This window comes from Protopterus annectens, chromosome 3.part1, assembly GCF_019279795.1.
Source record: "Protopterus annectens isolate FY-2018-M chromosome 3.part1, PAN1.0, whole genome shotgun sequence".
NCBI classification, from domain to species: domain Eukaryota; kingdom Metazoa; phylum Chordata; order Ceratodontiformes; family Protopteridae; genus Protopterus; species Protopterus annectens.
The window spans coordinates 744,339,440-744,411,528 of NC_056732.1; positions in this window are offsets into that span (position 1 = coordinate 744,339,440).

Consider the following 72,089-nt stretch of genomic DNA (forward strand, 5'->3'; position numbering starts at 1 on the left):
CTGTGGAACATTTCTGAGTGAAAGGGATACTGTAACTGACCTAGTAATACTGTGTCATCTGCAAGTAAAACTGAGAGTGATCAGAGCTATGCCTGTTCTTGTGTTAAGTACAAGGACCTTCCAGCAATTTATGAAGGATGCATAACAGACATTAGAGGCACTGAGTGAGGCCAATTGCCATAATGGTTAAGGTCTTTGCCTCCCATGCACAAGGCACAAGGCTTGATCCTGACCTCTGGCCAATGCCTTTTTTGGAGCTTGCATGTTTTCTCTGTATCTCTGTGAGGTTACCCCCCACCTCTGTAAAACATGTTAAGTGTTTCCATCTCAAACTCACCAATGAATGGAACTGTGGGCAGCAGCAGAGACTCTACATGTTGCACTATAGGGGAAGAGTTGTACAGACCAACCACTTTGGGCATCTACTGTTGTGCGCAGTATCTTCAGAACAGGAGAACATGGATCACAGAACAGACTACACACCATGGCAGGGCTAGCCACTTTATGGTGTAATATATGACTCTAGGTGATTTGGACATGTTGACTATGGTGGGAGGGTTGTATGTGCCCCTACTGGCCAGTGTGTGCCCAGCACTAGTGCAATAAGGTACTGGCTGCCCAGTGTCTAATTGTCCAGTCTGGGTTACCTGAGATAGCTCTGTTGAGGGAAAACTGAAAATTGGATATAAAACCAATCAACCTGCCAAACATCAGCTAAGAATTACTACACTTAGGTTCACAGACATTATGCAGCTTTAAAGTGGATGACATGATGACATGAAGGAGGCTGTACATCTTATGTATCGGGTTTATATGACGCTATCGAATGGACTAAATAGCGAATGCTATTTAGTCAATCCGATACTGTCGAAATGGCAAAATAGCAAAGTCAGGGAGCATCAAATATTTTCCCAGGGAAAAAATTTGGTGGGCCATCTTTGGGACTTTGCCATTTCCTCCACTATGGTGTGATCTCGGACTTGGTATATTTAAGTAGGGGGGTAAGTGGGGGGTGAAGCCTCCCACTTAAATTTGTGTTTAAGTTTTTTTTTTTTTTTTACAGAGCTGCGAATTTTTTCCCTGGGAAAAAAATTTGCTGTTCCGTTTGTTCAATATTTTGTTGTTTCGATATTATCAGTACGATGAAATAGCGTTCGCTATTTACATTGTATAATAATATGATATAGATGCTAAGTATCCAAGATGGAAGGGCAGTGCAGTGCAGCGAAGTCACTTGGCTTGGGATTCAGACTCCACTACTCAGGTGGAAGACAGGCTAGAAGTGGTGTAGGAATTGTATTGAGAGAAAGGTGTCAGAAGGCAGTGAGGGATATCATCAGAATTAGTGACAGACTCAGACCCCAGTGTAATGATAGGGGCAATATTCATAATCTTAGCCTATGTCCCACAGAAGGGTTGTAATAGTGAGGAAAAGAGTACATTCAGACAGAATCTGCAGGACCTACTTGATAAATCAGGACAACATGAATTGGATGTTGAGAATGGGTGACTTGGACAGACAGAAGAGGATACGAATACTGCCTGAGTCCACATGGGTGGAGCAAAAGAAATAAAGATGAAGAGGCCATGGTTCAGAAAAAGAGACAGTCACAAGATCTCATACAAGAGTGGCCAACATGCAACTCAGGTAGACTTCCTCCTATTAAGGAAAGGCACTGGGGTAGAGTCAATGATTGCAAAGTCATCCCCAGCAAAACAGTTGACCTACAGCATAAACCACTGGTTTCTACTATCAGCTGCAAGCAGTGGTCAGCAATGGCTCTAAGGTCAACAGAGACCAGGCTGAAGACATGGAAGATGACTTGTGAGAAAGTACAATAGTTCATGGAATTACTCATGGATCTAACACCCCAAGAAGAGGAGGGAATTGGTGTAGTTGAAAAAAAATGGCAGTGCCTCAAAGCAGCATGTGTGAGGACTACAGAACAGATATGTGGCTGAGCCATGTATGGAATAAGGTACATAAGGAAAGCTGGTGGTGGATTGCAGAACTCCAGAAAGTCTTAAAAAAAAAGAAGGATGGCAGGAAAAAGTGGGAGATAAGAAAGACCGACCAGGCTTGGAAAGAATACTGATTGGCTAACAAAGAAGCTAAGAAAGGATTTGAATAGCAAAGAACAGGGCTTCAGAGGTACTCTACCAGCTTCTGGAACATGCTTCTGTAGGTGGTACAAAGCAATTATACCAGGTTGTAAGACAAAGCCAGAAAGGTAAAGAAGATAGTTAGACACTCTTCATAAGGGATGCTTGCAACAAGCTGCTCACCAGTCCAAAGGACATCAAACACAGATGGAAAGAGTATTTCCAACAGCTTATGAATGCAGAAAACCCTATAGAAACTGTACTGTCCCTGAAACAGCCTATGATGAGAGAAGAAGAGAAGCTCACCCTAGTAGAAGTAAGAATAGCACAAAGGAAAATGAAGTCAGGGAAAGCAGCAGGCTCAGATGTGATCACAGCAGATATGATAAAGATGTTGGGTGTGATAGAGAAATAGCTGCTGAGGGTACTCATAGCAGTGTGGAGAAAGGTGTATCCCAGATGACTGGAGAATAAGCATACTTGTGCCAGTGTACAAGAACAAAGGGGACAAATACAACTATGGGCAGTACAGAGGCATCAAATTTTCTGTTACATTGCATGAATGTTCTGGAGAGGGTGATTGATAAATGGATACACAGAGTAGTAGAATGTAAGATGGGAGATAAGCAGTTCAGATTCAGATCAGGATGCAACACAACTGACCCAATGTTTGCAGTAAGACAGATAGTTGAGAGGAAGCTAGCGATAAGAAAGAGTCCAAGTGGGCAGTTCTAGACTTGCAGAAAACATATGACAAGGTCCCAAGAAAGCTGATTAGTGCAGTAGTGCAGTTGTTCAAAGTCCCCAAAACACTGGTAGAATTAGTGCAGGCTGTGCACAAGAACCCAATGACTCAAGTATGAATAGTGTTTGGCCTCAAACAGGGGTTGCCAGTTGGAGTGGGTGAGCACCAGGGTTCAGCTATGAGTCCACTGCTGTTCATACTAGTGATGGACTACTTTAGCAAACAGGCCGGAGCAGACAGATCATCAAAGTTGCTGTATGCAGACAATGCGGCATTGTAGGAACTCTGAGCAATAACTTCAGCAAAGGATAGGGGAATGGAATGCAAAAATGAAGGCACATGGGATGAAACTAAGCACAGATATGATTATGTGGGAAATAAGATAGCCTGATGTATGAGGTCATTAATAAAAGGGAGACTAGCCATTTTGTTCCCATTTTACATTCCCACTGTGGTGATAATATTCTCTTGACATGGAAAAACAACCCTGTTAATAATATTGGAAGTTTAAATAGAAACAACAAAGGTTATAGGAATGCCTTATTTATCATGTGTTGCACAGTAAATTTATAAGCTGGAATCTTGAAAATAACTGATCCATATTGAAGGAAGATAAACAGATTATACCTAAGATTAGTGAGAAACTGACAGCAGTTTACAAAAGAGGTAAAAACTTAAAAAATACTCTGGCTGATTTTTCAAGGCAATTAATAACACTAAAAGGGTATATATGGGGAAATGTGCAAGATGCTCATATTGCAAACATATATTTGAGGGTGAACATTTATCTGTTAATTCATATATATTCAAGGTAGCAGGAATCTTTAATTGTGATACCACAAGTGTGGTTTATGTTGCTCTCTGCCAAAGGTGTCTGGGATTCTACATAGACAAAACTGAAAGGAAATTGAAGTAAAGGGTGTATGAACACCTATATGACATCAAGAAAAAAATAAACTAGTGCACTTTCAAAACGTACAAGAATTCCCCGGACACTAGTTTAAGATCAGTATACTTGAAATAGTGACCCAAGGAGTGGGGGAAGGGGCTGGTCCCTACTACATGAAAAGAGGGAGCTGTATTATGTTTTTGGATGGAATTACTATGTATGTGTGTATATAGATTTACATTGCTGTTACAATATACTTTTTGAAAATGCATTTGTTATAAGGCTGTGTTTTAAAGAACTTGTCCCTTTAAATTTAAGCTTTAAGAAGGGCTCAGCTATCATGTGATCATTAATATATGCTTAAACTTTGTATATAAAGCTTTGGCTAAGAAAAGCTATTATATCTGATGAAGTTTTAGAATGAAAATGCTACTCCAGTTTCTTTTTGGAATAAAGCTGTGTTTGATTTATCCTGCTGACTTTGGGTTGGTTTACAAAAGTGCTGTGTTTAGATCTATTATGCTTCTTTTGCTTTGGTTTTGTGGCCAGTTTTTCTTCATTTTGGATTTCTGTTTCATATTTGTTTTTTACCTGGTTGCAGGTCGACCAGCATGATCTCAGCCTCCATTCAATGAGGGAGATTTAAATAATATAAAACAAGCTGTGGGTAATCTAATCCTTCTGATACAGCGTTTTGATGATTTTTCAAGCAATGCTGTCCCCTCCATGCAGAGAAGGGAAGCTGAGCCACTGGTGGATTTAGAGGCAAGAAGGGACTTGAGCATATTCATTTCTGGAATGCACAACCAATGAAGTGTGCCTGTTCTACCAACTAATGTAAGCAACTATGCCCAGCATACCAATGACACGCCAGACTTACATGAATGATTACATTCTGACTTCAGTTTCACTGAAACCATGCAGAGAAATTCTTCTACATTAACGGACTTTTCAAGTGAGTACAATTATACACTATTAAAAGTAAAAAAAAATTGCAATTAGAAAATGCCTATTTTTCTCAGTCTATAAAAGTTAACAGGGTGCCCAACTGGCCCCAAATGTGACATCTTCCTGCTGGTTTGGTCATTAATTCTGCACTGCATAAAGAGTTATTTGTGATGTTTGAGAAAATTAAGTGATTAGAATAAGGCCTATAAGGCCTATAAATCATGCCAAGACTTTTAGTTGTTGGGATAGCCTTGAAATGTTGCTATCAAAATACCAAGATTCTTAATTTGTTAATTGTATTATATTACACTGATAATTCAATGCATTTCTAGTAATGTATACCAGTATTGCTATTGGATTTCTTTCTTTCTGTGTATATATTAACAAGTCAATAAAAACATTTTGTCCTAACAGAAAAAAGCCTGAGAAGAAAATGCCTTGCAGTCCACTTTGTGGACTTTTAAGTTCCCTAATACATTTATAAAACAGGCATTTGAATCTTTTTTTTTTCAGTTTATATTTTATGTTTGTTAGTTTACATATATGATAATTATATGCTTAGTTGTGCATTTTAATATTGAATCATTCCACTGCCCATTTTAATTAATTGATCATTTTTAACGTTATAACTTTTTAACTATGTGGAATTTTGGTCAGAAACTTTCAGAGTACTTGTTTAAATAGCTACTAACAATACTCTAAACCTCAGCTGATTTCTGGCAGATGAAGGAGTCCATAATACAGCCTCAAAAATATTCACAAAAGTAGCAATTTTGGTGGTAATGCTGAAGAAATGAAAGAACTATATACGCAGGCAATAATTCTCTCCCCACCCCTTCACTTTTCATAAAATAGTTGTACGTTAGTGTTCTTGTTGAATTTTAATTGACTCCTTATGATCATTTTTATGTGTGTTTTATTTCTATTTTAACGTGCATTTGTATTCAAGAAGCATTTTACTTTTGGGATCTGTGTGTTCAGATTTCTTGTTAGAGTCTTTATACTTCATTTGTGTGTATTGAATGTTATTCCTAGGTTAGAGTGGCTACTTTTGGTTGCTATGGTAACTTGTTTTTGTTTCATGTTATTGACTTCTTGTCTCTTCTGATATTTCTTCATTTTCCATTTGTGGAGTTGATGCTTTCATATTTTTCAGGAAGTAATCATAATAAAAAACTAATAATAATAATATTACAATTATGACGAATAATAGCAACAACAATAATAATAGCAATATTATTATTATTATTATTATTATTATTATTATTATTATTATTATTATTCCATTTTTAAGATGTGTTATAGTGTTCCTGATTAGGTAATACAGGTCTGAGTTTTTCTTCTCTGTTGTATTACTTTGAAGTGTCTTTGATTTGCACCACAGTCCAGATTCCTTTTTTGTTTGATTCCTTTTTGTTCTGTTTCTTTTTTATTATCTTTACGCAGACTTAGTAATGCATTTAAGTTGGGGTTGTCTTCTTGTGATGACTAATGCTATTTTGTTGATTTATTTTTTGTGGGTATATATGTGCTTGAGTGTGTTTTTTCCCTTCTTCATCATTTTTCAAGATGGTGTCAGTTTGCTGGATTTTCAAGTCTGTGAAGAAATAAGGATCTGTGACTTAATGTGGGTCTAGAAGTCATGCACTAGTGTTTACCTTTTTCTTGCTCATGGAACAGATTTGTATGCAAAAATACATGCACACATGACCAAATACACACACACCATTTGCAGTGAGTAGAACTATAAAAATATTGGCTTGACTGAACATGTGGTCAGAGAGGATCCTGTTAAATTTATGCATGAATGCATAAATGATTTACCAAAGGAGTTATTAATCTGGACTGCAAAACTGATACAGCGCACAGAGTTGAAAAATTATACCTTTGAATGGAAATCCTTTTTATTTAATTATCAAGAGTCTCATTTTAGATCTGAAAAGTGGCCTGGCACAGTGGAAGTTAAAAAATGTTCCCCCGAATTCATGAAGCCCGGCGCAAGTCCGGCGTAAGGCTTGTGCCGGCTGTGCAGCGTAGATGTGGAGTAGATGCACCACATGCATATTAATGAAGGCGCGCAGCCTCCACGTGCATAGGAAACGTGCGTGCGTACAAGGGGCGTATCGAAGTTGCGCAGGGAGGCGTGTCAATGTTGGCTTTCGAGGAGTAACCTAAACTGCTGAAAATTATATTCCGCCAGCAATAGTAATCGTACCTATCAGTGTCCATGGAGACTGAAACGTATGCAAAGCAGAGTCCCTGCGAACAGAAAATGAAGAGTCAAACACAAATGCACGGTAGGGAATAACGGGTCCCTACCCATGAACAAATGACAGGAAAACCGTGTGCCTGTAGTCCAACGTAGTGTTGATAGCTATACCATGTGGAAGTGAAACGTATCAGATGTTAGCGCGCTGCCAGTAGGTACATCCAGTCCAACAGAGAGGGTCACCAACCGTCCCATAATTTGAGGGAGGGAACATAGCTGTGCAGATGTGTCCATAACAAAATATACGAGGAGAAAGGTAGATAGAAGTAGTGACCGTATGTCTGAATCATATCCCACAAGCCATGTAATAGTCACATACAAAAGGTATGCCCATATTTCACATACCAAATGTGATAGGAAATAGCATACGCATGTAAACGAAACAGAAGGAGCATATAAACAAGCCATAACAACACGGACACATGTAGGCCGAAAGGAACAGTAAGGGTGTGTACCTATGTGCGTGAGGTATAGCATGTGGAAAGAAAACATGGCAGGGTAGTCCACACAACCATAAAGGTACTCGACACATGTAGGGTAGTCAATGTGTAACTCTGGCCGTGTCATGGGCCAACAACCAAAGTAGTGCTGTATGGGGTGTGAGTAATTCGCGTGTGAGGGGTGTGTGTTTAATGGTAAATTCCTCAAAGGCGATACTTGTGTTGTATGCAGAAAAGGTGAACCAGAGGTGTATGAGGGGGCAGCGGGTGAAGTGGAAAGAAACACAACCTCATGTAGAAACAGCTGCAAGACAAGCAGACAGGCCATAGTGTAGAACACAATCCCACAAACATATGAATATGGAAATATGTGAGACAAATGTATAGATGCGGCACCGTCACATACCCACAGATGGGTCCTGATGGAACTGGCCATAACAAACGCAACACACCTGGATGCATAATAGCCTACACAGCATACCCTCCACAACACACAACCTGCCACCATACCAGAACGTCCACCAAATCCAGCTGTACTTGGTCCACTGGTTTGTTGCAGAAACAGCTACACACAGTGACCCCTACGCATATGTAGTAGGTATTGTCACCCTAGGCAGTGTCAGGATTGCAAACCATGTATCCCCTGCAGGTAAAACCCCCTGCACGTTTTCGTGCAGCCACAAAAATCTTCATTATCTAACTTGTTTTGGTTTTGACCAATTTTTGGGATATCCCTCACGGGATGACCAACTTGTGTAAATAGTAGAATGGGTATGATGACATGATGTCCAATCCAGTAGATATCTGGACACAAGTCGGAACGTGCAGTGGAGGTCCATGACACTGTCCAGCCCTAAGTGGGCATGCATAACCTACCACCCAGGATAAAATACCTTCCCGTGATGCACGTGTCCAGACATGAATAAGAGGGAGAATATAATGCACACATTTGCAAAGTGGAAAACGGCATGAGGGCGAGGAAGACACTATGGAAACAGGCCAACCCTGATCAAGTGTGAGGGACACTGACTGTGTGCAGTCGTGACTGACCATACCTGTCAACCTGTGTGAGCAAGATATCTGGACAGAGCCATGAATATAAGTGAGACAAAGGTCCAAAATCAGGGACAATCTGTAAACATATCTCTTAGAAACATAGAATTTGATAGAATAACCAACTGCAGTCTTTAATGGAACACAACAGCATATTACATAGGTCCATGCCATACCACTCAACTATCCGGATATTAAATGTCCTGAGAGTTTATTTCCTAATTTACTTTAATAGTCACATAAAACGGTTATTTTATATATGAATCCTCAATATGTTATGTGAAGTAGCATAAGCAATTCAAATGTTACTAGAATAAGCTATTATATATACAAAAAAGGTTAAAGTTCAGTACTATGCACGGCTGTAGGTATGTTTTGTCCTGGAAAATCTGACATCTCTACAGAACATGTCCCACTTTGGGCAGTCAAAAAGGTGGCAACTCTAAGAAATACCACAGGTTCGCCCCATAGTGTTGGTGTGTGCCTCCGACAATCTGCACCAGTGTGGTAAATAGCTGAGGATTGACGTCACTAAATAATGAGAAATATCCTGAGTATAAGACTCCACAACCTGCAGAAAAGTCATGCTAATGCAAAACCTAGCATTCTATCAACGTTCTAAGCTTGTAAGAGCAATCGTTAAAATGTGTCCCTAATTGTCCCCCCATCGTGTAGGTTTTGCGCAGGTTCGGTGCTCTAAGAGGTTGAGAGGTATGGTCTGTACATATTTACAGGAACAGCCCTTCACACTTGTGTAATGTACAACTGCATACCTGTAGTCACTTCATGTCCAAAAATAATAATCCCCATATGACTGTATACAGGTAATAGTCAAATGTGAATGGGAACACCCCTCACCGTGGAGTATGGACTATAACAACCCCACCCATAATATGTAATGCCAACAGAATAAGCTGCTGACAGGTGCCCAAACACCTGTGTCTATAAACACAGGTAAAACTTCAAAATAGGGAGATAATCCCTGTCCATATGCTTTGTCTGACATTTGACCTCGGCCAGGGAAGTTCCATTCACCAGGTGGACAAGCCTAAACCCAGATCACTACATGAACACCCTGACAATCAAAGACCTGTATGTGGCTGGACTATATGCCTTGGTGTTCTGCATATCCTCGGAGTGATTAACAATGCAGCTGGAGTCCACAGCAGTAGGCAATAGGGAATGTGTAATATGTAGTACCGCCTTCTTCCCAGCAGGAGAATGGATGCCTGTGTCGTAGGTGAAGCGGTGAGGCGTATGTTGATGTAGCTAAGTACTATGGGTATGCATATAAATGAGGGAGAACACCAATAGAATAGTGGTTCCGGTATCCGGCCAATGTGAATGCAGTCCCGGTTGACCTACGACCACTGCACATATAACTTGAAAGTGTAATGAAAGCATTCGTGCAGTACACACATTTAAATATGTAAAGGTGAACGTGTGTTTCACAGTAGTCTGTAAACTGGAATACAGATATGTAACTGTTACGGTCAGAATTATGAAAGTTCATGGAAGCACAGTTATCTATGAAAGACATGTAACCCACAATAAGGCTATGCAAGTGCGCCTGCGCGTGTGTAATCTGCTCACAGAATAGAAAATGAATGGTGTTTTCCCCACATTCTATGTACATGGCTCATACCTGTTAAACCCGTAAAGTACGAAACCGGACAAAGCCATGACAACAACTGGTACAAATAGGGACAATCCCCAGATATTGCCCTAACAAACATAGAAAGTGGATAGAATAACAGGTGTGTCACTAGCATGGATTCTCTGAAGGGTATGAAGTCGTAACTTGAAATGTCTGTCATTATTTACCAATGTCTGTCTTTAATGATATGCCACTAACTTTCCAGATAGACACAAGGTTATGAAAAATGGACCAAAGATAAGAGGCAAACAGCTGGACATGCAGCGGAAATCTGTACAGTTGAAAGGTATGATATGGAGATATATATACACATATATCCACAGACATAATCCAAAGCAAATTACGAGATGAGGAATGTACAGACATATGTATATATGTACATATATAAATCTATACACACACGATACATGAATAGATATATACACAACAAACATATGTCCCTGTACATATAACACATGTACATAAATAGGTCATGGTATAGCTAATATGGATAGACAGACAGACATGCATGAAAGGAGAATACACCGATGGTTTCCAAACCATTGTCCGGAAAGTACCAGTGTGACAGGGCCTGCAAGTTCTACACGTTAAACATGAATATAGGTGTCCTTTGCAGGACCCCAAAAATTGATCCTGTACGAAGTGCCAACCATCATTGATGCAAAAGAAGTCACACCTGCAACTACCATATAGGTGTACATGCAACAGTAGCAGGTGCAAGGGTAATAACACATGGGTCGATTGAATGTATGACATACAAGCTGATATCCACAGTGGATAGTGCTCGGAAGTGTCCTCACACTTTATTATTGCTCACATTAAACATGTCTAATGGGTACTGTGGAGGTGTGTCAGGTATGGGAATTATGGGTATGTAGAATTGGGCCAAGGTGTTGGTTGGCACAGATCTATTAGGTACGCCCCATGGGAGTGATCATATACCTATGTGGGTATAGCACATGCCTACATTCTCCAAAAAGGTGCAACCCATCTACTGGATATTGTGTAAACCATTGGGGGAAGACGTAGGGACCTATATCAGTGTCATGTAGGTGATTATCATGGATGGACATGCGTACGACCAAGATGGTAACCATATCTGCCAGAATGTCAGAATAAGACAGCTGGACTAAGGCATAGTACACGACAGACAAATAGGGACTATATTAAATATACCTCAGACAAAGTCAGACCGTTGATAGAATAATTGCATAGTCAGGAATACGAATGTTATGAGAGTTAGTAATCATGAAATAGAAATGTCAGTCATGATTACCTAACCGCACAGTCCGTCATGGCTTGCCAGCAATCTACCAGAAAGGCACATTATCATGACAAATGTAACAGAATCATAGGTCAAACCCCAGGGCATATACCCATAATGTGTACAGGTGAGAGGTATGAAGGTAACCCGTCCTAATGAAATGTACAGAACTAGTGATACTAGGTGGGCAGGTGAGAAGAAAGACGTCAGGACAAATGACAAAACATGTACAAGTCATAAGCATGTTTGTCCACAAATGTGAATTACAATGTATGGCCTGTGAAAGTCAATGTGGAAGGTTAATAGACTCAAAAGACATGTGTCCCTCAGGGTGTCATGCAGTGTCACTGATACAGTGTCCAGTCCCCATACTGCATGAGCTCTGCCACTGACGGAAAGCGCAAATACCGGCGTACACATAAGGTACATGATGGAATAATTAGTGTGGATAGGCACCTGTTGGCCTGTGTGAGGAATATAACCCAGTGGGTGGGTGTGTCCTGCAATAGGAATGTAATGGTAACTGGCCTGTGATGGCACCATGTATTGTGTGTATTGGCGTAAGGAAATTGATGTCCAGTATCAGAAACATACCTCGCAACTGTACGAATGTGCAGATGTATGCCTCATATGTGTGGTGTGTTCCTCTCACAATCTGTACCTGTCTGCCAAATACCTGAGAACTGACATCATTAAATAATGATAAACATTTGTGTTGAAGACCACAAATCCCTCAGAAAGGTCATACTAATACAAAACCTATAATACTGTCAACTATCTACGTTTGTAAGAGCAATATGTAGAATCTGCCCCTATCTATCCCCCCATCATGTTAGGCTTTGTACAGATGTTTTGCACTAGGAGGTTGATAGGTATGATCTGAAACAGATACATGTCTGAGGAAACAGCATTATCGACTGCAAGATAACTCAGAAGGTATGAAAAGCGCTGAAGTAGGAAGTTCATCCGCAGGTATGTGCTGACATGTCAAATGACACAGCAGTCTACAGGAAGTACCTATAGGGTGTCACCTTTACCAGTGATGTCAGTGGGACATACCCACAGCCATGCATACACAACAAATAGACATAGCACACAGCAAAGCCTAGGCCATGATACATGAAGCCTCTGGCGTGTATGGATTGAGTGAGAGTACAGCAAGGAAAGATGACTGCCAGGATATTCAGCAAACACCTGCAGGGGTGTGCAAGACCACCCGTAACATGAACATTGCACAGACAATGTTGGGATTTGCAACATACCCCATTTGTATGTGTAAGCTATGCAAATGATGTAATGATAGGGTTGCCACCTTTCCAAATGCCCAAAGTGGGACATTTGTGCTACAAACATCAGATTTTGCAGGGCAAAACATACCCACAGCCAGTACAAAGGACAGAACTTCAGTTTTTTGCCTGAATAAAAGTCTATTCTTGTAGCATTTTAGTTCCTTATTCTGTTTCTTATAACATTTAGGTGTTTCAGATACAGAATAACTGTTTTATGCAACTATGACATAAAATATAGAAAATAATTTTGTCCTAAACTCTTGGGACATTTGCCACTTTTCTCACATTTTTTGCAGGACACAACTGCCCAAAGAGGGACTGTCCCTCGCAAAGTGGGACAGGTGGTAACCCTACGTAATTACGCGATACATGAAACAGTAAGCTGTCCATGCAAGAGCAGAGTTATGTGCAGAAATGTACCCTGATGTTATGCGACTAATGTTATGCACATTGCTAAATGGAGCAATGACAGCTGCAAATACAGTATGAATACAGTCGAAGAAGCATGCCAGTGTCCAAGTCCAAGGCAGGGGCGGCTTTGTCCATTGGATATCAATGAACCAGTAGTTGTCCTCCCCCGATCCCTGGTGTGGAAGTGTAGCGCAGTGCCACAAGAACGCGCTGCACTTCAAAACAAGACATATGGATAATATACATACAAAATGTAGGTTTAGTTACATGGTAGTACACCATGCAGATGAATGGTAAGCTGGAGACAACATGGCTACTGCGTACTGGTACTTATGTGTGGAAGTGCTCTGTCAGAGATGTAACGAAGCATTTGTAAGCAATGTGAGGCAAGTGAGGCTTAGGATAGTGAATCACAACATGTCATGCCATATGGGCCAAGCCTCTACAGTGTAGTGTAGGTTAAGGGGACTATTAGAGTAGAAGATAGGTGACAACATGAGTGTGTATGTACAAAACACTGTAACCTCACTGGAGCAGTGTCACATATGTGCTGTCAGTAGTCAGTGGAAGAGACGTGTCATGAGCTATCCTAAGGAAGGTCAGGAGACTGACAGCGTATGCCATGGATACCACCGATGTGACCTGCAAACCTGCCCACAGTGTGACCGCACCTGTGCGCGCCAGTAAGCCCGAGTAAGTATGTGTGCATGCGTGTTAGCCAGTGTGCGCGTGTAGAAGAACGAGTAAGCTAGTGTATGAATGGTGAAGTCCGTGTAATTTCGTGTATGCGTTTGTAAGCATGTATACATGTGTACTACACATATCACACACGTACTGCACACACAGACACACATGCTGCCAATACTACACACATCAGTGAAATGGCACATGGATGGAGACTACATCATCAGAAGTAACAGTGCTGTAAACTATGCTACAGTGATGGTCATAGCTGCAATGCATCATGCCTGCTGAAGTACACCTGGAAGTAACACACTGTGTGTTAACGGCATGCTAACATTAATACAGTGGAATAAAGCCACCGTGTGCAGCAGCACCTGGTTAGTCAGATCCTGCATCAATGTCACACATCACAGGTGGTGGCACAGGTGACATCATATGCACAGGGTGTGGTGTTAACATGTCCAGAACTGTCATAGAGCCATCCAATGTACACGTAGGTGTGTGTGTGTGTGTGTGAGGGACAATGGTTACTGCATGGCCCAATGGTGGTGCAATGGGTGTGTGTGTATGTGATAGCCGTAGCTGTTTGTGGTAAGTGTGTGTGTCTGCATATACACAGGTACAGCATGTGTCAGCCATATACAGGAGATTGTGGGACAGTCACAGACCATACCTGCCAGGCTGTAGAGATCCCCATTACAGGCCATGGACACTCCTCCATGCATCCAACACAACTCAGTCCTGCACCTGTCAATGTCTACACATACAGTCCTGGGATCTGTACCACAACCTGTGGATAAACGTGTGTCTGTAATGTTAACCTGAGGTGCATAGAATTGACAGTTACTACAGATGGATATGAACCATACTCACACTCCAATGTAATAACCACTGCTGACTGTTGCCGAGATCTGCATACGACCAGTCAAAGGTGCTGCACTAACATTGTTTCCAGTGCCCGTGTAATACCCAGCAACACAATAACTGGTCACTACACATGTATAACCCACGATCACTACAGCACACAGTATGTGCACTATCACAGAGCCATAGCAGATGTACATACATCCATGGTGCTCACGTACAGGCAATGCAGCAGAGTCAAGAGTGATAATCCCAACATACATATCTATATACAATATACTTTATATATATATATATATATATATATATATATATATATATATATATATATATATATATATATATATATATATATATACATATACATATACATATATATATATATATATATATATATATATATATATATAGATATATATAGATATAGATATATATATATATATGTAGATAGATACACACACACACACACACACACGTGGCAGGGTTGGGAGCAGAACATAAACGTAAGCACTGTACCACACGACAGCATCACTCAGTTACAAAACGCGCTACCGTGATCAGTGGATCACATGATTCACACAGGCACACGTCTAGCCTGCAGACAGCAGCATCAAAGGCAAAGACACCGCACGGATGTTATGGAGAGTGAATACTGTAAAAGCAATTTACTGTCGTCATGCAGCTGGAAACACACACACACACACACACACACACTTGGCAGGGCTGGGAGTTGAACATACACCTAACCACCCTAACACACTACAGCATGACGCATTTACAGAATGCGCTACCGAGATTACTAAGCACAGCAGTCCCAGTGGCAGTCATCTAGGTGCGTGTCATCATCCGCAAAGGCAAAGACGTCGGTAGCAAACTGCTGTGGTGTGCGGCATCTAAAAGCAAGACTGCATCCCCAGGCAGACAGGAGCATGCGTGTGAACACACACACACACACACACACACACACACACACACACACTTAGCATGACGCATTTACAGAATGCGCTACCGAGATTACTAAGCACAGCAGTCCCAGTGGCAGTCATCTAGGTGCATGTCATCATCCGCAAAGGCAAAGACGTCGGTAGCAAACTGCTGTGGTGTGCAGCGTCTAAAAGCAAGACTGCGTCCCCAGGCAGACGGGAGCATGCGCGCGAACACACACACACACACACACTTGGCAGGGCTGGGAGTCGAACATACACCTAACTACTCTAACACACTACAGCATGATGCATTTACAGAATGCACTACCAAGATTAGTAAGCACAGCAGTCCCAGAGGCAGTCATCTAGGTGAGTGTCATCATCTGCAAAGGCAAAGACATCGGTAGCAAACTACTGTGGTGTGCGGCATCTAAAAGCATTACTCTGTCCCCAGGCAGCTGGAAACACACACACACACACACACACACACACACACACACACACACACACACACACACACACACACACACACACACACACACTTGACAGGGCTGGGAGTCGAACATACACCTAACTACCTTATCACACTACAGAATTACGCATTTACAGAACACACTACCGAGATTACTGAGCACAGCACTCCCAGAGGCATACTTCTAGGTGGGTGACATCATCTGCAAAGGCAAGGACGCTGATAGGGAATGTATAGAGAGTGAGCAGTCTGAAAGCATATTACTGTCCCAAGGTAGACGTAGACAAACACACGGTAGTGGTGTGATTGGGGCAACCAAATATCTACGGAACACTACAACAACACTACATAGATATGGGACGTGCCACAGACAGTACACCCTTCAAGACAGCAACCAGTGTGTTCAATGTAGGCATCCATTGTGACATTGAAAATGGACATCTGTTGCCTGGATGACCACCATCGCTATACAGGATGTCAATGGCCATGCCCACACGCTTAGTATCACACATCTGTTTGGAATGTACTGTGTGTCCATCTACACAATGGCATACTGGGCATGCTCACACACTTAGCAGTTGCAAAGGGCCATCTTGCATGCACACGGATTCTAAACACGGAAGGGCGCAGTTTGGAATGTACTGTGTGTCCATCTACACAATGGCGTACTGGGCATGCTCACACACTTAGCAGTTGCAAAAGGCCATCTTGCATGCACACGGATTCTAAACACGGAAGGGCACAGTATGGTATTACTGTCCCCATGTACATGAAGGCCATTCACATGTATTGACCAGTACACACTGAGGAGCTATCACAGATGTCTCAGGTGCATATCACAGAGGTATACACCACAATCTACAATGTAGCCCTCCGACATCACCATGTCATTGGACCAGCAATACACAGCCATACATTAACACAACACTGTGTGACTCATGACCAGTGCACTGTACATAGGTCTACAGCAACTGTGCAGATTACACATGCATTGACAGGGTTCCATCATGAGTTATGCATTGCATTGACACCACTGTACATAACCAGGTCAGCTCTACACATACCAGGGGCCCTGGGTCTTACACAGCTGTGACAGATGACTGTCGCTGTACACCAATGAACACACATGTTTGGCTATGTCATACATGTAATTGCAGTGGATATGTGCATGGACCACACACAACACATATGTACATAGCATAGCTTTTGCTGTCCTCCGTGCAGACAAGTGGCTACAGCAATCATACGCACGCAAATTGAAGGTGGGTCCATGGCTGTTGAATGCTAACAGTACATGAAGCAGCAATGTTGACCAAGGACACATTCCCTCTGTACTAGTTACCCATGACACCCATCATATCATACAACAGTCCATGTGTTATGTATGTCAACACACATGTCCACCAATTGCAATGCATACAAACATGGCTACATGACAGGCATGTAGGACCAACACACATGTACAAACTGTAGTGTGCATACAGCTACCATGCATGTGCAGTAGCTGATGTAAGTAACTAATCTGTGCCTAACTACAACATGCAGTTGCAATGCAGCCCCATCATTGACACCTGTATATGGTGACATACTGACAGTACGGTAGGGTGTACAGCAGGTATTGATAGATGTGTGTACATAAAGTGGTGATCCGCCTGTGTAGATGGATGTTTGCCAGGGATGGCTCACATGTGTGTCACACGCCATCCTACCATTACATGTGCAAACAGTACGCTATGTTACCGTTACTTGACGGTGGAGACATAAAACCTACACAGCGGTCAGGTGTCACCGACAGTACGTCACTTGACACCTGTAACACTTACATCCTCCCGTGTGCATATAGCAGCACAATTGCCAAAGGTAGCATTGGTACACATAATGCGGCCAATACTGCTGCATGTCTGTCAGACGTATCATCATATAGCAGGTGTATCATTCACAGTACTGCCATGTGTGTTTGCTTGTGTGACCATATATGCTACATATGGTGGGGAATACATCCCAGTTGTTACACACCCCTCTACACTGTTGTAGAAATCTGTACATACTGCAGTGTGGAAAGCATGATGTAGGCAGGTGTGGTGTGTGTATCACACACATCAGCTATCCATATGTGTATGACATTTGTGGTCTCCACAGTGTGTGTGTGTGTGTGTATGTAATTATGTATGGCTGTCTGGTGCATGGAGTGAGGGTGTATGCTACCATACAGAACACACAGCATCCCTAACCCCTCATGGTGATGCAGTCCACTACCCTGTTGATGCCATCGGTCTCAGCCACACTGGCTACCTGTACATGTTCTTTCTCTGTGTCGCATTGTGTGGGTTCACAGTACTGTGACGGTAATGACCACATAGGCAAGGATCCTCACCTCAACACTATGGGGTGTGCGTTATAGTGTTGTTGACCCCGTGAGTGTGAACATGTTCCTGTAATGTGACAGGGTATTACTGCTACACAGTGAGGCCTCATGCTATCAAGTGACCTCTAACATTATCATTGGCCAGACCACTGTGTACAACCCCTGCACCATGTCAACATACCTGTGATGTGACCTGGTATGGATGTCACATCTCTAGCCACTGTAGCCTATTAAACTGCCCACATGCTTCTGGATCAGTATATGTGTGGACATCTGTGTTATGTTAGACTTTCTAACAGTCAGGCTGAGGCTACGTCTAGCATGCTGATATTGCCATATGTGCCTGTGAGTACTCCACAGTTAAACATGGGAGACTGCAAACAGTGCTACCTGTAGGCACAAGCAAGTAGACCATAAGGAGGGAACCAGGGCATCATTACCAACATGCTGTTACTGTTGTTACTGAGACACATACTGTGAACATATATCAATGCATGCTAAACCTGTACTACATGGTATGTCTGGTGTGTGTCACCAGTACACAACTAATGTAATATACACGTCTCTCACTATTCACACACAACTAATGTAATATACACTTCTCTCACTATTCTTACACAACTAATATAATATACACTTCTCACTATTCTGTACACCCTGCGCATCAGACCATTTCAGCATGTCCCTGCACCAATGGTGTGGATGACAGGGATGCGGTGCAGGCTTCATCATATGCACAGGGTGATAATGTTTGCCAGGGGCATAGGCTGCACCGATGGATGACATCTTGTGTGTGGGTAAGGGCCAGTGATATGATTGGACATGTCTGTTCAGTATGCATGTGGGTGTTGTGGTGCCCTACAGATGTCTTTGCTGTGTGCGTGTATGTGTGCACACAGTTCTGCCTTTTCTGAGGCCTACACGGGGTATTATTGACAGCTCCAGATTGTACAGACCAGGTTGTACAGCTCACTGTGTCCGGCCACGTGACCTGTGCCTGCCAGGGGTTACACGGGCACTACCAGGCGGAGGTACAGCTTGGCTACTGTCTGACGACACATGTCCACTGGAACCGTGTCCCCACTGGGAACGTCCAGGGCCATGTCCACGTGGCCTGCTGTGTCCTGGTGTGGACAGCGCAACACCAGCTGCACTGCTACTGCTACCAGCACTATGGGAGCAGGCATGTGAGGTGGCACGCTCACGTTGACCTGCACTAGGTGGTGTAACTGGCCTACGTCCATGTGGCCTATGCCTCACTCCTACCAGATGTTCCAGCACAGACAGCTCACGCTCGCGGATTGCCATGCCACGGTCAAGGATTCCGACCATGTCACCCAGCACCTGTCCAGAACATCAGCAATCTGCTGTTGAGCATTTGCCAATGCCTGGATGTTGTCATTTAGGGTACAGATAGCAGCCCTCTGCAGCCTCTGCCCTTCTCTGTTCTGCCATTCAGCACATGCCTGTGCCACCATTACAGTCTGGAACATGTGTCTGGTGATACCAGCTGCTGCGGTCTGTCCTGCAGGTGCATGCCTGCCAGAGGTCCTCCAACGAGCAGCACCGGCCACATGCCTATGTGGCACATCTGCAGTTATTACACTGACACCATGGTGTGTAGACACACCTTTTGTAGCCACCACACGTTCCTGTTCCACGCTAACAGACGCTGACTGTCCTTCCTCTATGGCCACTGGTGATGTGGTATGTGTTGGCAGCAGAACTGTGTGCAGGGATAAGGGGGACATAGCTGGGATGGCAACCATTGGCACTGATTCAGCCCCTGACAACCCTGCCTGTACCTCATGCATATGTTCATCACTGCTAGTATCTGTGGGGACATTAACATCAGATGGACCGCAGGAGGTTAACGCACCTACATCACCTGTGAATGCAAAGAAAGACTCTAAATTACAATAGACACACACACACACACACACACACACACACACACACACACACACACACACACACACACACACACACACACACAGACACACAGACACACAGACACACCATGCATGTGATTTGACAGATGGCATGCATCATGCCTGTGATACAGCAGAGGGCATGCAGCTCAGACATTAATGGTGTTAGTAAGCATACCTCCCTGGGGTGCACACTACAGCAAGCAGGTGTCATATCAGTAGCCATGCAGTTCACACAATCATGGTAGTATGCATGCTTCCCTGTGATACACCATGTGGACCAGAACATGATAACAGTACACATGGCTGACGTGACCTTGACATGTAATCTGCTGACGTGTGCATTAACATGCATACATGTCTGACACAATGGTGTCCTGACACATGTACAGCATTGTAATGGGCATCACATTGCGGTGTTGTCTGTATGCCCTACAGATAGAATGCATGTTTAGCAAATGTGCATGAGCATGGAAGGGTAGTGTGAGCCGTCTGCATTGCTATACAGTGTGAAGTACAGACACTGTGCCATTGCATGGCATCATGAGGCATCTATATTGCTGTTCAATGCATAATATGTACACATTGCATAGCCATAACTGCATGCATACCCATGACATAACTGTGGAGTGTGACCCACAATGCTGAGGTGTATACACACCACACCATGCTGTGTCAAGTGACAGGTCAGTGGAGGACCTACAGATGACACCCCTGCACAACAACTATGGGGTCTTAGCTGCTTGGCAACCATGTTCACACATAGTGGACATGTCAATTCACCATTTCCCACATGACATTGATGTACCACACACACGAGGTGCACAGCTAACGGTGATGTCCTACAGCAGCAAGGGAAATGTACAGTATCTGTGGCCTGATGTGGTGTCAATGTCTGTGGAAGCTGTACAGGTGACTACTGTCATGATATGACACAGTCGTGATGTTCAGCAGATCTTATATGGTAGACTTCAGTAACACCTCCACTAGCTGTACACAGGCTTTTAGGATGTCCAGTGTACCACATCAACTGTATAATCAGTCAACTAAGGCTATAATTGGACCATGTGTGGACAGTGTGCAACAGGGTGTGTACACACCACATCTACTGTGTGGCTATGTGTCTCTGGCCATCCCCCATGGCCATGTGTGCACATGTGTTGACCAAATGTGTGTGATGGCCATCTATCTCACATGTCTGTGTTGTCCCATATGACATACACCCATAGATATCAGATATGTCACCATCCACAGGGCTATGCAGACAACGGGTTGTATGTTTGGTATGTGGGGTATGGGTCATGGGATAGTGAGACAATATTGCAGCCAGAACACTACGTGTCTAGGACATGTCAGATGGCACATCACAATGTGTGCACCCAATGCAGGGGCATATAACACAATGGTGACACCTGTGGGCTGCCCATATCACTGCTCATTGTGTGGTACTGTTTGCGTACCACACATGTTTTTCCAGTGCATACTACATATGCCTCCATTGTAGAACACCTCCACCATTGTATGAACAGCTGACCACACATGTAGCAATGACAACTACTGTGGTTTCAAGTCAGTGTATCATTTCATTTGTATATATTGCACATGGGTGGCCTGTGTGAATGATGGGTGATGCGAACTGTATATCGTGACTGGAACAAACATCAAGTGTGCAACTGTTAACTGGCCACATGGCAAATAGATCTATGCTTTAACATGCCTGATACTGATGACAGTCTCACCTGCAATGGACTCATGTCTGTGTGGCACGCCAGAGGTACCTGTATAGGGGTGACACAGCAGTATGAACATTATCCCTGACTGTCTGACAGCCACAGGGTGCACTGTGCATGTTAACACATTCACCTGTATAATAGCCTATAGTATGCACATGTGTGCATACACAGGGTAGCATAGTGTAGTATGCAGCATGTGTGTCCACATACCTTGCATATGTTGTTACTTTACATAATGTACAGTGACACATGCAACTAAATGGGATATAATAGCCATATGTGCAGTACTGACTTACCAGGCAACTACAGGCTCATTGGTTGGGAGGCACCCACCTCCACGTTGGGAGCTAGTGTGTGTGAATGCTGTTCTGAGGGTGTCCCAAGACTGGCCAGTAGCTCCTCGGTGTGTGTGATTAGGGGCTGGGTTGGTGGCCCACCACCTGTTCCACCTTGCTCCCTGGCAATTGCAGTGGCACGCTGTTTTGCATGTTGTATCAAGTCCGTGCAGTGTCTGCACACCTGCTGGTAGGTGCGGTTATGGCTACCCACATCGTTCACCCTCCTGCATAGATCCTGCCACAGGTTGTTCCGCTGCTGGACATTCTGTGGCACGTGGCTGAACAACACCTCGTAGTTCTCATGGAGGTATGAGATGAGGACATCATCCTTCTGGCGGCTGTACGCTGGAAGGTGTGTACGAGGCATTATCTGTAAGACATAATGATGGTGACAGGTCACAGTTTCAGAGATGTACAGAGATACTGCTGCACATACATTTCTATGACATCTAGTACATCTGCACAGTAATCTTTGCAAATCATCATGACACTGACATGACTGACGTGTTTGTGTCACACACATGTAACACCCGTTATGCATTGGATATCATACCATGTGAATGCTGTCTTGATGTGGGCATGTCTATTTGCCTGCACTGGTTTTCTTACCTATCTGCACAAGCCTGGATGTGTCCACTGTACTGCTGTTGACCTTGATGCTGTGTATATGTCACATATCAACACAGACACAGCCTTAATGAACTTGAGCAGTGACAATGCACACATACGCATGGACACCTGTACATGTATGTGTTTTGCCATATACATCTACACAGCACTGTACAGCTGTTCAACATCCTGCCATGGATCGCCTGTGTTGCACATGTGATAGTCATGGGACAATGGCTAGTCGGACGTCATTCGCAGGGATGGTTATCAATCATAGTATGTATGGGCAAGGTTTCCTAGCTGTAACAGACAGCCAGTATGCCACTGCGAGGTGCATCAGTGCCACATTACTGATCCGGACAGTTGATACTACATCTACCATGCGGCCATCACACCATGTATGACTGGGATGACATGTGCAGCTTTGATGGACAGGGTTGCATGGTTTGGCGGGAGTATGTCACATGTATGGCACAGGGATTTGTCCAGCATGTGGCAATCCTAGTATTAGGACAGTGGCTGTCCATGACGTATGTCTTATAGATCAGGATATGGACATGTAGCATGTCCATCATCATGGTGTAGCAAATGTCTTCATGCAAGGTAGACAGCATGCTGCATAGTGGAGGTGAGGATTGTGAAGGCTGGTATCGCCCATCCACGCATGGCCATTACCCCTTAAAGGTGATATGTGATCCAATATTGGTCAATCCAGTGCTGTATATGCCTGTCCAATGATCTCCGTGCTCATGGATGGCATCCTGTCATGACATGGGTACCTCGTATGACTACCCAAGGGGCTTGGAGATGTCACCAAGGCAGGGAGGTGTACTGCACAGCACCATCCCTTACACAGTGTCCATAATGTTGACCACAGCCTAGGTGGTAGTTAATGGGTACAGGGATGTTCACCTAGCGGTGACAATGCTGATATCATCCATCAGAATGTGCACATATGTCACACACCTCACCCACACAGCCCATTCTGTATGTTGTTCACAACACTGACACAGCTATTCCTCATAAGTCATGGGCATTCACATCCTTACATACACAGATGCCTAACATTTGTCTGCATGGTATGGGCTACAATGAGGGTGGAGTACAACACATTAACCCTGTTCTACTGCAGCTGGCACTGGTGTGATATGCACATGTCACTCTGGCACCTTTTGTAGTTGTGAGCCTGTCAACAAGCCACTGGTAGAACACTCCTGTGACATACAAAGTTATTTGTAATCAAACATCCGTACTGTCTTGTACATCTGTACTGCTAACATCTACAGTGACAATGGTTCATGGACATGCACACCATACTCAGCAGGGTTATAGCACGGTGCCACCCATTATGACTGTCGTCACCACTTGTGGGTTGATATTATCCAACACCCTATCTGCATTGTATGGTCATGCTAGGCACTTGTTCAGAACTTGTGAGCATGTCATGAGCTACTGATTAATATAGCATCCATTCCACACCATTTCCCACAGGTACACTGGCTGTCCTAAAATTTCCAGCTTGCTTATGGTACAACAGTTGTTGTACACACGTAACGCACATATCCTGTGAGACATGGTTGTATATACAGGCATGTCCAACTGTCAAGTACCAGTGCTATTGCCCATCTATATGATGGATATGTCATACATGTGGCAATAGAGCAATTGTCTCATGTTCACATTCAATGCTCACCTCCCAACATACGACACTACAGCCTGTGGGGGACGCACTTATGCAGCCCTGCTGGGGGTAATGCTGTCACCAACCCTGACTGCACCTGACAGTCATGTGGGGATGTGTAACATTCACAACACACCCCACTCATCACATAGACTCACATGATCTCCACCACAGGCCACACATACGAGGACAACTTGTGCAGTACCTGTCCATACTCTGTGTAGGCACCAGAGGCAGCCCCCATCATAGTTTCATAGTTTCATAGTTTAGTACTAGGTTATCTTCCCTGGGGCATTTGCAAGCCTAGTCCTAGAGATGTGGCTTTTGCCACCCCATGTAGTGGTACTAAGGTGTATAGAATAAATTTAGAATACTGTGCCTTTGTCTAATAGTGACACATTGAAGACCCCCTTACTTATTAAAATTAGTTTACTGTGCCTCTGTTAAGTAGCGACACAGGGGTGACCCCCGGGGTAAACCTACGATCTCCCATCCACTCATCAAGATTTCTCTTGAAGAGAGTCAGTGAGGGGCTCTGCCTAACATGGACTGGGATTTTGTTCCAGAGTATGGGAAGCCTCTGAGTTATGAATCTGTCCCTCCAGCATGTTCTATTCATGTTTGTACTGAGGTTTAAATCTTTGGCTCTCGTGGTTCTTATGGATTTTGATTTTTTGAGGTGGAGCATGTCCATCAATTCCTGGTTGGACATGGCCTTGTACATCAGACACAGATCACCTCTGAGCAGGCGGTATGCTACTGAATAGAGCTGGAGTTTCTTTAGCCTGGCAGCATATGACATATGTTGGAGACCCTTGATCCTCTTGGTGAGGTACTTCTGGGGTCTCTCCAGCTGTTGTAAGTGCCGGATGAGGTACATAGCAAATGGGGCATTGTACTCAATCATGGGCCTGATAAGAGAGGAGTACAGGGGCACGATGACCTCCTTTGATCTGGATGTGAACCCCTTCTTGATAAGGTGGGCAAGGTAGAAAGTCTTTCTAACCACTTTGGCAACGTGGGTGTCAAATGAGAGGTCACTATCAACTTGGGTCCCCAGGTCTCTGATTACTTTTTCCGTACTCAGTGGGTTACTGTCTATGTGATAATTTGTGGGTACTTTGTTTTTCCCAAAGGGGATGACTATACATTTCTTGGCATTCAGTTTAAGGCCATGATTCTGGCACCAGTTGTCTGTTTCGGTGAGGCCTTTCTGTAGGATGTATGTGTCAGCTGGTGTATCGACTATGGCGCCTAGTTTGCAGTCATCAGCGAACTTTGTCATCCACAACCCTCCCATGTTTGCTTTCACATCTGAGAAGTAAATGCCGAACAAGAGGGGTCCCAGGACAGAGCCCTGTGGGACACCACTTGTGACTGGCTTTGAGTCTGACATGGCTGCCACAATCTTGACTTTATGGGTTCTGTTCTTTAGCCAGTTTGCAACCCATCTTGTGACATATGGATTTACATTTAAGCTGTTTAGCTTATCTATGATTCCCGAGTGGGGTATTGTGTCGAAGGCTTTAGCCAAGTCCAGGTAGGCTGTATGGACTGCCTTGCCCTCATCAATGGCTCTAGTGACTGGTTTGAAAAAGTCAACCAGGTTCAAAAGGCAGGATCTGCCCTTTACAAAGCTGAACTGGGTGGGATCAAGTGTCTGTAGGTCCCCAATGTCGTTGTTTATGATTTCCATAATAATTCTTTCCATAGCTTTGCAAACCAGGCTGGTCAAGCTTATGGGGTGGTAGTTCCCAGGGTCTGTAGTGGAGCCTCCCTTGTGGAGTGGGACCACTGATGCTGTATGCCAGTGTTCAGGTACATATCCTGTAGTAAGGCTAAGGTTAAATAACATTTTTATATGCGGGTTTAGCTCCTCTTGAAGTTCACGTATCATGCAGCCAGGGATACCATAAGGTCCCATAGATGCTGTGTTTTTTGCTTTGCTGAGGGCGGTTCTCACTTGGACATCAGAGATGACAGGGAGGTTACATTCAGCTGGGATGAGTATTTCTTCTTTTGGAGGTGAGGGAGGGGAGAAATTTGCACTGAACCTGGCTGCCAGAATGTTGGCAATATCTGTGGGTTCGGTAAATTTTTTGTCGTTGTGTACTAACTCTGAGCATATCTGAGGGTTTCCGCCCAGGTTTCTAACATAACTGAAGAATGCCTTGTGGTTATCTTTAGTGTTCTTGGAGATTTTTCTCTCAAAGTTGGCCTTGGATATTTTTATGAGAGAACGTAGCTTTCTACTAGTGCTGATCAGAGATGCCTTCCCTTTATGGGATTTTGCTCTGTCTTGCAGTAGCTTCCTTCTTTTGTTATACAATTTGTTTATGGCTGGGGTCCACCAGACAGGACGCTTTCCTTTGGTGGAGAGGGTCTTGGTTTTATTTGGGATTGCACGATCCATGCATTCTTGGAGATGTCCATAGAAAGCATTTGTGTAGGATTCAGCATTGTGGGATGTGGTTTCCATTGGCCCTGTGGGCTTAAATGATACCATCTCAGTCTTGAGAAGTGTAAAGTCGGCTTTTGAGAAGTTTCTCACTGTAGTATTTTGTACTGGGGGTGGAGGTGGCAAATGTATATCCAGGGTGATTAGTTTGTGGTCAGATCTCACCAGTGAGGGCAATACTTCTGGTGTAGAGCATTTTGTCCCCATGTTTGTGATGATCAGGTCTAGTATATTATCCCCCCTTGTGGGAGAGGTGACTAGCTGTTCCATTGCATTTGAGTTTATGAATTCCAGGAATCTTTGGGCTAGGGTGTTAGGGCTAGAATAGTGCACCCAGTCTATGTTAGGGTAGTTGATATCTCCCAATATGATGGTATTTGGTGAGACATTCATATCTTCCAATGTCTTCAGGAAGGCTGAGTGGGGTTCTTGAGATTGGGAGGGTGGTCTGTAACATGCAACCAGTTGTATAGCAGTTTTGCATGTGGTTAGCTGCACCTGGATGGTCTCCGATGCTTCATGAGTTGCCACTAACCCATTAACCAGCCTGGTCTGCAAAGCTATGGAAAGAATCATTATTGAACTCATAAACAGAGACATAGGGGACCTACAGACACTCGACCCCATCCAGTTCGGCTTTGTAAAGGGCAAATCCTGCCTTTTGAACCTGGTTGACTTTTTCAAAACAGTCACTAGAGCCATTGATGAGGGCAAAGCAGTCCATACAGCCTACCTGGACTTGGCTAAGGCCTTCGACACAATACTCCACTCAGGCATCATAGATAAGCTCAACAGCTTAAACGTAAACCCTTATGTCACTAGATGGGTTGCAAACAGGCTAAAGGACAGAATCCATAAAGTTAAAATCGCTGGAGCAATGTCAGACTCAAAGCCAGTCACAAGTGGTGTCCCACAGGGATATGTCCTGGGACCCCTCTTGTTCGGGATTTATTTATCAGATGTTAAAGCAAACATGGGAGGGTTGTGGCTGACAAAGTTCGCAGATGACTGCAAACTAGGAGCCATAGTCGATACACCAGTGGACACATACATCCTACAAAAAGGCCTCACAGAAACTGACAACTGGCGCCGGAGTCACGGCCTTAAACTAAATGCTAAAAAATGTATAGTCATCCACTTTGGGAAAAACAAAGTACCCACAAATTATCACATAGACAGCAACCCACTGAGTACGGAAAAAGTAATCAGAGACCTAGGGACCCAAGTCGACAGCGACCTCTCATTTGACACCCACGTTGCCAAAGTGGTTAGAAAAACATTCTACCTTGCACACCTTATCATGAAGGGATTCACATCCAGATCCAAGGATGTCATTCTACCCCTATACTCCTCCCTCATCAGACCCATGATTGAGTTCAATGCCCCATTTGGTATGTACCTCACCCGGCATTTGCAACAGCTGGAGAGACCACAAAAGTACCTCACCAAGAGGATCAAGGGTCTCCAACATATGTCTTATTCTGCCAGACTAAAGAAACTCCAGCTCTATTCAGTAGCATACCGCCTGCTCATAGGTGTTCTCTGCCTGACGTACAAGGCCATGTCCAATCAGGAACTGATGGACATGCTCCACCTCAAAAAATCCAAATCCATCAGGGCCACGAGAGCTAAAGACTTAAACCTTGGCACAAGTATGAATAGGACATGCTGGAGGGATAGATTCATAACCCAGAGGCTTCCCATGCTCTGGAACAAGATCCCAGTTCATATTAGGCAAAGCCCCTCACTGACTCTCTTCAAGAGAAATCTTGATGAGTGGATGGGAGATCGTAAGTTTACCCCAGGGGTCACATCTGTGTCACTACTAGACAGGGGCACAGTAAACTAATTCTATTATATAAGGGGACTTTCATTGTGTCACTACTAGACAGAGGCACAGTATTCTAAATCTATTCTGTGCATTTTTTGTACCATTTCATGGGGTGGCAAAAGCCACATCACTATGGCTAGGCTTACAAATGCCCCAGGGCAAATAGCATAGTACTAAACTATGAAACTATGAGTCATGACCTCCACTCGGCTGGATCAACCCATACACACCACCTCCAAGACCAGCATTAACCTTGACATGAACACTACCAACATGTGACTGGTGTTCCACACCTGGGGTTATCCCGTCATTGGTGGATTCCGAACGTATGCTAATCAACCTTGTTAACCACATCCCGGCAACACACCCTTCATGGCATACACAGTACATGAGTACTACAACACCTACTACAGACGTCTTATGACAGCGGTTGTTAACGTCATGACACCCGTGCAGATGGACAATGAACTTACAAATGCTGAAACATACCCCAGTGCACTTCATTAGCATGTACACGACTGCATGGATCATGCTATTCTACACAGAGCCATGATGGTACACACCAGATAACAGACGCCACTCTGGTGGTCAAGTTCCATGGACATAATGTACAACAACAGGTGGAGGCTGTTGCACAGTGGTGTACAATCCCATGGGTGGGGTAGCTCACTGGTCAGCCTCGGTAGGCCCACAGGATCCCTCATCACATACTCCAAGACTAGCTACGTAAACATTACTGCAACACTTTCCAGGGTGTACCACAAGGCATTATGGTGGTATGTCAGTAGTCATTGGCAACACCCACATCTTCTCTCACATACAACAGTCACTCAGGAACATTACAGACCCAGGTGATGTTGGCAACATGCTGGCGGATGGATTCAATGCTGACATTACACTCTCTCACTCACTACAGGGCCACAATCCATGCAGGAACATTGCGGTGTCCCTCCAGTCACGCCTACACAGTACTAACATGCACTCTATATGTACTGGGAGACTGGCCCCATGTCACATTCCAAAGTCCCAGGCTGTGATGTCCTCAAACCTCTGAATGACATGTCTCCCCACTAGGCCACCATATTCAGTAATAGCCTTGTCTCAGACATTGTGGCCCCTGAATGGAACACAGCAACATTTATCACACTCCACACAGGTGGCACCACAATGCACAAGTGGGACTATAGTCCTACACACCTGACTGGACTGTTCTGCATGGCTATGGGGCACATCATCAAGGACGTCATTCACAGAGACATTGTTGGGCTCCGGTCCTTTGATGCCACCCGGGTTGGACTTGTTAGGGCCAGATAATGGCCCCTACACCTGGTGGACTCCTTTATACATTTACCAGGGTAGTTGATGATGGTATGGGAGTCCACACATCCTACATTGTCCTCTAATTGCCTTTCAGCACTGTTCTCCATTCTGGTATTGACAACATACACATCCACCTGCACATCATACCCTATGTCTCAGGATGTTATGCAACATGGCTCATGGACAGGACACACACAATGAGGGTAGCATACCATAGTACCTACTGCATTTCAGTTACATTTGCCATACAACAGTCCTCAGTCATTGGGCACCTCATGTTCAGTATATGCTTCCCTGAGGTACAGGCTAGCACAGAGGGACTTTCCCTGCCTAGCTTTACAAACCCCTGCATGCAAAGTGCCATGATTGATCCACCAGCTGATACTGACTCCATCCATACGGGTGTCACTGTGACAGATACCTGATATGAATATCATGGCCTCAAGCTGCATGACACAAGGTGCATGAACATCACCTTTGCATTACACCATTCACCCACTGACTATCACATAGGTGGTAGTCCCCTACATATATGTCACATTGTACATGTTTGTAGTACACACATATGTCGTACCCACTCCTGTGGTTACCGTATTGCCACTGTGGCGTGGATATCCTTCTACGTGGCCACACTTATCTGTACTGGGTGTGTAGCTGGTACATAGGTGCCCATTGTACCTCTGAACGCAAGACTTCTACACACATTCAAGGGTACACCACCCCATTTAGGGTGTACCTTACACAACAGCTACAGCTTTACATACCACACCATTAACACGCCATGACGTTTATTGAGCTCCGACAGTTAAAGTATGTGGCTGAACTATGGACACCATGTCTGTACACATTTGCATACTACATACTCAGGGGTGACCTCTGCTGAACAGACAGGGCCCATGTCCACAACAATATTAATGGATATACTTCACATACGCGACATAAGCAAAAGCCACTGTGAGCAACATGCTCATGGATATGTGCACACACGCAACAATGAGTGGGATGTGCTTGAGGGTTACATTCCCAAACCGGTCACTCACCATGCTTTGGAACATGAGTCCTATGTACATCACGCAGGGACACTCAGTAGCACTGTTCATGTGATACCTCCCTTGGTGGTTGGGAGACACATGTACGCCAGGGATCACTGCAGTGGCTGTACTGTGCAGAGGTGCAGGTAACACATGGCTCTGCTGTTCACAGGACACTACCCTAGAGAGGTGCCACTGGTGTGAACACTGTATTTATGCTTACACATAGACTTGCCAGACTGCATAGTACCCCGCTATGAACCTGTGAAGCTATCACATGTCCTTTGTGCATGGTTACTTGGTAGCCCTTCCATTTAGATTAGCTATCATGCTATTGCAATGTCCCGTGCCTACAAGCCATATGTATCCTGTTATTGTACATGCCAATAGACGATACCTGTGGTATGCATGATATGCCTGTTATGCTGCGTAGAATATCTGACATAACTACCTACAATACTATACATTACACATATTTCACATAGTATCCAATAATGCAAAGCATACTTGCACAGCGGGACCACCTTAGACATGTCATTGTCGTTATATGCCCATATACATGCCTACTGTGACAGTATATCAACATATACTATCCCCTGCTATGGCACATACTTGTTGGACATACCCTACCACTGACGGCAGGTTGTATGGAATTGTTCTGTTTAAAGCCCTCATGTAGCATCCCTTGTGGTGTCTGTGATGTGTACCTTGTGGCCCACTGCTGGATGCACAGTTTCTACATGCATTAGTATGCTCAGCAAGACATCACTACATAAATACCTTTTCCCACTTTATGCATGGCGGACACTTTTAATTAATGCAAACCAGGCTATACATACAGTAAATAATTAATAAAAAACATGCTATACATAAACTTACATACCGAGTGTTCTACATACCTTGTTATCATTACGGACTTTCATCTCTATCTCTCTCACACTGCTTAAACAGGTATTTTGTATGTGCATATGGTTTGAATTTCTAGCAAGTCATCCTTATATACGTCGATACCTGTAATATGGTTTCCTCCCGCCAATAGGTGTTTCTGAGTGACTAATTACTTGCATATCAGCTGTGCAGCTACTCCATTCGCCAATTACGTGGCAACATTGGGGTATAATTTAATTCTCCACTTGGGAGTTGCCCATTTGCCCTACCTTCGGGGAGACGGCCTGTATTGTGTTTTGTTATGTGTAATTGCAACTGCTATGCATAGAGACAATTATACTTTGGATTCATGTCCCCCGTGGATTGTGTGTGACAGCTAGAGTATGTGGTTCAACATGTGGGTGTTCCTGTCATCCCAACATCTGATAACGGACTATTGCAAACAAAACCTGTAACATCGCGGTTTGTTCCATTATATAACGGCTGCAATTTTGCATGGTGCCTTTAATTATATCTCTCACAAGGTATGTTGACGGTTCATAGGTTCATAGGTTCATAGGTTCATACTAGGCTATCTGCCCTAGGGCATTTATAAGCCTAGCCAGAATGTGTTTGGCTTTCGCCACCCATTTTAAATTTATTTTGCTATGCCCTTTTTCGAGGTTAGTATACTGTGCCTCTATCTAACAGTGACACAGAAGTGATACCCGGGGTAAACCTACGATCTCCCATCCACTCATCAAGATTCCTCTTGAAGAGAGTCAATGAGGGACTCTGCCTAACCTGGACTGGGATTTTATTCCAGAGTGAAGGGAGCCTCTGGGTTATGAATCTGTCCCTCCAGCATGTCCTATTTATTTCAGTGCTGAGGTTCAAGTCTCTCGAGCGTGGCTCGATGGGATTTGGATTTTCTGAGGTGCAGCATGTCCATTAATTCGGGTTGGACATGGCTTTATATGTCAGGCACAGATCGCCTCTGAACAGGCGGTATGCCACTGAGTAGAGCTGGAGTTTCTTTAACCGGGCAGCATATGGCATCTGTTTGAGCCCTTTGATCCTCTTGGTGAGGTACTTTTGGGGTCTTTCCAGTTGCTGCAGGTGTCTGGTAAGGTACATCCCAAAGGGCATTGTACTCAATTATGGGCCTGATGAGGCATGAGTAAAGAGGCACGATGACCTCCTGATCTAGATGTGAATCCCTTCATGATTAGGTGGGCTATATAAAATGTTTTTCTAACCACTTTGGCCACGTGGTTGTCAAATGAGAGATTGCTATCAACTTGGGTCCCCAGGTCCCTAATTACTTCTTCTGTACTTAATGGATTTCCACCCATGTGGTAATTTGTGGGCACTTTGTTTTTGCCAAAGGGGATAACTATACACTTTTTGGCATTTAGCTTGAGGCCATGGCACTGGCACCAGTTGTCTGTTTCTATGAGGCCCTTTTGGAGGATGCTTGTGTCGGCTGGAGAGTCGATTATGGCACCCAGTTTGCAGTCATCTGCGAACTTGGTCAGCCACAGTCCTTCCGTGTTGGCCTGTACCTCCGAGAAATATATACCGAACAAGAGAGGTCCCAAGACTGAGCCTTGTGGGACACCACTTGTAACTGGTTTGGAGTCTGACATGGCTCCAGCAACTCTAACCATGTGGGTTCTGTCCTTGAGCCAGTTTGCAATCCATCTAGTGACATAGGGGTTTATATTTAAGCTGGTGAGCTTATCTATAATGCCCGAGTGGGGTATTGTATCGAAGGCTTTTGCAAGGTCCAGGTAGGCTGTGTGGACCACCTTCCCGTCGTCAATGGCCTTGGTGACTGTTTCAAAGTAATCAACCAGGTTTAAGAGGCAGGATCTGCCCTTAACAAAGCCGAACTGGGTAGGATCCAGTGTTTGTAGGTCCCCAATATCTTTATTTATGAGGTCCATGATGATCCTTTCCATAGCTTTGCAGATCAAGCTAGTCAGGCTTATGGGGCGATAGTTTCCAGGATCCGTTGAGGCACCACCTTTATGGAGAGGGACCACTGTTGCTGTACGCCACTCTTTGGGCACATATCTTGTAGTAAGGCTGAGATTGAACAGTAGTTTTATGTTTGGGTTTAGCTCTTCTTTGAGTTCATGTAAGACGCAGCCTGGGACACCATCTGGTCCCATTGATGCTGTGTTTTTTGCTTTGGAGAGGGCGGCTCTTACCTGAGCATCTGAGATGTCAGGGGGGCAGCACTCTGCTGGGATAGATATTTGCCCTTTGGTGGGGGCAGAAGTTTGCGCTGAACCTGTCAGCTAGGATGTTGGCAATGTCTGTGGGTTCGGTGTATTTGTCATTTTGGACTAATTCTGAGCATACCTGGGAATTACCACCCAGGTTCCTAACATAACTAAAGAAAGCCTTGTGATTATCCTTGGTGTCCTGTGCAATTTTTCTCTCGAAGCTGGCCTTAGACAATTTTATGTGTGCCAGTAGTTTTTTGCTAATACTGATCAGTGATGCCTTCCCTTTTTGGGATTTTGCTTTATCATTTAGTAGCTTCCTCCTTCTATTGTATAGTTTGTTTATGGCTGGGGTCCACCAGACAGGACATCTGCCTTTGGAGGATTGGGTCTTGGTTTTATTTGGGATCGCATGACCCATGCATTCCTGAAGGTGTTCATAGAATGCGTTTATAAATTATTCTGCGGTCTGGGATGTATTTTCCACAGGCCCGGGGGCTTTGAAGGATTCCACCTCAGTTTTGAGGAGTGTAAAATTTGCTTTAGAGAAGTTTTTCACTGTGGTTTTCTGGGCAGGGGGTGGGGTCGGGATGTGAATATCCAGTGAGATTAGTTTATGGTCTGATCTTGCCAGTGAGGGATACACTTCTGGTCTGGAGCATAGAGTCCCCATGTTGGTGATGATCAGGTCCAGTATGTTTTCCCCTCTTGTGGGAGTGGTAACAAGTTGTTCCATAGCATTTGAGTTTATAAATTCTAGGAACCTTTGGGCTAGGGTGTTGGAGCTAGAGTAATGATCCCAGTCTATGTTTGGGTAGTTGAAGTCGCCCAATATAATGGTGTTTGGAGAGACCTTCATATTTTCCAGTGTTCTCAGGAAGGCCGAGTGGGGTTCCTGGGTTTGGGAGGGTGGTCTGTAGCAGGCTATAAACTGGAAGGCAGTTTTACCCACTGTTAGTTGCACATGGATAGTCTCTGATGCTTCGTGCTTTGCCACCAACCTGGAGGTGTGGGTATCTTTGATGAATACCGATACTCCCTCCTTTTGTGGTTCGGGTCCAAGTTTTGGGGCAAAAGCATGGTATGAGGTATAACCTGGTAGTGCTGGGGTGCTCTCGAGCCCTGAACCAGGTTTCTGTTACTGCACAGATATCAATGTTCTCCATGCTAAGGAGAGTTTCGAAAGCGTGCATCTTGAGGTTTAGACTTCTGGTGTTGAGCAGCATTACTCTTAGTTTCTTATCCCTTGTGATACCTATGGAGGTGGGTTTGTCTTTAAGCCTTGCCTAAAAAGGCACTATGGGGGTAGCAAGAGCCTTTGCCAATATCCGAAGCCCAGGGGTGACAGGTGCAAGCCGTCCCCAGCTAAGCATCGTGGCTTGTCGAGCATATCATCCCAAGCTGACAGGCATTGATCCCCTTTGAATGACACCAGTACTTAAGCCAATTGTTGAAATTGATCATCTTGTCTTCATATTGTGGCATCATTCTTGGTGAGGGTAAGATGCTACTCAAGGTCAGGGTCATACCGGCCTGGGCTACATGCTCAGAGAGCTCCTTTATGTCTCTTTTCATGTAGTCCAGGGAGGTGCCTCAGGTCATTCACACCAGCATGGACAATGACTGAGTCATATTTGTACTTGCCTTGGAGTGACCTGAGTGCTTGTGTTATGTGGCGGATCCTAGCACCGACAGGCTGCTCACCGTTACCTCTCCTTGTTCAGCCTGGTGAGCGGGACGCCAGTGTGCCTGACGATAGAGTCACCTATTACAAGTGTATCAGGTGTGTTGTTTAGTCTTAAGGGCTGTGACTGTTTGGCACACTGGCTTTGTGAGATATGTGTTGCACGTGTTTTGTTTTGGGGTAGCGGCTGCTTGGGTGTCTGCTTTGGAGGTCTCTGCTGCTTCGGCAGATCTTTATTTAGAGCCTCCGAGTATGTTTTTGTGTGATTATGTGTTTGGTTTGCTGTCGTGGTAGGTCTATGTGAGACTGGAATTGTAGTGAGTATGGTTTCCTTCTCCTCCTGACTGGTTATGCCAGTACTGAGTTGAGAGAGCTTAGCCTCCAGGCTATATGGTTGCATCTCTCACATGTGTTGGAATCTGTTGGGAGGAGGAGAGGGTTGTCTGTGTACATGAGGCAGTTGTAATATTGCCTCAAGATTCCCAGATTCACCAGCTGGACCGGAGAGGAGATTGACAACTGACCTTTGGACATGCTAGAATAATATTGGGAATTCCTTAATAATTGAAAACCAGGGCCAGTGGGGAGTGAGGGTGTAGTGCTTTTAATTTTTAGTGCTGACTTATATAATTGCTTTAGTGAGCAAGTGCCAGGTAACTTAAGTGCAATGTGTTACAGGTAACTTCTGCAGATGTAATTGACTAACTGGATGTTTGTGCTGTTACTGCAGTCTGTATTGCTATAGTTTCTAGTGTGGGGGATGTCGGTGGGTGTACGTAGCATATACAGGTTTGTGGGGCTTGCATTTCTACATATTCCATATATATGTGTGTGGGCTCCATCCCTAATTAAAGAGCTATCAGTTAGTAGACTTATGTTACGGGATTGTACATTGGGCCATTGTTAATTGGTTTCTATATAGTATGCAGGTGAGGTTGATACTTCCATACCTCCGGAATTGCAGTGATATGTAAAGGGATATGTCTAACTGACAGCTATCCTGTGTATTTCTGTCCCAGATATTTGGAGTCATTGCGGTTGTGTTGGTAACAGAACCTCTTTGCCATGGGTTGCCACCTTTTCATATGGCCATTGTTGGACACTTGCGGGACACACAGTGATGTTTACAGGCCAACACATAGCCATGGTCAGTACACAGGTTAGCACATACTTTTATCCTCAATACATACCTATTGTGGGACTTTGGCTACTTATCATATTGCATGTAACATTTATGTTTCTTACATACAGGCATAACTATTTAATGCATCTATTACATTATATATGGGACATATTAATGTCCTACAATCCCGGACATTTGCCCTTTGTAATGTTTTATGTCAGGACACACCTGCCCAGGGAGGGGCTGTCCCTCCTAATGTGGGACAGGTGGTAACTGTATGCCTACAGCTAGCTATACCCACACCTACCATAATGATCTACCTCCGAGTTGGCACTAACAGACACATGATGCGGACACACACACACACATTACAGTCACAGGGAGATGCACACGGCACCCTCAACACACACATACACAGACTACGGCGCTCACAAACATAGTTGAACACAGTACCTACGTGGACTGCAACACCGGCAGCAGTAACTAAATGTCCCGTCATATCATCATACTATTACTCGCGGTTGTACTGTTCCGGTACTGTGTTCTTTCAGTCATTCAGCCTCGTGGTTACCCATGTCGGTATGTTAGACATTCCATAGTTGGTGGTTTCCTATTTATTTGTACCTCCAAGGTGTTATGAATGTCGTTGACCTATCTATATATATATTTGCAGATATCGCTGACTCCGTATATATCAACATATATCACTCTATCGCCCTTTCTATCTGTATTATATATATGTATATATGTGTACATATATATATATATATATATATATATATATCTGACGGGGAAAGTGACAGGCAAGCTACACCTTTCATTGTGTACTTGTTGGTGTATGCTGTTTCCTTGACTCCACACGTTTGTGTATGTACCTGTCACATTACACACCTGCTGTAGGTTAGGGTTACCAGCTGTCCCACTCTGCGAGGGACAGTCCCTCTTTGGGCAGTTGTGTCCTGCAAAATAGTTGTGAACATGGCAAATGTCCTGGGATTTTAGAACATACTTATTTCCTATAGTTTATGTAATCGTTGCATAAAACAGTTATTCTGTATCTGAACCAACTATATGTTCTAGAAACAGAATAAGTAAGTAAACATTACCTGACCACTTCTAGGTCTGGAATCTTGCACCCTAACTAGGACTGCTGCCTCCTACCCTACTCTAGGGAACAAAGCCAAACCACTTTTGGGAGCCTTCTCCTGGAAAGATACAAGAAACTGTATCAGCTCCTGACCACTTCTAGGTCTGGAATCTTGCACCCTAACTAGGACTGCTGCCTCTTACCCTACTCTAGGGAACAAAGCCAAACCACTTTTGGGAGCCTTCCCCTGGAAAGATACAAGAAACTGTATCACCTCCTGACTACTTCTAGGTCTGGAATCTTGCACCCTAACTAGGACTGCTGCCTCCTACCCTACTCTAGGGAACAAAGCCAAACCACTTTTGGGAGCCTTCTCCTGGAAAGATACAAGAAACTGTATCACCTCCTGACCACTTCTAGGTCTGGAATCTTGCACCCTAACTAGGACTGCTGCCTCCTACCCTACTCTAGGGAACAAAGCCAAACCACTTTTGGGAGCCTTCTCCTGGAAAGATACAAGAAAGTACTTTATACAGTTCCTGCAATTTTTAAATAACATTTGTAAGCTTCTCTCTCAGTGTAACTGTAAAACCCAAAGCCAGGTCAGCCAGCAGCCAAAACCTTGCTTCTCCCAACCAACGGACCAAAGACTCCCATTAGTATCCCCAGCAACCTGCCTCACGCTGTAAGCCCTGTAAGTAGCCATGGTTGCAGTACCTGCTGTGGCCACTAGGTGGCTCCCTTCTCCTAGGGATATTTCCCTCTGTAAACAATTTCTACCCAGTAAACTCTCTTTATCTTACCCTCTGTTAGCCCCTTGGTGCTCCACCGCCTCTATCTACTTTCTCTACTACTTCTAGCATTAATTCACTCCTAACTCTCGCCATCAAACAAACTAATATCCCCTTGGTTTACTCACCTGTACTATTAGCACTTCACTGATTGTTTCACCTGAATCTCTTCTTCTTTGGCTCTTAATCTGTTCTCATTACCACCCCATCTTAGCCCAACCACCCTATACAATACTTCTTCTTATTCCCCTCACTCCAGACTACTAAACCTACTACCTCTCTACTCCTTTCCTGTATTGTTCCCTACCCTCACTTAACTCTACTCCCTACACCCTTGGATTACCATGCCCTCTATTCCTCCTTTTACCGTTTTTTCAGGACTGGTACTTTTACCTCTCTTCCGGTTTTTCTGTCTGCCCCCCACTCCTCCCCCTTCTCCCCTCCTACCCCACTTCCTTTCTTAACCTATAAATACACCTGGCCATAGTCGCGCCACCTCTCTCCTTTAGATTCCCCAGGCTGTTGTGCGTCCCTGCCTTCGGCATTCCAAGTTTGTGTAAGTAGCGTGTTTTTTTCTACTTTATGTTGTATCACTTCTTAGATATACAGTAACTCGTGTGGCTTTACTACTGTATTTTGTGCCGTTAAAATAATGTTACAGCTGCTGTACTGTTTACTGTATTACTAATTGTTTGTCACAAGAATCGCTGCTTATCACCAGTACAGCTTATGTTGATTAGCGATAAGCCTGTAATCTTTCACTATTTAAAGTACATATCCTACTATACTATACTAACAGCCTTAGGAAGAAAGACCGCATTGCTTGACAGGGAATTGGTTAATTTACCTTGGGCCAGTTTTCGCGCCTTACCAGCACCTTAAAATCAAGCCTATGGATTACATCCTATGGCGTCAAGCACCCAATTAAAGTGTCTTTTTCAGCCCAATTAGTCTCTGTAGTGCGTGGAGTTAGTAGCGTGTTTTTTTTTTTCAGCTACCCTACACGCGCTTAATTTATTTTTTTTCATCTTTCTCTAGAATTTAGCGTGTTCCTAAGCAGTAGCCACAACAAGCTTATCCTACTAGCTGCTGAGTACTCCACTTCTCTTCCGAGCACTATCAAAGTCCGCACGCATACCCTTTTATGCTCGGATTCCTTTGTCCAGAACAGCAAAGAAACTCCTTTAAGGATCTTTGTCATGTTTGATGGGTTTTATGTACCTGTTGTATTCTTCCACCATATGTCTAACTATTGGTCCTAATTGTAAAAACTTATAAGGCATCCTGGACCACCTCGCTCCCAAAGCAACTGATTTCATACACTAACAGGTAGCGGTGCCTACCTAAATTAGAAAACACCATGGTAGAGTAATCCTCAGGTAAATGGGCTGCAATTAACCTTGAAAAGGGGAACGTAATAACTGCATTTAATACTCCAACAGGAACGCTCACTATTGTGTTGCGATCATGTGTAGTCTCTGTTGTATGAACCGCTTTCTCACTTTTCCTTGAAAAATTGAAAGCAGTAACTCTGATTAATCCTTAACAGGTACGTAGACTATTGTGTAGCGCTTGGAGTAAAATGCGATAGTTTAACTGCTACTTGTCCCTCCCTCAATATCCAGCTCCAACTACTTAGCCAAGCAAACTCAGTCGCTTAATGAATAATACAATCTCTTTATATAGATATATGCTAGCGGTACAATATACCCATGATGTTTTTTTTAACCTCCTCTGCTTGGCTGTACGTACATCCAGTGTTTTAGTTTAAGTAGAACTTTATCACAGGTCGGTCTGCTTTAATTTAAATGCTTAAGTTAGTAGTCCATGATTGCTTAATTTACCTCTACTGCTTAATTGTTTGTATATCTAGTGTTTCTATTCTATTGAGGTTACCATAGACTTGCTCTGTATGCTATAAAGTGCTTAGTTTAAACTCGTTAGTTAGCTCATAGATATAGGAATTATCTGATCTAGCTGTTGCTCCTACACAGTAAAGATATTTTTTGTCTGTTTTTGCCTGCACTACTTCCAATAAGAACTGTGGCTGAATTTGACTGTATTCCTAGAAAAGTGATTACTGTATTTATAGTAGAGCTTTATCAAGGTTTTGTTTACCCTATATCTAAATCATCTCCTTCTCCCCTCTTTTCCCAGCTGTATCACCTCCTGACCACTTCTAGGTCTGGAATCTTGCACCCTAACTAGGACTGCTGCCTCCTACCCTACTCTAGGGAACAAAGCCAAACCACTTTTGGGAGCCTTCTCCTGGAAAGATACAAGAAAGTACGTTCTACAGTTCCTGCAATTTTTAAATAACATTTGTAAGCTTCTCTCTCAGTGTAACTGTAAAACCCAAAGCCAGGTCAGCCAGCAGCCAAACCTTGCTTCTCCCAACCAATGGACCAAAGACTCCCATTAGTATCCCCAGCAACCTGCCTCACGCTGTAAGCTGTAAGCCCTGTAAGTAGCCACGGTTGCAGTACCTGCTGTGGCCACTAGGTGGCTCCCTTCTCCTAGGGATATTTCCCTCTGTAAACAATTTCTACCCAGTAAACTCTCTTTATCTTACCCTCTGTTAGCCCCTTCGTGCTCCACCGCCTCTATCTACTTTCTCTACTACTTCTAGCATTAACTCACTCCTAACTCTCGCCATCAAACAAACTAATATCCCCTTGGTTTACTCACCTGTACTATTAGCACTTCACTGATTGTTTCACCTGAATCTCTTCTTCTTTGGCTCTTCCCGTTCCATTCGCCCTTTGGGCTCACTCTGCTCCCCTTCCCTACCCCCAATTCCCACCCACCCACAGGGGTCCTACATTTATGTCACATGTAGGCACACCCCTTTCAAATCCACTCCAATCAAATCCCTAACACCTCAAACTAAACAATCCTCTTTGTCAAAACCATACCCACCAATTTAACAAAACTACCTCCTCCCCTATCTTAACACTATACCTACTACATCATAGCCCTACCTTCTCCCCTACCTTCCCAGTGTACTACTACCCTGCACCACACCTTCACACTATATCTCACTTCTCTGCAAACCTCCATTCAAACCAAGATGCCCATATTAACCATCCATCCACTACTGAAAATAGTTATCTCCCTTTTACTATTATCTTCTCTTGTAACTATTTACATCCTAACTTCCTATGAATACTTCCTGAATGTTTCTCTTTCACTTCCCTCAAAATACACCTCTACACCTGCAACATCATTATCCCCAGCCTTCTTACACTCACCCTCACAACCCATCTACCTACTAGTTAAATACCACAGACTAGTACACTGCAAGTTACAAAAAATTAAATCCAAGAAAACATTTGACTCTCTCTATAAACTTACCCAACAAAAACATTTCACACTCCTCCACTTACTACTAGATGGAGATATTCACCCCAATCCAGGCCCACATCATAATAAAACCAAAGCACAACAAAACCAAACCAAACCTTTATCTCTCTCATTCTCTAAACCCTCCAACTCACTTTCTATTGCCCATCTCAATATACGTAGTATTTGTAACAAAATTAGTCAACTCCATGCCCTTTTAGAAACCCAGCAATTTGATATTTTATGCCTAACGGAAACTTGTCTGAAGCCTTCAATTAAAGACATTGAAATTACCCCACCTGGCTATAACATTATTAGACTAGATCGCACTACCAGAAAGGGAGGAGGGGTTAGCTATTCTGTATAAAACAAAACTCCAAATTATTCCTCTAGACCTGACTCTTACTCAAGACGATAATGCTGAAGTAATTAGCTCTAAACTTCGAGTCAATACTACTAAATCCATAAACCTCATTTGTGCATATCTCCCTCCTGGAAATAATATCAACACCCTTGAACATATCCTTAACCAACTCTCTACCAAACTCCCTCAAGAAACACTAGTCTTAGGAGACTTTAACATAGATTGGCATTCCTGTAACAGTTCTAACCCCACTTCCCATATCAACCTTTATGGCTTCAAACAACTCATAAATAGTCCCACCAGAACCAATAAAACAAACAATACGGAAACCACCTTAGACTGGATTCTTACTAATACCCCCTTGCAAACCTACCAATCAGGCACCCTTCCTGATGACCTTAGTGATCACTCTCTAACCTATATCATTAGATGCAAAACTAACCTAACCTTACCTACCACTTTCAGAACTCTACATTCAAAAAAACAATTTAACCCTGTTCAGTTTCAAGCTGAACTTTCACAATGTAATTGGGCCCCACTAAAACATCTCCCACTGAACGAAGCAGTGGAATACTTCAATTCATCATTCTTATCTATCCTAGATCAACATGCCCCAAGTCGTACCATTAGAACCAAAACTAAAACAGTGCCCTGGCTAACCATGAATACTAAGCAAAAAATCACCCTCAGAAATAAATCTTGGGATAAATGGCGATCTACTAAAAACCAAACTGACCACCAAAACTTTAGAGAGCTTAGAAACAGTACCAAAAAAGCCATTCTGACAGATAAAAAGAACTATTACTTTCAACTACAGAAAACCACCAAAAAGGAACCTAAAAAATTTTGGTACAGTATTAATAATCTTCTAACCCCAGGCCAAGTAATTACACCCAACCCTCAAGATTCTGACTCTGACAATCCCACACAAATAGCCAATGACTTTAATTCTTTCTTCACCAATTCCATACAAACTCTAGCAAACCACCTATCTCCTGACACTTCTAAACTACTCTCACCTACTTTAAAAAACACTCTTCCTCCCCTTCACCTACAACCTATATCTACCTCCTATATCCAATCTCTAATCAAAAACTTAAACCTACCACCCCATCTGCAGACAAGCTTCCTGCAGAATTCCTGCAAATAGCAGCAAAAGCCATTGCTTACCCTGTCTCTATCCTAATAAATAGATCTATAAAAGAAGGTATTTTCCCTGCGATCTGGAAGATATCCCACATCATTCCCCTACACAAAGGAGGCAAGTCTAATGACTTCTCTAACTTTCGTCCCATAGCACTTCTATCTCCCTTAGCCAAAATCATGGAAAAATGTATACACAAACAACTACATAAACATCTCCTCCATAATAACCTACTTGCTAACACTCAACATGGATTTAGACCTTCCCACAGTACTACCACAGCTTTACTCTCCTTTACCAACACCATCAACTATAACCATAACAATAATAAACTTACATCTTCTCTATTCATAGACCTATCAAAAGCCTTTGATATGGTTAATCATAAACTTCTTCTGCACACACTAAAATCTCTTGCACTGGATCCCTCTTCCTTAACCTGGTTTACTTCTTATCTAGAAACCATCAGCAGGCAGTACTCTGGAAAAATTCACCGTCTACTCTCCTTCCTATCTCTTTAGGAGTACCTCAAGGGTCTATCCTAGGCCCACTTCTATTTTCCATCTTTATTAACGACCTCCAATCAGCTATCCCTAACACTACCTGCATACAATATGCAGATGATTCCACTATAATTTGCACTGCTTCCTCTCAAACAGAACTCCAGTCTCTTCCACAAAAAGCCTTTTCAACTGTTGAACAGTGGTTCTCTGACCGCTGTCTACTCCTTAACCCTAAGAAAACCAAATTGTTACTATTTTCACCTACCCGTAAATCTACTTCTATAAACTTCTCTATTACTTCCACTGATAACACTCAAATTTCTCCTGATTCTTCAACAAAACTTCTAGGTGTTACTATTGACAATAATCTTAACTATGATTGTCACATCAACAACACAATAAAAGCAGTTAATAAAAGATTGGATCCCTGTACAGAATCAAACCCTTCCTTACACCTGAAGCCCGGACCACCTTAGCCCAATCACACCTTATCTCTACCCTTCTATATGCTTCCCCTATTTTCACTAATCTCTCTAAAAGTAACCTTAAGAAACTTACTACTTCTTACCATAATATTGCTCGATTTGCCACAGGATCTCAGTTTAGAACTCACCACTGTCTAAACTTAAAACAACTAGACTGGCATGAACTTCCTAACAAGCTCATTTATCAACAACTCTTAATAGCTCACAAAATTCTATATCAACCATCTAAAACACCAGTTCTCAGTAATCTCTTGACTCCTATAACAACCTGAAGCAACTCGTTCTTCAGACAAACTACTAGTTAATAGTACCAAAACTATTAATTCTGCAGGTAATTGCCTTTTTTCCAACTCAGTTGGCAAAATATGGAACAACCTTCCATCAAATATCTCCTCTTTGGCCACTCTTCCATTCTTTAAGAAACAACTGCAAACACATCTTAATAAATTCTGGCTTTGCTCTTGTACCAACCCTGACTAACCTACCTTCTTCATTTCCTCTATCACAATTCTTCCTTCTCTGCTATGATATCCTGACTGACTTCCTCTGACATAATATCTTTGTAGATATTACTGATCTCATATATGTTGTATTTAAAAAAAAAAAAAAAATTATATCGTCTACCATTTTTTCAAACAATGCATTGATACACTGTATGACTAGATACTATCAAATTTCGTATTGAAAGTCGTTAACCATTTACTTGAATATTTTCTTGTTTTGGATATTTTTTACTCTTAGATGTGTATTACCTATACTAAAATCTTCTTATCCTTTATGCTTAATGCTTTTGTTTTATGTGTATTTGTATTCTCTAATCTTGTTTTAACCAATGGAGCTTTTCTCCCTGGGCCTCCACTGAAAATGGACATTGATCCAGCTGGACTAGCCCGGTCAACAAATGTAAAATAAATAATAAATAAATAAATAAAATTACAAGAATGAGCTTTTATCTAGGCAAAACAGTGAAGTTCTGAATTTCGTACTGGCTGGGTGTATGTGTCGGCCTGCAGATATCTGACGTATGTCCCACATTGGTCATTTGAAGAGGTGGCAACCCTACCATAGGTATATCTTGCCTAGCAATAGTGTTAGGTGATTCTATACATAATTGCATGTTCCACACCTGGCAGTGGTCGTTTTACCCTTCAGAGCAGGCGCTATTAGTACAGGGGTGAATAATGCTGGTTTCACCTGTTCTGGACATCATTGACTGTGATCTGCGCAATATTTGGTGTACCTTATCCCTGTTTCGCGCATATCCATATAGTCATATTTAAATGTCGCTTACCGGCAGTGGGCAATGCATATTCCCGGTAACGTGTGCTAAACATGATCTGCTGACCTGCATTCGACATGCATTACTCGTGCCTTTGGGATTACGTTACATCCCTTGCAGGACATGGGACCGGGAACATGCACGACGGTCACTGCATTTTGTACGTGGAGTATACTACGCCTGTTACTCCATACTGCACTCATATGGGTAACTCAGTTAGTTTACATATTGATGAGTCCAGTTAATGGTATGTCCATGTGATGTTTACTGGATGTGCTCCGGCATTGGGTATGTATATCTCAGTGAGCCACACACGATACTGTGCTACACCTTCAAATGACCGTGGGTGGAGCATGCTGGGGTGACGAATACCTGTCATGGGTACACCCCATGCCTTGACACAACATCCATGATTATATTATGTGGAGCCCCTCATTAATGCAGCAGGGACTCTGTGCTGAGTGTGTGCAGAACAGTGCTTACACACATGTGCTCCCACGATTGCCTCTGCTCCTCTATGCGACAGTTGGTTACTCGATGTTGTGGTGACAGTGGACACTGTTTGCCCCATTTGGTGTATGGCCTCTGACAGTCGGCCGTGAACCTACCGTTGTACCTGGGAACCTATACACACAGCACCACCATATGCTGATAGGCGCATGTACTGTTCAGGTGTTGACATTCCTTGTTCCTATAGCTGTTGTGTGTACAAGGTTTGAGGGCTGCCTATGTGGGATTCACACAGTGGGCCACCTATACATTACAATTTACAGGTGGTCATGCTTGTGTGCCATCCATTTTACTGTGCATGCAGGTGGAGAGGTGTGTCAGTCCTTAGGGGCCTACACTCTCAGTGTATGTGCTATACGTTCCCCCTTTGCCAAGGCATAGGCATATTGGGCATGCCTCCATATGCCTACTGGGGCTGGCACAGTGTGTTCATGGTCTGAATCCCTCTGTGCCTGTGATCGCCTTGGCAATTGCGAAGGGCTATGAGGGCCTTCATCATTTTGTCCCTGCTGCAGCTGTTTCTGCAGGATCATGTTATGTAGCATGGCACATACTATGACAATGTGGGCACACGTGCCTGGAGAGTACTGCAAGGCTCCACCAGATGTGTCCAAGCACCCCAACCATGATTTCAGCATCCCGAACACACGCTCTATGATGATTCTGGTTTGTGCGTGTGCCTCATTATGGCGTTCTTGCATGGGTGTGTGTGCATTTCTGATGGGAGTCATCATCCATGGCTCCAGTGCATAGCCAGCATCCCCCACAAGGTGGCCATGTGGGATATCCCCCCTGACAAATACCTGATACAGCTGTGAGGCATGCCAGATATGGGAGTCATGGTGGCTTCCAAGGCTGCCAGCACACACATCCATGATAATGCCCTGGGCATTGCACACGACCTGGCAGTTGATGGAGTGGAATCCCTTGTGGTTTATGTAGTGCCTACCATGCTCACCGGGTGGTGACTTGATTTGTATGTGCGTGCAGTCTATCGCACCCAGTACTTCCGGGTAGTGTGCCACACGGTGGAAGTGACGCATATTGCTGGCCAACTCCTCCTGAATTCGGGGGAAGTATATATGCTCATTGGCATGTGGTAACATGGCATCCAGGAACTGGTGTAGTACCCTGGATGCTGATGCCTGTGAGATCCCCATTATATCTCCAGTTGGCCTTTGAAAGGTACCTGTGGCTAGTATTCGCATGCTTACACATACCTTCGTGTCCACTGGGATGGGTTCCCCTCTGTTATTTCTGGTTCTCAGGCGTGACCGGCACAGCTCCACTATTTGCTGTAAGATGTCCCTGTCCACCCTGTAACACTCTACTATCTCCAGATCATGTAGCCCCTGGTAGGTTACCCTTGGTCTGAACACTCTTCTCCTCCTCCGGGGCCTGTGGTGGTTGTCGGCATCATCCTCCACAACACCGTCAGTCTCTAACACATGCTGATGAATCACAGCTATGGCAGCTCCCAAAATGTACAGTTTAAAAGTTCCCCGTGTGTTTACACCTATGGTGCAGTGTTTGGGAATTTACAGGTGTGTGTAGGGTGCTTTCACACTTTATACTATTGTGCTGTGAACACCGATGATGTCATAGGGTGTGTATGTACCATCGTAGCTACATGGTATCTTATGTGTTTTACTACCGGAACTACTATTGTGGTGCCTTTGGTGTTGAATTACATTTGGCTGCCGTGGATTACCTCTTGACCTTCCCTTTACATTTCTGCACATTCCAACTACCATTTTCTGGCATGCATCCAGCAGCCTGCTTTCATTTGTACTTTCCTAGACCTGGCGTATCTTGCGTAATGTGTGCTATTGCTGGTCTACTGTCGGTTTGCTTTGCTCTGCTATGACAGATCTCCTATCTTTGCATTCCAATGCCTCCCCTCCTTTCTTTGCATTCCGATTCCTCCCCTATCCTGTTTTGCAGGTTTCTGCAAGCAGACTTGACAGCTGCTGTCGATTGGCCGCCATGAGTTGATTGGTGTTGATTGCTCATTAGTATGCCAATTACCCTACTTCAGCATTTCCTTCTTTTCTTCCCCTGACTTTCCTGTTTGTGCTATTGTTCGCACCGCGTGCATCCGTTTACTGGGTTTCGGGCACGTTTTCATTCCCGTACACTTGCACTTTTGGGCACCATGTGTGCTCTCAACTAAATGATTCTATACCTTCCTCCCCACCCCTGTCCTTCAGCTTTGCTTAGCAACGGCCAGGCCAGTTTGCATTGCTCCAATGTGCTTGCTGCTACCGTGGCACACCCCTCTGCTGATGTATCTCCTCTGAGCCACTCCTTGGTATTATAGCGCTGCGCCGTATGGTTCAACCATCATCTGGCGGGACATTTGCGATTCAGTATTATCTGCCTCATTTGCATGGCATTGACTACTAATTCATAGTTACCGCGCCAAAAACTGTCGCAGGCCCTTAGCAACCCTTGCACCTTGGTTGTGGTGTTCCATGCCTACCATTGTGTATTATGGTGTAAACCTGCTTTGTATTACATTGTGATTTTATGACATTTTTATATATTTTCTTTATGTTCCAGTTTGCGCACACATGCCCTGCGGTTGTACTGTGCGTTACTGTGGACATGACATTAAATGTTGTTTTTTAGGTGTTGTGCATCTTTTCTTATGCCATTGGCTGTGTATTTAGCCATTGGCATATGTTAACTTTGTAATACATGAGTCTGGTCCACTTCCATAGCTCCGATGTTCTGTTTGGGAAAATGTAAACCGTGTTTTTTGGTTTACATTTCCGTGGGCTTACGCTACACCTGCACCACTTCGTGAATCACTATCTGCCTTCATTTGCATGGTGTGACACTGCGCATGGGGTGATTAGCATACCTATGCAGAGGGCTGCGCAGTTCTGGCATACGCCAGTAGTGCACGTGGTATTGGATCATACCTAAATCGCTCGACGGCCATATTTGGCGTTATTCCGCCTATGCTACGCCTGTGCCTGGCACAAGCTTCACGAATCACGGGGGTTGTTTATTGTTCCAATGTAAAATTCAGTAAATATTGGCCTGGCTTTCAAATATTTGACTACCATTTCTGGCAGTGGCAATCACATGATGTATGCAACATCTGGGGATTCTTTAGCAAATCTGTTCCACCATTGTAGCTCTCACATAATCCAACTAATCATTTCCAATAAACTGTATAATTGCGTGTTATATGTTCATGCCTTGTCTTCCATTCATTGTCTTTCCTTGAATTTCTACAATTTATTGTGTAACAGGCTTCATTACCACCTGTTGGCCATTCAGGAATTCACCATCCTCAATAGTAGAAATGTAAAATCTTTTCATTGATACCTAAAAAAAAAATCTGTGTCAGTTTCTGTAATTCTATTTATATTGTCTTCAGTCTGTTGACTACCTCACTAACATTTATTCCCAACACCATTTTAGTTTTTCTGAGTGGCAATTACTGAGCATCATGGAACTCTTTTCTGACTCTTGAGTTAAATCAGGGATCCTTTGCCCTGTGACTATATGCTTGCTTATTGGAAAAAAATACAGATTCTTACATTACCTCTTTTATCTGACAAGGAGATGAGGCAGATACTTCTCTCATTTCCAACCAAACTGGTTTGTGAATGCTCTTAAACTGGTTCTAAAAATAAACACAAACCTTGCCAAGCAACTTTTATTTTTTAATGGTGTGTGGGGAGGGAAGTGTTTTGGCTGCTTTTACCTCACAGATGTTCAACCAGCAGCTCAGCATTTCTGAGGTAATATTAGTAATCATCAATATTTCACAGCAAAATACTGATCATCGGGGGTTGACATAAGGGGAGCGAGTTCTGGCATAATGGTTAAGCTGTTTACTTAGACACAAGGTACATGACTTGATTCTTATCTTTGTGGGAAACTGGCTAGGTTTAAAATGACTCACAAGGATAACTAGCCTATTACTTACCTATGAATCTAAAACTCACTCTGATGAAAATTTCCAGAAGAATCTTTGCCACTTTTTCTTCCTAAATGGAGGATGAAGACATCACTTCAAGATATCTTAATAAGATAGTCTGCCATACCAAGATATACAACTTACCTGTTATTCTTGGGTATTGTGGGTACTGATGTTCCCTTGGACAGGGTAACTGCAAAGGTAGAGGTGAGTAGTAGTACCCAGGCTGACAGTGAGGCACCACTGTCAGAGGATGCCAGACTTCCTGTGGAAGGGAAGCTGGAAATGGTTACAAGGAGGGAGTTGAGAAAGACTCAGCTCACAGAGCCTACATTGTAAGGCCTGAGGCAGGTAGCTTGGGAGGCACCTGATGCTTAAAGGAAGGGGAAATCTGTATATTGGGACAAAGGGTTACTGTACAGAGAGTGGACCCCTGAGGGAGGGCTAGAAAGTGAGAGATTATAGCAGTTGGTAGTGCCTAGACCCTACCGTATGATGCTTCTAGCCATAGCCCATGATATTCCCTTTGCAGGTCATATGGGCATAAAACATACAAAGTTGCATATTATGCAGAACTTCTATTGGCCTGGAATTTCCAGAGATGTAACAGGGTACTGCAGGACCTGTGAGCAGTGCCAAAAGATAGGAAAGGCAAGAGATAAGGTGAGAGCTCCTTTGATGCCTTTGCCTGTGATTGAGGAGCCATTTCAGAGGGTAGCTATGGATATTGTGGGTCCTCTGAATACCCTAAGATCCACAGGGAAAAATATATCCTAGTGGTAGTGGATTATGCTACATGATACCCTGAGGCAGTGGCTTTGTCCTCCATTGAGGCAGAGTAAGTGGCAAATGCTTTGTTTGAGATTTTCAGCAGAGTGGGTTTCCCAAAAGAAATACTGACTGACCGAGGTACCAATTTCATGCTGGACCTGCTGGCTTGTTTGTGGAAGTCCTGTGGGGTGAAGCACATGAAGACCACCACCTACCATCCCCAGACTAATGGTCTTGTTGAGAGTTTAAACTCTACAATCAAGTCCATGTTACAGGCTTTTGCAGATTAGTTTAAGAGGGAGTGGGACAAATATTTGCTCCATCTGCTGTTTGCTTACAGAGATGTCCCCCGGGAATCAACAGGTTTTTCACCCTTTGAGTTGCTGTATGGGCATAGGGTGAGGGGACCTCTAGATTTAATTTGAGATTAGTGGGAAGGTGAGTGTGAACCTCACAAGGAGTTTGTTCTGGTATATGTCCTAAACCTCAGGACAAGGCTCAGGGAATTCATGGGCTTGGCCCAGTAGAACCTGGCAGAAGCCCAACAACAGAAAAAGGTGTGGTATGACAGGAATGCTCAAGCTAGAGAGTATGCTGTGGGGCAGCAGGTAATGGTTCTCATTCCTGTCAAACACAACAACCTGCAAGCAGCTTGGGAGGGACCCTACAAAGTGGTAAGAAAGGTAAGTGAAGTTAACTACATGGCGGAAGTGCTAGGCAGACGTCAGGGGCACAAATTGTACCATGTTAACATGATGAAACCTTACCATGATAGGGAGGTCCTTGTGCTGAGCATTTGCAGTGGATTGCAGGAGGAGTCTGAGGGAGATCTGGGGACTGATCTCCTCAGTGGAGGCTCGGGCTGACACCTCGGTGGAAGGGGTAGCAATATCCCTGCAGCTATCTCCTACCCAGGTTCGAGAAATCCAAGCAGTGTTGCAGGAATTTGGGGACATGTTCACTGGGAAACCAGGGAGCACCCACCTGGTGCAGCACCAGGTGGATACAGGACCCTAAAGGCCTATTAGGCAGGCCACTTATAGGATGCTTGAGAGAGTCAAATAGACTCTGAGGGAAGAGGTACAGGAGATGTTGGAACTAGGGTGATTCAAGAGTCCAACAGTCCCTGGGCCTCCCCAGTGGTGCTGGTACCAAAGAAGGATGGCAGCACCAGGTTCTGTGTGGATTACAAGAAATTAAATAGCCACACAGAGTCAGATGCTTACCCCATGCCTAGGACAGATAAGGCCCTAGAGCAGCTGGTTGGCTAAGTATCTTACAACCATTGATCTTACCAAGGGTTACTGGCAGGTGCCCTTGACTCCCCGTGCTAGAGAGAAGTCAGCCTTTGTGACTCCTTTTGGCTTGTATGAGTTCACAAAGATGCCCTTTGGGATGAAGAATGCCCCAGCGACTTTCCAGAGGCTGGTGGATAATATCCTAGCAGGAGGGTTTGCCCTTTCATACCTAAATGATATTGCCATCTACAGCCAATCCTGTCCAGAGCACCTTCAGCATGTCAGGGAGGTGCTGGGCAGACTACAGAGGGCAGGGTTGACCATTAAGCCAAGCAAATGTCAGGTGGGTATGGCAGAGGTCTCCTACCTAGGACATAGAGTGGGGAGTGTTAAGATAGGACAAGAACCTGCCAAAGTGGAAGCCATTCAGGCATGGCCTGCACCTGTTACCAAAAAGCAGGTGACATCATTTTAGGGACAGCAGGGTACTACAGAAAGTTTGTTCCTAGTTATAGTACCATAGCTGCTTCCCTCACAGACCTGATAAGGAAAAACAGGCCAAATAAGGTAGTGTGAACCCCAGCATGTCAGCAGGCATTCCAAAAGCTTAAGGGAGCTTTGGGAGGACCCCCTGTGTTAGCCATTCCAGATTACAACAAATAATTTGTTGTGCAGGTGGATGCTTCGAACCATGGGGTGGGGGCTGTACATGGCCAGATTTCTTCAGAGAGGGAAGAGCACCCAGTGGTTTATCTCAGTCATAGGCTCCAACCCAGGGAGGAATGCTATGCAGCTGTAGAAAAAGAATGTCTAGCCATAGTATGGGCACTGCAGAAACTTCAGCCTTATCTGTATGGAAGAAAATTCACTGTAATGACAGATCACAATCCTCTAACATGGTTAAACAGAGCCAGTCAGCAAAATGCCAAGTTGCTAAGATGGAGCCTGGGCTTGCAAGCATATGATAGGTCAGTGCAGCACTGCAGTGGGATTAGTAATGCCAATGCAGATGGGCTCTCAACACAGGGAATGGGGTAAGGTATGCTCAGAAAGACCTAACCCTCTCACTGGTGTTTATCAAGGGTCACTTGAAAGACTAGCTTGAGTTCTCCGGGGGGGGGGGGGGTGAAGACTGGTAGAGATGGGGTGAAGGCTGCCAGCCTAGTCAAATATAATATGAAACATAATTCTATCATTTGTAAATATAAATGTAAAATACAGCCTTGTTTCTTAAATGAAAGAAAACACTGTAAAATGTGAACTTCAACAATGTAGCAACATTGCCATCTGCTGTAAGGAAAAGTAAGGCAAACATTTCAAATGTTCTTTGAAATTAAATGTCTTGCATACCCTTTGATCTACATAGTGGTGCAAAAGAGGCTAACTGAACACATTCTTTCTATTGTTTTAACTTAAGGAATTATTACTGGAGTGTACATGTGAAATGTCTTTTATTGTTATAGTTTCCTAAGCAGGTGTTAGATTGTTAAATAATGTCATTTGTTGACCTGGGAACTCCAGACTAAGTGTCAAAATGATGTAATGTGTATACTGGAAAAACCTAAGTGTGAAAATGATGTAATCTGGGAGGGCCCAGCAGAAATGTTAGTGATTTTAAACTATTGCTGAGAGAGAGACTGTAAGCATTTTGATCTTGATATTCAACCTTAAGCACTGCCTTGCTCTATGAAAGTAAGTTACTTTAGAAGTATGTTTTCTTGTTGAAATAGCTAGCACTATAAAGATTAGACTTAATTGTTTTCCTGTTATATCAGAACTTTCCTACTGTATTGTTTTAAGTTTCTGTGTGATCTCTGAACTCTTGGATAGCACTGTGGTGTAGTAATATTGTCTTGTGTTTTTAATTATTTATTATTAAATATTTTAAAAACCTTTTACCTGTGGCTGGTTTGTGTAGAGACAAGTTAAGCTCTAGAGTACATTGCATATTTATAGGGTTTATTGTACAAAGCCACTCTAATAAGCCTTAGACTGATTAGTCACACTTACCAATTGGATAATAATATTGCACAGTAATAATTAGACACCCTTTTAAGGGCCTTTGGGTAGCTGATAAGTATTAGCTGGTGGTGGTAGTAATTACTACCATATAGTCTGGGTAAAGAGCAAAGCTGGAGAATCTGTGTCAGCCTTTCCCAGGAGTGTCTGTGAAGTTGTATAAATACTTATCTCAAAGTGTGTGTGGTGTGTCAGCTACCTGGGCAGGGACATGAAGCACTGGTGGGACAGAAAGGGTACTGGAGGTTAGCTTGCCAGCTAGGCTGGGATCTGGACCCTATAGCTGTGCCAGTGGGGAGTCTTATTGGGCAGCAAGGGAGCAACCAGCCCCAGACTGACTGTGATCTCTGTGTGCACTTAAGGGAAATTGTACTTTACTGTGTGTATTTGTTATCCTTTCCTCTTATATGAGATGCCCTCCCTGGTGTTAGTGGTAAGGATTGAAGCTCCTTGATTGCTGGGCCAGGGCACGGCCATCACAGGGGCTATGCACTTATACATTATGTCTCATTCTAGTTTCATTCAACAGGTTTACAGGACCTACCTTAGCCTCCCCTGGGCTGAATTCAACCCATGTCCAAGGTTGGTATGTAAATTGAGGATGCAGGTGCAGCATCAGCATCATACCACTGTCAGGGGGTGTTCTCTAACTCTGCCTAATGCCCTCCTGACAACCTTGCCAGTTCAAAGATAATTGACCTTAGGAGGTGCATGCATGGAGACTAAGATGGCTTCCATCCTACAGTTACTGCTTTTTCTAAGCTCTCTCAAAGGTAATACTAATCTCTAACTTTTAAGCTAGAAAAATAATTTCTTCAGCTCAAAATAATCAATGTGATAACTTACTCAATGGATACACAAGAAGTAGTACGTGGAAAATAACCAGATTACCTCAGATCCTGTGGGCTCTTCAGTACATATCCTCGGCATGCTCCCTGCCGTGTTCTTGCTACTGCTAAATTCTTCAGCCTAAAATAACACAAAGAAGACAAAAATGCTCACTGATGCTGACTCTATGGACGCACAAACTTCAAAAACTAAATTTTCTCTGATTGCATCTCCAGAAAAAGACACTTTAACCAAAAGACCCAGAATGAGTAAGCAGCAAGAATCTAGTAAAATGCCCAGTAAGAACAAAACTGAACTTTCAAACCTAGAGGAACTTGAAATAGCACTACAGCCTTTACAACTAGCTGTCCAAATCTTTTTGGACCAGTTAAAAACCTTCGGGGAATCCATCAACCAGATTATAACCAGGGTTGAAAACAACAGAAGCTAAACTACTGGACAATGAAATCAAAATTGAAACACTTCTTCAAATGCAAAATACATACAGGAACTACAGCAAAAATACTGGACCTGGAAGCAAGATCCTGACGTAGCAACATTATCTTAAGAGGTTTTCTGGAAAGCGTGGATCAGTCTAGCTAATACAATTTTCAACATTGTTGCCATACTACTAGATAACACAGCTGAAGCTAGACAAATAGTCACTGAGAGAGCACACAGAGCTCTTCTCCCCCCTTTTGGATTCTACCAGACCACAACTAGTCTATGTCAAACTTCTTAATTACCAAGATGTTAGCAAAATATTTGCTTTGGCAAAAAAAAAAAAAAAAAGAAAAGAAATCACTTACCTAGAATGGAGCTAAAATCTTTTTTAATCAAGACTTGCCACTACAAATTAAACAAGAAAGGTAGAAACTATCCCCCTTCTCTACCTACTTGATATATCAAGTCACGTTTCAGATGAAATATCCTCATACCCTTTCTTTTCAACACCAAGGCTTCAAGTATACAATGCCCAGTGTAAAAGAAGCTAAGTCAACCTTTCTCAACATATTTAAAACTGTTCCTGAAGTTAATACACCAAAATGCTGAATTTAATAACTATTTGTTACTTACATATTTCAGAAACAGGAATCACTGCATTCTGACTTTATAATCAGTGATCTTAATGCTTAAATATCCATTCCAGCACTTACTATGGCAAAACAGCAGCTTTATGGATGTCCAAAGCACTTATTTCCATGTGGAAACTGCTGATCTGCTCCATACCATAATCTCTGTGATTCTACAACCCTGGGTAAGCCCCAAAACACTTAGTTACAACTCTGACTTCCCTTTCCAGTCTGCACACTCTCTTAATGGTCTCCAGTTGTAAAAACATGGTTTATAGAATGAAACTTAAAATTATCATTTTTTTCTGGCTCCTGACTCACTTCTAAGTAATGAATCACCCTCAAATGAGATTTTAGTGAGGAAATCTCCTCAAGAATAATTGATTCTGTTTTTTTTTCCAGCATCCTTGGACTATCACTGCTGTTTTACTTGGTCTAGAATCAATACTGCTGATGCTTATGCACAGGACTTCATAACTACTCTGTATGCAACCCTACAGCTAAGTATATACTATGTGGTTTGTTGTTCATTTTCTGTAGCCTTTACAGGCTACATCCAGGATGTTAAGTTATACTGCTGTATTGTATTTAACATGTCTTAACCATCTCAGGTTTTTAATATATCCTTATACTACTGTTAAGTGTGTACTAGGCTAATAGCCCTGGAGCCTTTACAAGCCTAGCCCATAGGAGTATCCTGGCATCGTGCCACCCAACATTAGTTCCCAGTGCCTCTGTTGAGTAGAGTCACTGGAGTGATCCTTGGGGTGAATTTTCTATTTCCCATCCACTCATCAACATTTCTCTTGAAGATGGCCAGTGAGGTGCTCTGTTTGATATATATGGGAAGTCTATTCCATAGCATGGGCAGTCTCTGGGTTATGAACCTGTTCCTACAGCATGTTCTGTTGATTGTGGTTATGAGGCTGAGGTCTCTGGAGTGTGTGGTGTGGAGGGATTGGGATGTTTTTAGATGTAGCATTTCTAACAGAGATGGGTCAGACGTGGCTTTGTAAGTCAAGCAGAGATCGTCTCTAAGTAGGTGATATGAGACAGAGAATAGTTGGAGTTTTTTGAGTCTGTCCATATAGGACAACTGTTTAAGGCCTAAAATCATGTCTCCAGTTGTTGCAGATGTCTAGTGAGGTACATGCCAAATGGGGCATTATACCTGATGATTGGCCTAATGAGGGAAGAGTAGAGGGTGACAATGACCTCTTTCTTCCTGGATGCAAAACGCTAAGTAATGAGATGTGACACATAGAAAGACTTTCTGACCACAGTGGCAATGTGGTGGTCAAAAGAGCGGTTGCCATCAACTTGTGTTCCCAGATCTCTCATAAACTCCTTCTGTGTTCAGTGGACTACCATTGATGTAGTAATTCATGGAACTGAGTTTTTCCCAAAGGGGATGACAACACATTTTTTGGCATTGAGCTTAAGGCCATGGTTCTGACACCAGTTGTTGGTCTCAGTGAGGCCTTTCTGCAGGATGTCAACGTCACTTGGGGAGTTAATAATAATAGCTCCCAACTTGCAATAGTCTGCGAACTTTGTCAGCCAGAGTCTCTTCATGTTGGCCTGGACTTCAGACAAGTAGATACTAAACAGGAGAGGATCTAGGACCAAACCTTGTGGGACTCCACTTGTGACTTGTCAGCAGTCTGACTTGGAGTCAGCTACTTTCACACTGTGGGTTCTATCTGTAAGCCAGTTTGCAGCCCACCTAGTGATATAATGGTTGATGCCGGGCTTAGTGAGTTTTTCTATGATTCTTGAGTGGGGAATGGTATCAAAGACCTTGGCCAGATCAAGCTAGGCTGCATGAACCACCTTGCCTTCATCCACAGCTCTGGTGACTGACTCAAAGAAGTCAACCAGGTTGAGAAGGCATGATCTAGCCTTCACAAAACCAAACTGTGTGGGATCCAGAGTTTGGAGATTCCCTATATCCTTATGTTAATCTAAGTCAATTCTCATACCTTTTCTCTCAAGGCAGCCAATGGTTAAATGCACTGCCTTTCCTACAAATACATGGCTTTTGTATTATTATAAGTTTCATTGGGTCTCAACCTTCTCCATACAAAGGATACAATATCATGGGCAAGATGTACTCACAGCCCTTGACATATTCATATCATAGTGCCTTCATACTGTAAGAGGATGCTAAATACAGATATAATATACCTGGGCAAGATGTACTCACAGCCCTTGACATATTCATATCATAGTGCCTTCATACTGTAAGAGGATGCTAAATACAGATATAATACACCTATCTTATTAAAATGATATGTTTCCTTCCTGATTTTTGGGCATTGCCCATGAATATGTTGCAGAACAATCATACACTCTTTCATGAAGGCTCACCCACTTACACTTAAAGACTACTGACCCATAGCAGTTCCTCTCTAAATGAACTGGGTCACTGCCAAAATTATACCTGTTGTCATTTCCTACTGTATGTTTTCTACTTGATGCTATTAACTTAGTTTCTATAGTATAATTTAGTATTCACTGGAAATTTGAACTGGATAGGTGGTAAATGTGTAATTTCTCTCGTATATATGTGAAATGTTTACAGTCTTTTTTTGCATGATCTGCCAGATACTGAAAGTTGTGAAATGTTAACAACTATAACTATTTCTTAGTTTAATTTCATGTTGAAACTTTATGGGTGTATTATACTGTTTTATCTTGTTTATACATGGAGAAGTGTTTCCACAATATATAATAGAAGACTTTACTCAAATTACTTTCACAGTTCAACATGGGTTAAGACATATTTTGTGCTATACTTAAATATCCAGTTACACCTTATGTGAGACCCACCATAATCATGTCCAGTCCCTACTCTCTACCTTACCCCACCTAGCACACTAAATGCTAGAGATTTGTAGTTGAATTGTTAAGAACTAATGCTATTATTTTTTTAACTTTGGGATTACATACTTTTAGAAATACAATGCTTAGAGAATGCATGCCCACTAATCATCTCAATATTTATAAAGTTAGATCTCTACCACTTACATTCCCTATCACTTCTGGGCTATGTAGGTTTGTGATTAGGCACAAGGTAATTTCAGGAAGAGCTTTACGCCTATGTCCCTACAAACTAAGGTATCTAATGTTATATTTACTCCCTTTTCTCCTTATCAAGGTAACCAAAAATAATCCAGCTCCATGTGGATAATTGATTCATGGAATATTAAGGGTATTCAGATAGAAAAGAAAATTACTTTTTCACTTGGTCTTTAAATCTAAAGCCAACTTAACTAGTGCAGGAAACACATTTATTACCAGAACAATGGAATTCTGTGCTCAAAAAAAAATGATTAAGTCTCTCATAGCCTCTGGCAAGAATATGAATAGTTCAGGGGTAGCTATCATAGTGAAAGAGAACGTCCCTCAGGAAATCAAAAGTTATGACACAGATAGTGAAGGTAGATGGCGTTACATAACATTCTGCTGTCCACACTTAGACAAACGTATTTTCTTATTAAGCTTATATGCTCCTTGCACCAAACAACATGACTTTATCAGGACTATTTACAAAATCCTCTCATCCTTCCCTAACCACTACTATATTCTAGGTGTTGACTGGAATGCTATTCAAGATCCCTTAACCGACAGAACAAACACTAAAACCAAGCATAACAACCATGCTTCTTTAGCCATAATGGAACTCAAAAATGACTTCTATTTATTTGATCCCTGTACCTCTCAGTCCAATAAGACCCACAATAATAAATTCACTTTTTACTCACACTGCCATAAGATGTGATCTAGGTTGGATTTTTTCATTGTCTCTAATATCCTCCTCAATTATAACATTCTATTACATACTGAACCCAGGTTCTTCTCGGACCACTCTAAGATTACTCTAAATATTGACTGGTCCAAAGACCCATCTACTAAAAATAGAGGCCACAGCTGGGCACTTAACCGTAACTTATTAAACAACAAAGAGATTCTGCAGGAAGTTGAAGGTACCCTTGACCAAGCCTTGACCTCTATCGAACATAAGCAACTACCCATTGATATTTATTGGGCCTCCGTTAAATCCATGATCAGAGACACTCTCACCAATAAAGCATCCTATTATAAAAAAGGTACTTCTCCCAAGAATCGTCTATCAAAAATAAAATTAATAAGCTTGAGACCAAACTTCAATCAACTTTCAAGCCTATATCTGAAAAACAATTAATCCATCTACAGAACAAGCTTTTGGACCTCAACAATAAAAACTTTTCTTTCCAGGAAATAAGGACTCTAACAAACTACTCAAATTGGTCCCACCTGCTGTCAAAATTCCTTGCTAGATTAATCAACCAAAACAAACTCTTCTCAAGCATGATGGAAATAACCTACCAAGGTAAGAGCTACCATAAAAAAAAAACAAGATATAACTGACATTTTTGAATAAATCTATTGAGGTTCATATAGTATCCCTGACCTTCACGCAGAAAAACAGACATAGAAACTTTTTTGAACCAACTAGCTTTCCCTAAACTTAGCCCAAAGAAAGAAACCACCTTATCATCTCCCATTACCCAACAATAAATTGTGATGGCTATCAACAAGCTTAAGTCCAATAAAGCCCCAGGTCCGGATGGTTTTACTGCAGAATTCTACAAAGCATTTAGTCAAAAAATATTTATTTTCCTTCTCCACCTATTTGCCTACATCACTGATAATGGAATTAAATATTTACACTTAAATGCCTCCAAAATGATTTTCATCCCTAAATCCAACTCTGATCTTAAAAACCCTTGGAATTATAGGCCCATTGCTCTTATTAACCTTGTCATGAATATCTATGCTTCTGTCCTAGCTAACAGAATTAAACCTATTGTGTCTACCATTATCTCCACTGAACAATCAGGGTTCACTAAGAATAGACAAACCTTTGACCACATTCTTCTCCTTGATGCCCTCTTAACTATTTCTACCACTAATCACAACCTAATATATACTCTGGCTATTGATGCGTCTAAAGCCTTTGACAGATTGAATGTAGAATTCCTTTTATCTACTCTCACTAGGTTCAACTTTCCACCAACTTTCATACAATTCATTAAAACTCTATACTCCAATGCCCACACTATCTTACAAATCAACAACCTTTCTTCTTGAATTGACATTAAAAATGGAGATAGTCATGGGTGTCCAATGTCACCCTACCTATTTAACCTCTATATTGAACATCTTTTTTTGTTAATCACCCAAAAAAACTTTCATCGTGTTCCCACCCTCTTCAATACTAAAAGTCTTTTCTCAGCCTTTGCTGATGACCTTAACCTCTATTACTCCATCCCCAATTCTGAACTTCCAAAAATTTTAGACTCAATAGATAAATACTCAACATTTTCCAACTATAAACTAAATATAAACTAAACTTATAGAAATCAATCATTTTTCTCCTGAACCCTTTTTGCCGACGACCTAGCTGCCCCCCAAATCAAAATTAATGATTCTCTACAATGTCTCAGTATTTATTTTCACCATGACTCCAACCAAAGCTATTCAAATAATATCTCCAAACTACAATCTAACATCCAGGATTTGAACAGATGGGTAAAATTACACCTCCTTCTTCTCACCAAATCTCTAAAACTGCCCATTGCTTTAAATATCCTGCCATTCCACCTAAACCCCATCCTTAGATTGAAAAATAAAATGATCAACCTGCATAAATACCCCCTTATCAAAGAATTAACTATAGCAGATTTATTTCCTGTCAGAAATAATTCATTATCTGAAATAAGACTACATATGTCTCTACCCAAATGATATACAATCATCTTGAGACAAATCCTTGAACTCTGTCATAATACCTTGGAAGATACCTCTCTGAAGTTAAATGATATTAAAGCCTGCAAATCCATATGGAACCTCCTCTTACTTAAGATGAAAATTATTTCTAATTCATACAAACTTATTCTTTCCATCTGAACCCAAAATGATCAAATGTTTTCAAACTACTGGAAAGACCAAGCTCCTTCCATTACCTCTAACCAAATCTCCCAAGCTATTCAACACTCCTTGAAACTTAATTCCCTTAAAAAAATTAACTATACCCAACTTATGATCTTAAACAGTGCATACCTCACCCCTGCCATACTCTCTAAAATCTATCCCTCCTCCTCTCCCTTCGGTCCCCATTGTACTAATCACAGTGCTGACCTGATTCATATCTTTTGCAGCTGCAAATGCTCTTATAGACTCTGGTGCTCCCTTAAGGTACAGTTGGAAAAAAAGGGATATGGAAAAATTACTTTGTCCTGGAAAGTCACAATATTACATATCCCCTCTACAGGATTATCCAAACTTCAGACTCGTATTTTAATAACACTCTTTTGCCCTGTCAAACTTTTTATCACCCTTAACTGGAAGGATAGATCTCTACTCACTTGGGATGGATTTAAACAACTTGCTACCAAACACTTATTTGCCCACAAATATCTGAAAATCACCCAAAGACTTAGTACACACTTTACTGAATATTGGGATGCTTTATTTGATATCTTTCTAGCTTAATCCCTATTAACCACAAAAAGTCACACGTTTGCACACTGTAATCTGGTCTGGAAAAAAAAAAACTGCCACACAATAAAGCCCGAAGGTCGCTCACTTTATTAACCACACTGACGCTCAAAATATGCACTGCATTTTCGTCTTAATTTCTTCAGATATATTAATTCACAAGCAAGGTGCTCATAATGTGTCTTTTCAATTTTCTGGTAGTTTTACCTATGTAGAAAGCCCCACAGGTGTCACATATAGTAATGTAAATCACCCCATTTGTTCTAAGTTCTATCCCTCTTTGGGTTAAAGCCACTGATTCAGTCAAGATAAACAGAAAACAGCTCTAGAAAGAGCAACTCCAATGAAAAAAACTCCAGAGGCACACCATGACAAATGGAGCCGACCTGAAGATTGCGTCCATTTGTTGTGGTGTGCCTCTGAAGTTGTTTTCATTAAAGCCACTGATTCCCCTGGAAGACATGAGCACATTGTGAACAACTACCGCATTTATATGCTCCTGTTTTCTTTCTACTCTGTCTTTTCTTTCTAGTCTCAAGTATTTCCTTGATATTCCTACCTTTTCTGTAAGTAAATTTTAAGGGATCCACAAATATTTTCCTAAAATCTGAAAAAATTACTAAATTTATTCCAATTATTGGTAAATACTTTTTTAATTCTTGTTGTTTTTGTCCTATAATTTAGTACAAAGTTGCTATACCAGTTAATAGTATTCTGTTCTTTCTTGTCTCTCTCTACCAATCCATGTATTCTCGGCTTCCCTAAAAAAGGGGCACATTTTCTGTTTCTTTCTTCTTTCACGTCAGCCATTATTTCTTCAATAAGGGATATTCTCTTTCGATAAACATTTGTTTTAATTTTTGACTTTCAATTTCAAAATCCCCATCATCTGATGTCATTCTACTACTTCTAATTAACAGTCCCCCCAAAATGTCCCTCTTTTGTGAAAATGCGTGGGCACTCATATAGAATAGATAGGAATTTGCAAAGGCGTTCTTCCTAAAAACATTAGATTTGAAATTCCTTGACTCAACTACGTTTTCTAATACCACGTCCAAATACTCTAGTTTCTCCACAGAAACAGTGTGGGTGAATTTTAAAAATTCTGTCGTGCCATTAATATAACTTATAAGTTCATATAATTTTTCCTTAGGGCCTGACCAAAAAATACATATATCGTCCAGGTACCTACGGTAGTAGTTCCAAAATTTAGAATACATAGAGTTTATTATGTATTTCTCTTCCCATGTGGATAATACTAAATTAGCATACATGGGAGCACAACTTGCTCCCATTGCTACTCCGCTAGTCTGCTTATAAAATTCTCCTTTTAAATACAGAAAGTTATTTCTTAACACCAAATCCATTAACTCAATAAGTATACACACCTTCTCATGTTCTATATCCCCTTTATACCTTAAGGCCTATTCAAACCATTCCAGTCCAATAGTCTGAGGTATCACATTGAACAAATCTTGAATGTCTAAAGTTACAAAAATAAGCTCACCACTGAACAAATTCTGATTAATACTCCTTAAAAAATCCCATGAATCTTTGAGAATCCCCTCCCTCTCAGTCCAAACCTTATTTAGTTCCAGGTCCAAGTATTTAGCCAATGGGTACGTCTTGGACCCTGTAGCAGCCACTATTGGTCTGAGAGGTGGATCTCCTACATTTTATGAACTTTGGGGATCCCAAATATGGATGGTATTTTTGGTTTATCAATAGTTAAAAAATTAAATACTTCTAAAGTGATGTTTCCTTCATCTAATATTTCTTTCAACATGGTCTATTTTCCTATATGCAACATTAATCTCATTTCTAGAAACTCTAGAGGATCTGGCAGTATCACTTAGCAAATCCAGCATTTTAGTTGAATAAAGTATATTGTCCATAAAAAACACGCCCCTTGTCTGGTTTCATAACCCTAATATATTGGTTATTCTTCAAGGAGATAAGTAGCTGATATTCTTCTTTCGTAAGGTTATATGCTTTCTCACTTTCCTCTGACTTAACCTAATCTACTCTTCCACTTGTGTTTCAAAATTCTTTAATTGTGGATGGGGGTGTATATACTCTTCATAGGTTCATAGGTAGGTACTAGGCTATCTGCCCGAGGGCATTTATAAGCCTAGCCAGAGTGTGTCAGCTTTCGCTGCCCCATTGATTAATTAACTGAGCCTCTGTCAAGAAGAGCCAATGAAGTGATCCCGGGGGTGTATTTTCTGTTACCCATCCACTCGTCAAGGTTTCTCTTGAAGAGTGTTATTGAGGGGCTCTGCTCCAAAGCATGGGGAGTCTCTGTGACAGGATTCTATCCCTCCAGCATGTTCTATTTATTGTTGTGGCGAGGTTTAGCTCACTAGAGCGAGTGGCTTGCAGTGACTTGGATTTCTTTAGGTGGAGCATGTCCATCAATTCTGAGTTGGACATGGCTTTGTAAGTCAGGCGGAGATCAGCTTTGAGTAAGCGATATGTGACTGAGTACAGCTGGAGTTTTTCCAGTCGGGCTGCATAGGACATATGTTTGAGGCCAGTAATCCTCTTGGTGAGGTACTTTTTTGGTCTTTCCAGCTGTTGGAAGTGTCTTGTGAGGTACATTACAAATGGTGCATTGTACTATATGATGGGTCTGATGTGTAACGAGTAGAGGGGCCCTATAACCTCTTTATTTCTAGATGCAAACCCTTTAGTAATTAGATGGGCTACATAGAAGGATTTCCTAACTACTTTGGCAATATGATTGTCAAAGGAGAGATTACTATCTACCTGGGTCCCCAGATCTCTTATTACCTCTTCTGTATCAAGGGGGCTGCCACCTATGTGGTAATTCATGGGTGTTTTGTTTTTCCCAAATGGAATAACTATGCATTTTTTGGCATTTAGAGAACATGACTTTGACACCAGGTGTCCATCTCATTAAGGCCCTTTTGGAGAATGTCCGTGTCAGCCGGAGAGTCAATTATGGCTCCCAGTTTGCAGTCATCGGCGAACTTGGTTAGCCATAGTCCTCCTGTGTTTGCCTGTACTTCTGAGAAGTATATGCCGAACAGTAGGGGTCCCAGGACCGAGCCTTGTGGGACACCACTTGTGACTGGTTTAGAGTCAGACCTGGAGCCCACTATTCTTACCATGTGAGTTCTGTCTGTAAGCCAGTTGGCAACCCATCTCATGACATAGGGGTTTATGTTCAGGCTGGTGAGTTTTTCTATAATTCCCGAGTGGGGAATGGTGTCAAAAGCCTTGGTGAGGTCAAGGTAGGCTGTGTGAACTACCTTCCCCTCATCTATCGCCTTGGTGACTGTCTCGAAGAAGTCAACCAGGTTTAGTAGGCATGACCTGCCCTTAACAAAGCCAAACTGGGTCGGGTCAAGTGTTTGGAGGTTCCCAATGTCTTTGTTAATGAGTTCCATGATGATGCGCTCCATAGCCTTGCAGACCAGGCTAGTCAGGCTTATGGGGCGATAGTTACCAGGATCAGTTGTGGCCCCTCCTTTGTGGAACGGAATAACTGTTGCTGTGCGCCATTCTATGGGCATGTAGCCTGTGGAGAGGCTGAGGCTGAACAGTGTATTTAGGTGGGGGGTTAGTTCATTCTGTAGTTCATGCAAGACACAGCCTGGTACACCATCTGGCCCCACTGACACTGTGCTTTTGACTTTTGAAAGGGCTGTTTTCACCTGTGCGTCTATGATTTCCGGGACACTACACTTTTCCGGTATTCTTGTGGGCCCTTTTGGGGGTGAGAGGGGGGTGAAGATTGCACTGAATCTATCTGCCAGGATGTTGGCAATATCAGTTGGTTCAGTATATTTTGTGCTATTTTGCACTAGCTCAGAGCATATCTGTGAGTTGCCACTTAAATTCTTGACATAGCTAAAGAAAGCTTTGTGGCTATCTTTCGAATCTTTGGCTATTTTTCTTTTGAAGTTAGCCTTGGAGGATTTTATGAGGGACCTTAGTTTCTTACTGATACTGAACAGAGATGTCTTTCCTTCTTGGGATTTGCTGTTTTTCTGAACTAGTTTCCTCCTTCTATTGTATAGCCTGTTTATGGCAGGGGTCCACCAGACCTTATTAACAATTTTTAATAATGCAATATAAAATGGTAACAGACAATGCACAATCAAAACAAACTTAAGGGAGTGAGTCTTGGTTTTGCTAGGGATGGCATGATCCATGCATCCTTGTAGGTGCCCATAGAGTGCATTTGTAAAGGTTCATGCATTTTGGACACTGTTATCCTTTAGCGTGGGGGCTGTGAAACTTACCACCTCTGTCTTAAGTAAGGTGAAGTTTGCTTTAGAAAATGTTTTCACTGTGGTTTCCTTGGTTGGTGGTGGTGGTGTTGTGTGGGCATCCAGAGTGATTAGTTTATGGTCTGATCTAACCAGTGACAGGTTGACCTCCTGTGTGGAACACCTGTCGCCCATGTTGGCGATGACCAGGTCCAATATGTTTTCACCTCTGGTAGGGGAGTTTACCAGCTGATCCAGGGCATTTGAGTTGATAAATTCCAGGAAGCGCTGGACCTGGGAGTTTGTACTTTAGTAGTTTTCCCAGTTAATGGTAGGGTATTTGAAATCACCCAATATCAGGGTGTTCGGTAGGACCGTCATGTTTTCCAGTGTCTCCAGAAAGGCGGACTGGTGGTCCTGTGTCATGGAGGGTAATCTGTAGCAGGCCACAATTTGCATTGCAGATTTTCCTGATGTTAGTTGCACATGGATGATACCGGAGGTCTCTTCTTCCTAACCTGAGCATTAATGTTCGTAGTTCCTCCTTTCTCATTATTAAACATTTACTCAAGATTTTTCTTGTGTACAAACATCTTGAGATCAATAAGGGTCTGTGAAATATTGCTGTTGGAAGTAGGAACAAATTTTAATCCCTTGCAAAATAAATTAAAATTAATAGGGGTAATCTCTACTCTACTGTAGTTGCAAATACTGAACTTATGGTATAAGTGCCTGTTCCCTTCAATTACTATTTTATTCTCCTCTGTATTAGACTGAAGATTAGATGGCCCACTACTATATGGGCTCGATAACTCCTCCTGTTTGGGTAACCACCTCTGTTGTTGTGATAATAGTTCACCCGCCCCGTTTCCTAATCCTCTCAGGTCTCCTGAGATCTGGGAACTCCTGTGAGTTGTCCATGGTGTAGCTTCCTTCAAAGTTACAATTATTGTAATTTACATCATGTCCATTAAGATTTCTTCCCCTCAGGTTCCCTTTCCTCCATATACAGACCATCTTTTGTATAAGGAAAATTGGTCTGATAGTTCCTGAATCCACTCTTTTTAGGTTTAGGGTAACATATTGTATCCCTTTATTCAATAATATCACAATCTAATTTTTTACATTTCCTACTATACATAAACCTACACTTATCCTCTATTTTGTCCTTCATGCAGTATTTTACGTTTTCCTCTCCCACTGTAAATAAATCAGTAACAATAAGTCTGTTAACTTCCTTAATCTCAGATAACAACTTCACTGTTTCTCTTTCATTTTCTTTTATAACAGCCTTAACAATTTCCATTCCACAATTATTAATTATTTTCAGAAGTTCAGAATGGAACTCACTTCCCTCTCTAACATTGTTGGGGTATTTATATAGTCGCAACCCCTTTGGCACAATTCCTCTCCCCACACATTCCGTTAACCATACAAAGACTTTTATATTTCAACAACAAATCATATAAATTATTGACATTAATATTTTAGCTGTTTACATCGGAAGCATTCACTGTATTGCTTTGAAATACATACTTTGAAAATGAACAGTTAGTTTGCAGCCAGGTAAACACATTGTTATCCCTACCACAGTTCAAATTGGCCAGTTCTACTCCTTTGCAGTTCGAGGCATCAGTGTGAACAGTCTCATTAGTTCCTATATGAATGGCGCCATTCGCCTCATTGGTTGTCCCATTATATTTGCTCCTAACAGTCCTCTTGACTACTGTTGGTCTGCCTAAGAGTACGCTGCAGGCATTCTTTGTCCTCCATGTTGTCTGAACTCCTCATTTCCTGAATTTCCTTGTCTTGGGTGTTCAAAATTGACGTCACCACATTTGCTTCCCCTTGAAGCCACTCCTCCTGGTTTCCTGGTAACGAGGAGAATCCTTGGGTGTCTAAGTTGAACAAGCCTGTACCGGCTTGATTAAAATGTTTTCGGACATTATTTCCAACTCCACCACCACTCGACTGTTGGCTCAACATAGCCACAAGCTGTGTAAGCTGACCTTCCACTCGTGACAGCCATTCACTGAAACATTCAGAAGCACTGGCGCCCTCCATTGGGCTTCCTATTTCAATCTCGGATGCCTCCATAAACCAAACAACTAAACCATAAAATTAGAACTTAGAACAAATGGTTACAGCAACTGTGATACCATAGGGGTGATTTACATTGCTATATGTGACACCTGTGTGGCTTTCTACATAGGAAAAAACTACCAGAAAATTGAAAAGGCGAATGCCCTATATAGGCATCTTAATTCCTGTTCATTAGCTAAATATGGTTTTTATGTTATAGAGAAAGTGGATGTCGACCCATGTGGAGGACCATGGAAGACCGCTATAGAGTTTAGAGAATTGTTTTGGCAATTAAAATTGGAAGATAACAAATGTGTAGGCTTACATGATTATATGTCCTTGGCCCCAGTTTTGAAGCTTAATTGTAAATTCCAATTTGGCCATTAGATGGGAATGGAAAAAACACCTTTTTATAGATACTTCTTTTTTTTATATATACTTTTTATATACTGTACATATATTTTTATACATAGTTTTAACATGCAATATAAGTTGTTATATGCTAATTAATTATTGTTACACAGTTTTTATATGTATTTTTAAGCATTCATAGAATATATTATATAGCGCATAAGGTTATCACTAATTTATACTATTTGTTTTTATACAGAAAATGTTTTCAAGGGTAATAAAGTTTTGATTGGATGATTGCACAAGGGAGGGATATATAAGAAGTATTGCTTGCTTGTGAATTAATACATCTGAAGATGTCTTTTGTGTTTAAGATGAAAACACAGTGCATATTTTGAGCGTTAGTGTGGTTAATAAAGTGAGTGAACTTCGGGCTTTATTGTGTGGCCGTTTTATATGAGACCAGATTACAGTGTGTTAACGTGTGACTTTTTGTGGTTATTAGTTTTCTGGCACACTATCTCCTTATTTTGTGCTTTAATCCCTGTTAACTTATCTATCTTGTTGGACATAAGGCATATCTGTAAATAGTTATTTGTTGTATATAAGTCTATATTGCTTTCATTGTTTTGATTGTGCATTGTCTGTTACCATTTTATATTGCATTATTAAAAATTGTTAATAAAAAGATTTAAAAAAATAAATAAAAATAAATAAAAAAAGGAAGAAGGGAACAATGTTACAAGTGTGACACCAAGTCACCTGATGAAAATCTAAACAATCGTGCATTAAAATCAATTATATTCTCAAATGAAAAAATAAGGGAAGTGCATGCATTCTTCCTTACATGAGCAACCTCCCAGCTAAGTGTCTTGCCACTGTTGCAGCACGGGTAATTAGGATTCAGCTAATGCATATGACAGTGAGCCCTGGCTGCCACCCCCCCCCCCAAATGAATGAGCCAACCTCAACTGTTGTTCCTCATTCTCATCCTCACTCTGTGACCTCTCCAGGATGAGTACAGCTAATCAAAGATGGGTCATTTAGGGTACAGTAAGGGCTTTATCCATCTGCACCGCAAGGCACTTAGCTGACTTCCATAAATCTGGTATGGTAAGATCTAACAGCTGTGCTTATCTCAGCTTCTTCTTTATGGTCTTCCCCAGCTCCTGCCCAAAATGATCTAAGGTCTTTAAAATCTCCAGGTCAGATTTAGGATTGCTGCTGTTTCCCAGCTCTTGGCCTGAAATCATCCCTTTCAAAGAAAATTCAGTACCTTTGGACCACTTTGGCTAAGATATAGGCTTGCACCTACTACCTAGCTCTTTCCCTGATGAAGCTACATTTTCATCCACAGCTGGAAGTGTGGGCATTGGGTGAGTCTGATCCCTGCTGCATTCCCACATGCTAATCTCTATATCTAGTAGCATGTAATTGTGTTTACTCAAGGTATTATATTACCAATAGTATTGCCTAATCAAATATCTGTTAGAATACTATCAAACACTCTAACCTGCTTGCATTCCTCACCCCTCTCACAGTCCAGGAGAAGTTAAAAGGTACCCATCTCGTGGCCCTAACTATAGTGGCCTGCCTGAGCAAGACATGCTTTTGTGAATGTTTTACAGTAATCACTAATGGTGCAGTATTCCTCTGATCAATGCTTTCCTTCCCTCCTCCATGAAAGGATACAGGCCACTGTGATAATTTGCAGCAGTTGCAGTCTCAGCACAATCACTACTTTAGTGCCATCTCTGTTAACCCATTCATGAGGCTTTTTTTCATACCCTGTCATATTGGGAGTTTGTACCATACATGTCTGACTTTATTGTTAAATCTTTCCAATGTAACAATGTACAACCCAGGTTTTAAATTGCTTCCAGGAGTGTTACTGCTAGGCTTGTGGAGAAATTACCCAATATGTAGCTGATAAAAGGGCAGGCTTTATAAAAGTTTTTGTTGCAAGATATAATGGTCATATAGTACTACAGTAAATGGAGGCAAATATGATATCTGATGGCACTGGATAGAAGAAAGCATGCAGGATAACTGTTCTTATAGAATTTATTTTAACAATGATTGAGGAATTAGTGCTAAGAATTTAAACAAATGCAAGTAGCTGGGGACATAAGGGGGGAGTGTAGCAACCTTAGTATTTTCTTGGATAGTTGTTTTTGTTGGTGAATGTCAAGGGAATGTCTCTGGGAATATGGGAAATCTTTAGCAGATTTGGAGAAGAGATGGTGCTGCATTTCATTCAGAAAAGTGATTGGTGATTATAG